Below are 64,050 nucleotides of genomic sequence, written 5' to 3' on the forward strand. Positions count from 1 at the left end.
TTCCGTGACCAGCTGCTCCCGTGGCTCTGGGTAACTGCCAGTTCCCACTGGATTGTCTAGTTGTCACCCCACAGGGGCTGAGCTCGCCCACCCGCGGTGGCTCAGAGGTTGGGTGGTGACCTATGAACAAGGAGGTCGTGGACTGAAGGGTCCCGAGTTCAATTCCACTAACATCTCACTAACCAATGAAAATGAGAGGTACTAGAAAATAAAGGCATATTTCTAACAATTGTGGAAGGATAATTAAGAACCTGGCTAAAACATCATTTTCTTTCCTCTGAGTATAAAAATATTAAATGTACATTGCAGAAATTTGGGCGGGGAGGGAGATAAAAAGGGATGGGGGTGGGGTGGGGATTTGAATGAATGAAGCCAGAAGCAACTCTCAGTTGAGGACACCAGCCATGAAGGTGACCTGACTTATTTAATTTTAATATGTTTTTATTGATTTCAGAGAGGGAGGGAGAGAGAGAGAGAGAGAAGAAACTTCAATGATGAGAGAGAATCATGAATCGGCTGCCTGCTGCGTGCCCCCTACCCGGGATCAAGTCCACAACCTGGGCATGTGCCCTGACGGGGAATCGAACCACAGCCTCCTGGTTCACAGGTCGACGCTCAACCACTGAGCCACGCCGCCCGGCTGGGTGACCTGGTTTGGACCAGGCAGACGCCATGAGTGAGACCAGGGCTCCTTGCTCCATCCTCGAGGCTCTCTCATCAGGCTGCGGGGACCCAGGGCTGGTTTTAGTCCCACACACCTTGCAGATTGTGGCTGACCAGGTTGTGATTGCCCAAATCAAGGCAGACCCTGCGGTTTTTAGACGATTCTAGAAGCATCCAATTCTGCAGCGAGGCCTCTAAGAGATCTGTGTTAGTTCCTTCACATACATGCACAATTGTCCATGAACTTTGGGGCAGGACTAACGTCCCTTCTCCACTCAACCATTTGGAAGGTCACTGAGAAAAGGTGGGATAAGTCCCCCGCTAAAAAGCAATGTTACGTTTACAAGGGAAAGCGGAAATTTGGTGCTTCTCCTTGAATTCGCTGACAATCGAGGGGTTTGTGGAATCGTGTGGGCATCTTGGGCCATTGTTCACGAAAAGGTTGACAGGCGTGCGAAGTCCAGATCTCCAAGCTTCCTCCCGCAGGGGAACTGGGCCCTTCCGTGCAGACGATTTTTGTGGGCTTCAAGTTTTGGGGGGAAAACAAACACAAACGCTCCTCCCCGCGAGGGGCGGGGCGAGGCCTAGGCGACGCACCAATCAGAGCACGCCCTGCCCTATATAAGGCGTGAGGCCCCCCCCCGCCCCCCCACGGCGCTTGACCCTCCTCCCCGGCTCGCATCTGTGGACCCTCTGCCCTGGGATGTCCGAGACGGCCCCTGTGGACCCGGCGGAGCCTGGCCCGGCTTTCATGGCGAAGCCGAACATCAAGAAGCGAGGGAAGAAGCAGGTGGGCCTGGCGGGCGTGAGTCGCAAGACTCCGAGCCCGTCGGTGTCCAAGGTGATCACGGAGGCCTTGTCGCTGTCCCAGGAGCGGGCGGGCATGTCGCTGGCCGCGCTCAAGAAGGCGCTGGCGGCCGCGGGCTACGACGTGGACAAGAACAACAGCCGCATCAAGCTGGTGCTCAAGAGCCTGGTGAGCAAGGGCACCCTGGTGCAGACCAAGGGCACCGGCGCCTCGGGCTCCTTCCGGCTCAGCAAGAAGGCGGCTCCCGAGCTGGTCAAGGTCAAGAAGGCCGCCTCCGCCAAGAGCAAGAAGCTGGTCTTGTCCCGGGAGTCCAAGTCGCCCAAGAGCGCCACCGCCAACAAGAGAGCGCAGAAGCCCAGGGCATCGGCGTCCCCGAAAGCCGCCCGAGGCGTCAGGAAGGCGGCCGGGCCCAAGGGCAGGCCCCCGCGCAAGAGCCCGGCCAAGGCCAAGGCCGACAAGCCCACGGCCGGGCGGCCCAAGGGGACCCAGCAGAAGGCCAAGCCCAGGAAGGCAGCATCTAAGAAGTAGAAGGCCCATCTTCAAAAAAGAAAACGACACAAAATAAACCCAAAGGCTCTTTTAAGAGCCACCCAAGTCGTCGTAAAGCGGCGTAGCACTGGGGGCTGCCGGGAGCTCCTGACTTCCAGGTCAACCTCATTGTAAACTCGATGTTTGGTTAGACGTGGACAGGTCCGCTAGGATCTACCTGTGCACAGGTGTGCCTGGAAGGACTCGTGTTGCCCGGCTCCACGATGCCAGGTTGCACTCTGCCGCAATGCCTCCTGCCTTGTGCAAGCTTAACCTTGACAGGGAATGCCAGCGTTGTGTAGAGAGGAGTGGAGAGCTGCTCACAGCCACAACATACCTTAATTTCCCTTTAACAAGTGCCACATTGCATCTTACACTTTTATATGGTGTCACCCTAATGAGTTTTTAAATTATTGATTGCAGAGAGGGAGAGAGAAGCATCGAGGAGGAGAATCGGCTGCTTCCTGCACACCCTCTTCTGGGGATCGAGCCCATCACCCCGGAATGTGCCCTGACCACCTGGTTCATAGGTTGATGCTCAACCACTGAGCCATGCCAGCTGGGCAAAAGGTTTTTTTGTGGGTTTTTTTTTTGAGGGATCACGAATTTATTTGACCATCTGCACACCAGGTGGCTGAGCCTGGATGGCTTCAGCCCCCAGTGTAAAAGGTTGTGTCTTAAGTCTGGTGTCCACGGGCATTGTAGGGTCATACACAGACATCAAAGCGTCAGAATGTGGATTATAAAGATTTTTTACATTTTTAATGTTAAACTGGTTTTGTTTACATTATGAGTGTGATTAGCCAGTAAGTCAAATATTTACAGTTGTCACAAGAATATTGAAATGCTGTATATCCTCATTTCCATAGTATATAGTTACTATACACTATTGTTATTGTCACATTTTTAAAAAGTTGGCTTGATAAACGATTGCTAATATGAGTGTGATTCCATGTATTTTATTTAGGAAGAGTGTATAGATGGTGTCCCACAGGCAGGAAAATGCTAACCCTAGTCTTTAGGGAAATGTTGGAGGCTGCACAGTTAGGGTCTGAATCAAACGTTTATAAACAAAACCTGCTGGTATTAATGCATGTTTCTCATTTTAAAATTAGCTTGTTTTCACTTAATTTGGCATTCTTATTTAAAATCATCGTAAATATGAAATTCATACTGTTAACCCTATTTTGGGCCTTGGTATTTGAGTGCAAAAGGATGTACCGCATCCTTTCAATTGGATCATCTCAAAGTGGCTCACTAGCACCTCGCCTTTCAGAACTCATTTGTACAATTGGGCCTCTGAGGAAAGAACTTAAATTGCATCTCATACGGAAAACGACTTAACACCATGGCTTCAGTCTGTGCAGAATCAGCCCCGAGTCCAAGCCTTGCTTGCATATGATGCCCAGTTTCCTTGGAGGCTGGACATTTTCTGCTCTGGGAATAGGCTTTGGTTACCTGACAAGCGGTGGACTGACCTCGGACCCGCAGACCCTCACATCGCGGAGGAAAAAGGACCAACAACGGGCCTCATCCCGCCCTGCAGCCACCGGTCTCCCAGCATCACTCAGATCATCGTCTGTAACCCGTTCCACACCCGATGCGCACCTGTGCTCCTCCGGCCTTTGAGCGCCTGGCACACCGCGGGTTAGAAACAGCCTGAGCGTGTGGCTCAGGGGCTGAGCATCGACCTATGAACCCGGAGGTCAGGGTTCCATTCCCGGTCAGGGCACAGGCCTGGGTTGCAGGCTCCATCCCCAGTGTGGGGCGTGCAGGAGGCAGCCGGTCCATGTTCTTTCTCACCATGGATGTTTCTCTCTCTCTCCTTCTCTGAAAACAATAAAACAACAAAAAACCCACCAAGGTTTCCCCTACCGTTCTGGGAACAGCAATTAACCCCTTCCTTTAGCCACAGAAAAATGGCCCTGCAATCCCAGCCCCGAAATTTAACATGGTTTTCCGCCCGCACCGGGCATCGTCCCTGGGAGCTTGTCCCCAGGAGGCTCATGGACACACCGTGTGGGTCAGGCCAGAGGAGAGCATTCCCGAACGCCCAGCAGCCCATCGTGAGATGTTTCTGGAAATCCTCAAAAGGCCTTTGGTTTTGTAACAGAAAGCGAGTCTGTGGATCCAACCTGAGGACATAACACTTTTTATAACCATAGGGTAATATTTGAATGGTCCATATTAACAACAAAAAATTTTCCACCGCTTATAGCTGGCACATTTAAAATGGAAAATGAAAAAATAAAAGTAAAAATAAATAATAAAAAGGAAGATGAAAAAAGGAAAAACAGCTGGGAGTCCTGGGAGCGGGGTGGGGTAGGCGCCGGAGAGCTGGAGCCGCAGGGCCGTCCGGGCGGAGGGGGTTAGAGACCCGACGGCCTCGGTCAAAGGTAATTTGCAAACAGCTTGGCCTCGGGCTTAGGGCGGGCCCAGCCTGACAACAGAAACCAGCAAAGGCAATTAATTACATTTACACCCAAATCCTGGAAAGGGGCGGGGGGGTGAGTTCACAAAGTGAAGAGCTTTCCCTTCCCGACATCGCCCGGGGCAAGTGGGTTAGAATACCCAGCCTTTCTGCCCAGGTCGGATCTAACCCCGGGGGGTCCTGTGGTCGTCTCCCCGCACCGCACAACCTGGTTTGTAATGTCTGTTCAACCCCCCGCCCTCCCTCCCTCCCTGCCCCACTGGGAACCACGTGGGCCACCCCCCCGCCCCCCGCCAGGGCTCCGCGCCGCAGGGAACTTCTCCCCAACCTCGGCCTGTGGTTGAGCCTTTCGTGGGGGTGGGGAGGCCATGGCTGAGTGGATCATCTGACAAAAACAAGGCGGGGCCTCCAGAGGTTCATGTTCTCCGATGGAAGTCCGACCCTGGCGAGAACCTCGCCCCTCTGCTCACTCCTGCGGGTCACCCCGGGAGCCTCCGCCCCCTCCCCCTCCCGATGGGCCCAGGGCGCCAGCGCCCCTGCGAACTGAAGGTTAAGGCCGCGCCGACATCAAACACAAGGAAATGCCCACAGGAACGCGAACACGACAGCGCGCTCAGCCCTTCCGAGAGGGGGTGGGCGGCCCTGAAAAGGGCCTTTGGTTTCGCTGCAGGAGCCGGTCGCTGGAGGCTCAGCCGCCGAAGCCGTAGAGGGTGCGGCCCTGGCGCTTGAGCGCGTACACCACGTCCATGGCCGTGACCGTCTTGCGCTTGGCGTGCTCCGTGTAGGTGACGGCGTCGCGGATCACGTTCTCCAGGAACACCTTGAGCACCCCGCGCGTCTCCTCGTAGATGAGCCCGGAGATGCGCTTGACGCCGCCGCGCCGCGCCAGGCGCCGGATGGCGGGCTTGGTGATGCCCTGGATGTTGTCGCGCAGCACCTTGCGGTGGCGCTTGGCGCCGCCCTTGCCCAGGCCCTTCCCGCCTTTGCCGCGACCGGACATGGCTGCAGTGACAGTGAGGGTTCGGGCTGCACGCAGCCCTTTAAATAGAATGTTGGCGGACCTGATTGAGAACCACAGGCGCTGCGTGTGTGGGTTTTTTTTTTTTTTTACACGTGAGGTCACCACGGGGAGGAGCGCGGGGAAGAGGAACATGTCAACGTTGTGACTGGCCAGTGAGCCTGATTTCATTTCCTTGAAAAGTTTTCCTTTCTTTTCTGTCTGAATTTTTTTTCGTGCTAGTTGGTAAATTAGGTGCATTTTCCTGTTGTTTGACGCTGAAAAAGAGGTTCGCTCAGTCTTTCTTTTTATTCCCACTGAGAAAGGAGTACATTATGTAACGGTTCCTGGGGGAACGTGGACGTAGTAAGGATGGTGGACTTGTCGGTGGAGGGACTTTTCCTGTCAATCCTCTTAATATTCCTGTTTTAAAAGACGAATTTTAACGGCCTTTTCCGTTTTGGAGAAAGTGTAAGCCTGGCCATGAAGAAGCTCTGGCCCTAAGGGTCCAGCGTTTGGGAAGATGGAAAGGCTGACAAAGAACTGAGAATTAAAACCTCTCCCTTCAACATGGGAACATTTACCCGTTGACGCCTTTGTATGTAAAGCCCGAGTCGGGGAGCATAACGCTGAGCTCCCAGCAGCGGCCTGGACCCTCCCTCCGGCCCGCACAGGTCTGCCTGCCCTTCCTCACCGGCTCCCTCTGCTCCTTTTAGAGACAGAATCGCTGTTTCCTGGAATCGGGGATTAAGCTAATCCGAGATTAAGGTCATCACGAAGCCCTCGGGGCCGTCCCCGGAGCGGCCTCTGATGAGGTTATCGGTTTGTAAACAAGGCTAAGCAGTTTGTGAAATTTTCCACTGAGTCACTCTCCTTGAAAGAAAAAACAACAACACCTCTCCCCATTCTGCTTAATAAACAAATGCCTATTTTGGAAATTTAGGATGAAACTGTTAATGTGAAAACATGCAAACCTGTGGGGAATGTTTGTGAGTTTATTGGAGCCAAACTGCCGACACTGGCGGGAAGCAGGCTCTCCGGGGCCTGGGGGAACGCGGAGGGTCGCCCCCTGTTTTACCCGCTACAGTCAGCGGAGCAGAGGTCCGTGGGCACAGAAACCCGCTGGGACGGTTAGGGAGGGCCCGGATGAAAAGGGGGAGTTCCCAGTGACCCTGACTTTCCACAGGTGCCTTATCTCAGATCAAAAAGACCAGGCGCAGTCAAGACAGAAGAGGATCTTTGTCGGGGAAGATACTGGCCTGGGACGACTGCCCACCATAAACCTCTCTTTAAAAGATTTAATTTCAGACCATCCTCGGGGGTGACTGCAGGCCTTCCCTGAGTCAGGTGAGCATGTGGGCCCTCGTCCACAGTCTGGCCTGAGCAGGACCACGATCATCGGACGCCCGTCAGGAGAGGGGACCCGGGAGACCCGGGGGGAGGGACAGAATGACGGGGGGGGAGAGGGACAGACTGACGGGGGGGGAGGGACAGACTGACGGGGGGGGGAGGGACAGGATGACCGGGGGGGGAGGGACAGACTGACGGGGGGGGGAGGGACAGGATGACAGGGGGGGGAGGGACAGACTGATGGGGGGGGAGGGACAGACTGACGGGGGGGGGAGGAGGGACAGGATGACCCAGGGGGGACAGAATGACAGGGCGGGGGGGACAGACAGCCCTGCGTGGCACCTGGTTTTGTAGCTTCAGAGCTGCCCCAATGGTTACCTTCTTCGGCCCCAGCTGAGAGTGGTCAGGCCGGACTTCCCCTCCCTCCCGCCGCCCGCACACGCATTGCACCCGCAGAGCCGCTCAGGGGACCCCCCTCCGCAGGAGGTTTCAGACCTGAACCGGCAGCCGGCAGCCGCGCATGCGCAGAGGAGAGAGCTTGGCCCACCCGCTGCACCGACACCTTGGCCTCCCCACGAGCGGGAGCTCAAACCGGGCCCTTCAGAAGCCGAGGCCCGCTGTCCAGCCTCTGACCACAAACAGCCAGGCTCCCAGGTCCTCCCATTAAAACGTGCCTGCCAGGGTGAGGCCGTGCGCCCCTGGGTCCGGGTGAGGCCGCGCACCCCTGGGTCCGGGAGAGGCTGTATCCCGGGACTGGGTGAGGCCGCATACACCTGGGTCTGGGTGAGGCCACGCGCCCCCTGGGTCCGGGTGAGGCCGCGCGCCCCTGAGTCCGGGTGAAGCCGCGCCCCTGGGTCCGGCCGAGACCAAACTAGAGGGAGTCGGACCTGCATTACCACCATTTGTCCACCATCCAGAGCTGAGGGGTCAGTGCTGACATGTACACATAAGGAACTGGTGGACATTGAAATTGGGTCTCAAAAGAACTGTTGGTCCAGAAAGAAACTCACTACAGACTGATTCATTTGCCTGTCAGCATAACTATTATTGCTCCTCTCACATTCGGTTCTTGTAAGTATATCTCTAGTGACATATGATCTCACTCATCTAGGGGAAATGATGAACAACATAGACTGATGAACAAGAACAGACCCAGAAACAAGGAGGCATCGATCGGACTGTCGTGCCTCAGAGGGAGGGTAGGGAAGGGTGGGGGGAGGGGGGAGAGATCAACCAAAGGACTTGTGTGCATGCATACAAGCCTAACCAATGGTTAAGGACAACAGGGGGCTGGGGGCATCCGTGGGGAGGGGTGTGGGATAGGAATGGGAGGATGAGGACAAATATGTGACACCTTAATCAATAAAGAAATTTAAAATTAAAAAACAAAACAAAAAACAAACATGCCCACCAGGCTCCCGCATCCCTGTCCCCCGGAACCCTGAACACTGAGGAACCCTAACACAGAGGCGGCGTTGAGGCCCATGAGGCCTCGGGCCTCCTAGGCTGGAGGCTTCCAGATCAATAAACCTTTCCTACTTCACACCCTGACGTTTTGAATTTTGCCCCTCCCCCCCCCACCCACACACACACAGACAGACAACTAACTGGAAGAATTCTGGCTTTTTAAAAAAATGGTTTTCTCCTTTAATATAAAGACAACCATTTTTATCTTTATGTATGTGTGTATATATACATAGATTGATTTCAGAGAGGAAGGGAGAAGGAGAGAAAGAAACGTCAGTGATGAGAGAGAATCATTGATGGGGGTCTGCACCCCAGGCCTGAGCTGCGATGGGAAATCGACCCTCGACCTCCTGGTTTATAGGTCAACGCTGAGCCACACGGTGCGGGCAGGTGTCTTGTTTTTAAGCGTGTGTGAGTGTGTTGTGTGTGTGTGTGTGTGTGAGTGTGTGTGAGTGTGTGAGTGAGTGTGTGTGTGTGAGTGTGTGTGAGAGTGTGTGAGTGTGTGTGTGTGAGTGTGTGTGTGTGAGAGTGTGTGTGTGAGTGTGTGTGTGAGTGTGTGTGTGTGTGTGTGTGTGTGTGAGTGTGTGTGTGAGTGTGTGTGTGTGTGTGAGTGTGTAAAGAATGCCTCCGGTACATGCTGTTATTATATAACACGTTTTTGCTTATACCTCCAGCAGCCCTTCACCAACTGCGCAAAGATGACGGGTCCTGTTTGCCTTCTGTCTGTGAGTCCAGGGACTCGCAGAGCTGGTGACGTTTCTTCTCATTTCCTCCCATTTCCAGGTGCTTTTCTTCACCAGGGGTGACCCCCAGGCCCCCAGGCCCAGCTCCGGGGTCTCAGGGCCATTGTGGTGTTTGACTGTGGCCACCAGAGGGCGCCCATCTCCGCAATACCCGGCCTAGTGGGCGGTTTTGCCAGAAACTAAACAAGAGAACAGCATTCAGCCAGGCCGGCCTGGCCCAGTGGGTGAGCTTTGACCTATGAACCAGGAGGTCATGGCCACCGCACAGGCCTGGGTTGCAGGCTGGATCCCCTACTGGGAGGCATGCAGGAGGCAGCTGATCAATGGTTCTCCTCATGGATGTTTCTATCTCCCTCTCCCTTCCTCTCTGCGGGGGAAAAAAAAAAGATTTTAAAATGTAAAGTTTTGGTTTTTCAAATGCGGTTGACTTGATGAACGAGGCCAGGAAAATTAAGCTAAGAAAGACTGAAAGACAACGGAGATTTATAACGTCAGCTGTGAAAAAGGAACATGAGCAGGTCCCAGGTGCCGATGGTTCATAGCTGTGTTACTGTAAAGACTAGGTGGGGTGTTTCCAGAAATCGCCGCCTGTGAAATGAAACCAACCGAAGACAAGCTGTTGCCGAGTTAATTGTAGCATGTCCTTAAGGGGTAGGAGGGTGCTTTTGGCCGCTGCTTTGAGGACAGGGTGACATATGTGTGTGTACAGCGAAAGCATGTGTCCGTGTGCTTCCAGCGTGGGTGGGAGGGGAAATGGTCACTGAACTCTAGGCGTTCCCCGCGTGGGGCGCTCTGCTCCGGAGGGAGACGCCGTCCTTCGGTGGTTTCCGTTCCTTGCAGCAAGTAAAGGAGGCAGGGACTCACACCCAATGCCGAGTCTCACAGAAGGGAGGCCGAGCCAAGGCGTATGCACACGGTTTGGTCAGTTACACGCTGATTTCTCGTTCTGCAGTTGGCTGAACCTACCTGGTTCGGGTCAGACAAGCTCATCAGGTTGGACCTGTGTCTGCAAAACGCTGTTGGGCGTTTTAACATTGAGCAAGAGCTGCCCAGACCCGAGACCCGGGTGGGGGTTAACGAAATAACCAAGGTGTTGCAATGTAGATGGTCATAGTTCTAGAGCAAAGAACAACAGTGAAGTCATCTATTCCAGTTTAATGAAAATCGTCCATGAAACAAATTGTAAGGAACTTAGAAGCAGTACAAAGTTCCCCCAAACAACACAATCCTCTGTAATAGAAGGGTAACAGGCAAATCGACTGAACCGCGCAATGACCAGTCGCTATGACGCGCACTGACCACCAGGGGGCAGTCGCTCAACGCAGGAGCGCCCCCTGGTGGTCAGTGCGCTCCCACCGGGGGAGCTCAGCTGGGCCAGAAGCGGGGCAGCTGCGGTGGCAGCGCTAAGGGGCAGCGAGCAGGTGGGTGGCAGGAGGGGAGAGGGCGCAGGCGGGGCTGCGGGACTCCCCGCACCGAGTGCGCGGGTTTTCACGCTCGGGGCCTCCCGTAAGCATGTATATGTGCGGCGGACAAATACAGCAGAAAACCCTGCAGTCCTCCACACAATTCCTCACGCGTTTATTAAAACACGTGCATTGGATGCTTTTTACATTTTCATACCGCAGTGAGGCTGAGAGGAGCACGCGTTGTGGATAGCGCTTATCACGGGCTACTGGGATGGTAGTTTCAGGTTAACTCCTTTTCCACGTTTCTACGGCGAGCACGTATTACATGTATCTTTATCCAATTGAAAAGTTTGTTTAAAAAAATAGTACTTGAGATCTCTTTGCCCAGATTCAGTACCTGCCAGCAAACTTTTGAGCTATATTTGGTCTCTTGAGGCACCTGCCCTCCGAGGCAGAAGGCCTCGTGCCACCGCTTTGCAACCAAATATATGCGGCGGCAGCAGCAAGAAAGCACCGGCCGGCCGGCCCTGGCCGGTGTGGTCCAGTGGTTAGAGTGTCAGCCCTTGCACCAAAGGGTCGCATGTTCGATTCCTGGTCAAGGGCAGGTGTGAAGGCCCAGGTCCCTCTCCATGGAGGAGACCACAGGGCGGGGACAGAAGGGCCACGAGGACAGAGACGGGAGGATCGAAAGGAAACGGGTCCGGGAAGTGCCTGCACCTGCGTACATTCCCGGTAGGAGGACGGATGCCGGGAGGAGACGCTGCCGGCTTTTTTCGAAGCTTCCGGAGAATCCTGAGTCCAGCAGCCTGGCTGCGGAGGGAGGGGCTGGGATGACGCCTGTGCGTGGAGTCACAGGGGCGGGAAACTGAGGCAGGCTCTCCCTGCAGCCTGGGACCCGCAGAGCCAGATCTCAGAGTGGTCGCCACGGGGGCTGACGGCAGGTAGGAACCCAAAACCTAACCGGGGGACGGCAGAGAGCAGGGGTTTCTGGGCCAGCTCCTATCTGGGGGTGCAGCTCTGTCCTCGAGCACCAAGGTCACCCGGGCGCCGGCTCTGAGTCTCCGACCGTCTCCTTCCCGCGGGGTCTGCAGGCTGCACCTCATTCAAGGTCGGCGAGGACATAGCTCCCCAGGGTGCCTCCTGCAGAGACAAGGATCTGGGCATCACCTTCCCGCTCCCTCACCTCCCTCACCCACTCACCTCAACTCTGACCTCTCCCTCCCCAAGGAATAAATTTTTAAAATAGCCGATATAATAAAAGGCTAATATGCAAATCGACCGAAGGCAGAACCGCCAGTCACTATGACGTGCACTGACCACCAGGGGGCAGACGCTCAATGCAGGAGGTGCCCCCGTGGTCAGTGCGCTCCCACAGGGGGAGCTCAGCTCAGCCAGAAGCCGGCTCACGGCTGGCGAGCACATTGGCGGTGGCAGCACCAAAGATGTCCAACTTCTCCCCACGGGCCCAAGCCGTCAGTCAGACACCCCTGAGGGCTCCCGGACTGTGAGAGGGCACAGGCCTGGCTGAGGGACCCCCACCCCTCACCCCCGAGTGCACGAATTTCGTGGACTGGGCCTCTAGTCTATATATGTTTTTATTGATTTCAGAGAGGAAGGGAGAGTGAGAGAGACATCGATGATAGAGAATCATGGATCGGCTGCCTCCAGCACGCCCCCCACTGGGGACCCAGCTTTCCTTCTGTGGAAACCCCGTCATTCCTGTTCCCCTGGGGAAGCCAGTGCCTCAGGGAGAGCGAGCAGAGGCCTTCTCGGGTGCCCTGGGCCCTCCCCACACCCCCCCAACCCCCCACCCCCCGCCCTGGGCAGACTTCCTCCGTCTTCCTACTCACGGGAAGCCCGCCTCCTCCGTAGGAATCTGAACAAAACCCCAGCGAGGAAGATGAGGACGACACACATGAGGGTCCCGCTGATGATGCCAAAGACCAGGGCGCCCGACACAGAGGGCTCTGAAACGGCAGCAGCCAGTGGGCGCCGGGAAAGCCGGGCCCAGGGCACCCCTCCCACCCCGGGCACCTTCCACCCAGGGCACCCCACCCCACCCCGGGCACCCCCTCCTGCCACGTGAACCCCTCTGTCCCATCCTCGACGGGTGTCCTCCCCCGGGCTGGTCCGTACCCCAGGTGGCAGTGAGGGGCTGCTCCAGGCCGGGGTGCTGCACCTGGCAGGCATATCCCTGCTCCTCCCCGGGGGGCACGGCCAGGGCCGCCCACGCCTGGTAGGTCCCGTCCCCGTTGGGCAGCAGGTCCCCGGGCTCCGCGTGCTGGGCGTCCAGGGGCTGCCGGTCCCGCAGCCACCTCACGGTGATGTTGGGGGGGTAGAAGCTCAGGGCCTGACACCGCAGAATGGTCGCTGCCGAGGCCACGTGGCACGTCACCCGCACCGAGGGGGGCACTGGGGGAAGGAGGAGCGTGTGGGGAGGGGGTCCCGCCACCCTCCCCAGGAGCACCCCGACCTTCACTGCCCTTCTGCTCCGGGTGGGAGGAAGGACACCCTGTGCAGGCCGCGCTGGAGAGACACCCACGTGTGTCCCACAAAAGCCCTGGCCGGTGTGGCTCAGTGGGTAGGGCGTCAGCTCGGGCGCCAAAGGCTGTGTGTGGATTTCCAGGCCGGGCACGTCCCCGGGCTACGGGTTTGACCCCCAGCCCCAGCAGGAGTGCGTGCTGAAGGCAACCGTCCATCTTTCCCTCCCTCCCTTCCTCTCTCTCTCTCTCCCCCCTCCCCCCCTCCCTTCCCCTCTCTCTAAAAAGGGGAGATATCCTCGGGTGAGGATGAACAAACAAACAAAAGGTGGCGACCTTGGAGCAGGATCCTCAACTCCTTCGGAGCCACACGGCCCTGGCCGCCTAGAGACCAGCGGGGGGCGGTGCCCGCACCCCCTGCACGGCGCCCCAGGGCACGGCGCCCCGCCATACCTCGCCGGTCCAGGACGCCGGCCCCCAGCTCCAGCAGCCGCCCCAGCTGCTCGGGGCAGAGCCGCTCCAGGTAGGCCCGGTTCTGCCGGGCCCGGACGGCGTTCACTTCCCACTCCATCTTGGTGGCCCAGGCCCCGGGCTCCGCCGCCCTCCAGCTCAGCGTCTCGGGGCGGAACTCGAGGTGGTCCTCGCCGTCGTAGCCGTACGTCCAGAAGCCCCTGGTGCTGTTGTCGGCCCCCACCTCGCAGCCCAGGGCCACCTGCAGGGTGTGGGGCCCTGGAGACACCCCCAGATTCGTTACCCAAACCAAAGGAGCAGGCGGCTCTCTCCTCCATCCCCGGGGCCTCAGGAAGCAAACTCCTTCCTTCCTCCATGCCTCCCAGGACCCCAAATCTCCTTCCTGCCCCCAGCACCCCAAATCTCCTTCCTGCCCCCAGCACCCCAAATCTCCTTCCTGCCCCCCAGCACCCCAAATCTCCTTCCTGCCTCCAGCACCCCAAATCTCCTTCCTGCCTCCCGGGACCCCAAATCTCCTTCCTGCCCCAGGACCTCCCGGGCCCAGCCGCCCTCCGCCGCCCCGCACCGGAGCTGTGGTTGCGGTTGTCCATGATGGTCCAGAAGTCCAGCGTGAACATGTGGTCCCAGCCTTTGAGGCTCTGGCTCAGCTGCAGCCACAGCGGGCCGGCCGCCCTGACCCACGGGGCGCGGGGCTCCGCGCGGCGGCTCTCGTGATCGTAGAACACGAACAGCTGCTCGTCCACGAAGCCCACGGCCTGGAACACGGGCAGCCCCAGGTCCGGCTCCGTGGCGCCCATCAGCAGGTAGCGCAGCGAGTGTGGCCCTGGGGAGGCAAGAGGCGGCTGGGCCCCGGGGATGGGGCGGCGGAGGCCCGGGGCCTGCGAATCAGCTCCCACCCCAGGGTCCCGGGCTCGGCCTGCGCAGACTGACGGAGCCTTCCCTCCCGGCGACTGGCCCGCCCACTCCCGCCGTGGGCCCTCCGGGTGCAGGACAGGCTCCCCGGAGCCCAGGGCGCAGGCTGCGGCCCAGGCTCAGCTCGGAGCTCGGAGCTGGGGAGCCGGTGCGCAGAGGCCCAGAGACGTGCTGAGCAACAGCCTCCAACCACGTCCACCGCGACTGTCAGGGGCCCCCGCGACCACGGGCCAAGCTGACCTCTGACCTCTCACGGAGGGGGAGTGCCCCCATTGTGAGGAAGGTCAGGGGTGGACCCCGGTGCCTGGAACAGGGGCGCATGACGCACTTCTGCCTGGGCCCGTGGGAAACTCCTAGTCCTTCCCAGGCGCCAGGAAACCTGATTCCCAAAGTCTCGGACCCGGGAGAGGCCTTTCCCCTGAGCGCCCCCCGCGGAATCAGCGCAGGAACCCGCCCCTGACACCCCAGCTCCCCCGAGCCGAGCGCGGGCGGCCCCGCCGATGGAAGCCTTGGCTGCAGGCCCCGCGCGGGGCGGCCATGAACCCTGCCCCCGGGAACCCAGAACTGAACTCCCGGCCCCCAAAAAGAGGAAGCTGGGTTTCCAGGCGGAACAACAGTCGCCAAGAATCAGTAAAACCCGCACAGATTCCTAACGGGGGGCGGGGGGCGCCCAGCCCAGGCGTGGAACTCAGACCCCAGTCGTCCACCTGCATACACGCCCCCTGCACCCGCCCACCGCAGGGGGACGCCCTCCGCAGGGGGAGCCCCTCCGCGCCCGCCCGCCCGCCGGCACAGCCCCGCCCTGGACGCGCCCCGCAAGGCAGAGCCAGGGGCGCGGTGGTCGCGGCCCGGGCGGGCGACAGGGAAACAGGACACAACCGGCAGGAGAGACGCGAAACCCGAGACTCCAGTCCCAGGACCTGCAGCCGAGCTCGGCCTCCGGGAGCCACTTGGGGTCGAGAGGGCGGGGCGGCTCTGCGCGCGATCCGCAGAGCGGGGGCCGCGGGTGGGGACCAGGCTGGGCGCCCCACGGCCCGGTCCTCCCGGGAAGGTTGGGGAGGAGGCTGCGCGGGGCCGACGGCCAGGGGTCTTGGCTCTGCAGCTCAGCTCAGCCCCGCAAACTCGGCGCCCCCCTTCCTCCGCGACCCCACCGCACTCACGCGCTCGGGCCTGCGCGACCGCGGCCCGCACCCCGAGGGCCCCCAGCGCCCCGAGCAGCAGCAGGAGCAGCGCGCGCCGGGCTGGCGGGCCCATCGCGGGCGGCGGGCGGGGACTCGGTGCCCGGAGCAGTCACTCCGCGGCCATCGTCGCAGGAGAGTTCCTGGGCCGCGCAGTCCCTTTCCGGCCGCGGGTGCGCCCGCCGCCCTCGGCCTGGTCTTCCTGCCCCCGAGCCCCGCGTGGGAAACGCCCAGGGACGGATCCGGCTGCGTCCCAGACTCCAAGCCCCTGGGCCTGCTGCTGACCCCGGGAAGGGCGGTTAAACCACTTTCCTTTTTTATGTTTTTAAGATGGATGTCAGGGAGGAAGGGAGAGAGAGATGGAAACATCAGTGATGAGAGATTCAGGGATCGGCTGCCTCCTGCCAGGGCCCCCACTGGGGATGGAGCCCACAACCTGGGCATGTGCCCGGACCGGGAATCGAACCGTGACCTCCTGGTTCCTAGGTCGACTCTCAACCTCTGGGCCACGCCTGCCGGGCGGAATTTTCATTATTTCATTTATTATATGTTTTAAGAGGGAGTGAGGACACCTTGCAGGGGGGGCAGAGAACAGCGGCCTGGAGAGTGCGGCCTAAGGAGGGTGCCCGCAGCGGGCAGGGGTCCAGGCAGGGTCCCCGGAAGGGCCTGGCTCCATTGGGGTCCCCGGAAGGAGCGGGTCATCTCGATGCAGAGGAACATTTCTCCAGGAAAGCTCGGTGGGGAGCGCGGCGCAGCTGCAGGTGTGGGCGGGCTTCACCCACGATGCGCCTTACCTCAGGCAGGTGCGTGTGCTGGGCGCCTAGCAGCCGCGGGCTCACCTACCTGGAGAGACAGGAAAGCAAAAGGAATGCTGGGAGTTGAAACTTTTTCTTTTTTAATCTTCACGGGAGAAGCCTGCAACTGAGGCACGTGCCCTTGACGGACATGAACTCTGGACCCTTCAGTTCGCAGGCCAACACTCTACCCACTGAGCCACGCAGGCCGGGCAGGAATTGAGCTTTTAAAGCCGGAATTCTCTACTGTGGTTCCTGGACCAGGAGCGTCCATCCTCACTGGGAACCTGTCAATGGCCGATTCCTGGGCGGATCCCAAACTACCGAACCGAAAAGGCAGGCGTGGGGCCTGCTCGTCTGTTTTAAGACCCCCCCCACACCCCCCCACACCCTCACACACACACCCCGCTCTGATGCGCAGTCAGCTGGCGAAGGGCTCTTACCTGCTCTGGGGCAGGGCCTGGGCGGAGCGGCCACACAGCTCCCACCCTGCCCGCCAGTGTCCACGAGTGTCATGTCCACGCCGTCAGGGGTCTTGGCTCTGCAGCTCAGCTCAGCCCCCATCTCAGCACCGTTCCCGCCGCCTTAGAGGCTCCATCCCTTTGCCAACGGCCGCGTTCGTGCAGCTCATCGTAGCAACTGACATACAGACTCACTTGACTTACTGTTTATGGGGGGAAATTGAAAGCAGATAAGCAAAATGGGGAAAATAAAAATCAGCTACAACCTCATCAGAGATAAATCGCTAAGGACAGAGCAGTGCGTCTGCTGTTAGGTGATTTTCACGGATAGAGCTCCAGCTTGGATGTGAATGTCTAACCGCCTGGTACGAGGACTTTCCCAATATTCAGGTGCGGAGTGAACACAGCCATGAGTGAGCGAGTGAATGCGTGATCAAGGTTAGACTGTGAAGCCCAGCACGCGTGGCTCAGTGGTTGAGCGTCAACCTATGAACCAGGAGGTCACGGTTTGATTCCATGTCAGGGCACAGGCCCAGGTTGCCGGCTTGATCTCCAGTAGGGGGCGTGCAGGAGGCAGCTGACCCATGATTCTCTCTCATCATGGATGTTTCCCTCTCTCTCCCTCTCCCTTCCTCTCTGAAATAAAAGAAAGGTTAGACTGTGAAGCCAACTGCAACCCCCACCCCCTTGAGGCCCTCCTGGCTCCCATGTTGCCAGAGCCCCTGGGACTGTGGACATCAGAGACGTCTGTTGCAGCCATAACCGACAGGAACAGCAGGCAAGGGATCAAGAGTCACAGCTTCCTGGTCCCATTGACAAGTCCGCGTCTCAGGGCAAATGTCCGCTGAGTCCAAAGGCCTGTTTGCTCCCTCCTGGCCCGTCCCTGCACCGTGGCCTCACTCCCACCTCTGTTCCTTTTTTAATTTTTATTTTTTACCTAAAACTCATTAAGCGCATTAGCGAGGAGTTAACAGGTGGGGTGTATTTTAATTTAATGCACTTTATAAATAGACAGAAATCTTCTCTTCGGCTCTAGTTCACGTTTTAGTGTGTGAGTGTGAGTGTGTGTGTGTGTGTGTTTGTGTGTTTACATAAGTTGCCCTCGGTCCTCAGGGCTGTCCTAGGGCAGATCCCAGCTCTCCGTCTCCATGTCCTCGCTGGTGAGGTGGTGGTTGGCATGGGATTATGGGATCGCGGTAAGGAAAGAGTGAGACTCGTGCATGGACTGTCTGGGGCACAGGAAGTGTTCAGTGAACTGCTGTGTTTATCAGTCTTCTGTCACTCTTACACCAACAGTTTCCGGATTGTGCCACATTGTGACCAAACAAATGTATATATAAAATTTTTAAATATATTTTATTGATTTTTTACAGAGAGGGATAGAGAGTTAGAAACATCGATGAGAGAGAAACATCGATCAGCTGCCTCCTGCACGCTCCCTACTGGGGATGTGCCTGCAACCAAGGTACATGCTCTTGACCGGAATCGAACCTGGGACCTCTCAGTCCACAGGCCGACCCTCTATCCACTGAGCCAAACCGGTTAGGGCTGTATATATAATTTTTAACATATGTCCCCCTTTTCCCCCTTGAGCCCTTCCAGCCCACCCCACCCCCCACCCCAGGCCTTCACCACCTTATTGTCCGTGTCCATATGTGTATAGAAGGTCATTGGTTGATCACCTCCCACCCGCTCACCCTCCCCTGCTTTCCCTCAAGACCACACTCTGTTCCATGCGTGCACATGAGGGTAGAAGTTTCTGATCCCCTGATGATGCTTTATAGGAGTGACCTTTTACAGAAAACTGTTAACAGATGCAGACACTGGGAGGGAATGGTCGCAGACTGGTGGATTAGGAGTAGACTATCTGCAGCAATGCATTTTGGGGTACACAGAGTGCCCTTGGGTCTGGGGACACACCACGGTGCAAGCGTCTGGCTCAGCCGGGGGAGTGTGAGGCCTAGGCAATGCCTACTTCTGTTCATAGTGCGTTTTGTTTTTTAAATATTTTCATTGATTTTAGAGAGGAGGGGAGAGGGAGAGAGAGCTAGAAACATCAATGATGAGAGAGAATCATCAATTGGCTGCCTTCTGCACACCCAGTCCTGGGGATCAAGCCCACAACCCGGGAATCAAACTGTGACCTTTTGGTCCGTAGGTCAACGCTCAACCACTGAACCCCATCAGCCAGGCTACTTCCGTTAATTGTTAGCCTTCTGCTCGTTCTGCCTTGGGCCCTTGAAGGGCAAAATGGCCTCCATATTTAATATCTCCCGGGGAAAACTGTCTATATGCTTTTGTCATTGTGACGAGAAAAGCGACAGTCTGTTCTCACGTTCACCTGTGCGCAACTCGTGTTTTTGTAAACTGCCCTGTTTTGTCTCATTTCTGATGAGCGTGTGTGTGCTTTAAAGGCACGTGAATTCGGGTCGATCTGAAAGGCAAAGTTAGAGTGCGAAGACACAAACTCTGCACCTCTGAGTCTTCTCATTTGTGAGAGGTGATTATAAGAGCTGTTTTCTAACACGGTATTTAGAATGCGGTTAAAAGTTTTAAAAAGATTCGATCCAGGAAGCCCTGAGCACTGTGCCTGGCATCTAATCAAGGCTCCCCGTGTGGATTACAGTCGTGTGCCCTAATGTAATACTCATGACATCACAGCAACACTGCTAATCGGAGCTGCTGTGCTCCTGGGGGCGGGGCCGTGTCCTCTTCCCAATGGCCTAGGTTGAGGTCATCTAACTATTAAAATAATAACACCGGCGTGGGTCAGTGGTTGCCTTCGACCAGGAGGTCAGGGGTTGGATTCCTGGTCAGGGCACAGGCCCGGGTTGCGGGCTCAATCCCCAGTCGGGGTGGGGAGAGACGTGCAGAAGGCAGCCGATCCATGATTCTCTCTCATCTTTGATGTTTCTCTCTCTCTCTCTCTCTCTCTCTCTCTCTCTCTCTCTCTCTCTTCCCTTTTCCCTTCCTCTCTGAGATCAATAAAAACATGTGTATATATTAAAAAATAACGGTGCTGAAAAGATAAACCCTATGCAACCTCTCTCCGTCTCCGGGGCTGTGATGCTGAATTTTCTGCGCACGTGGAAGGACGCTGGAGTGGCTTCTCCATGAGACAATGTCCTCCCGTTTCCTCCTTTGGCCTCATTTCTGCAGAGACGGACAGACCCGGCCCCCTCCCCGGGCTTCCCCGTTTATTCTAAACCGTGGGCACCACGAGGGCAGTTACCTGTATGTCTCCTGGTCAATCACTGGTTTGGGGAGTCCATGAACCAGCCCACGAGAGCTTCTTGTCCGCCTGACAATGTATTGATCTTTATATTTTTTCCCTAAAGGTCCTGCGAGCCAGCCTGGGTCTGACTGCTCGGAGCCCGAACTCCAGCATCACGGCTTCATCAACTGTGAGTCACAATCACTTCTTTCTTCCTCCAAAAGGCTATAAAATGTGAATGAGCTTTAAAACGTGCCCATTTGCAAAACAGCAATGCTGATGATCAGTAATTATTCCATGAAAGATGCTAACTCTGTTTAGTCATCGACCGATCTTGCTCTAACCTTAAAACTTGGTGATTATTGACCTCTGTTGCATTTATTCTAAAACACCCCAAAATGATCTAGTGCTTTGCGTATCAACAGTACCCTGGTGTATTCACCGCTGATGCATTCCTGTTCTTTGTTGCTGTTTTATGCCTTCATATTAGCAAAATATGAAATTCTGTGAAAAACAAACAAAAAAATTTTTTAATAACCTCCCACCTTCTGTAGCAGGGAAACAAACGGCTTATATTTGAGAACGTTCCCATCAAGAATCTGGCAGGAGCAGGTATTCTTATATCATTTGGATGTTTTTGTTAATGTTTGTAAGCAATGTACTTAGAATCACTCCTTACCCGTTCGTATCCTCCTGGTGCTCCTCACCACACATCAGGGGTGAGAAACGAGATGCAACTCCCGACCCCTGCCCGCAAGGCCTGAGCAGGCTCTCCCTGTGAGCGGGAGGGGGTTTTGCCCTCACTCCTGGCATGTGCAAGAGTGAACTGCTTTTGGGTTTGACTGATTGTAGGTGGGTTGTGTATTGAAGGCTATTGAATGCAACTTACAATGCTTAATAGAAGTCCTTGTTCTTTTAGTTTAGATGTAAAAAAAAAAATAAAAAATCTCCTGCGTCATACAATGTCAACCCAAAGTTAATGATTGAGGGCCGAGCCGGGGGCACCCTGCACCCCAGCTGTGCCAAGGGCTGCTTGGCTTTGAGCGCCACCTGGTGGCCACGAGAGCAAACAGCATCCTCCTCTGTGAAGGCCTTCAGATGGGCAAGGGTGAGACTGAGGCCAAAGCGAATCTGTGAAACTACCTCCCAGCAGTTCAAGCAGATTCGGGAGCTTTAACGGTTAGAATTCAGTTCTGGAAAAAAATTAATTCTTACTTAAAACTCTTTGCAATGACTGGTTAGCAACTGGGCGGCTTTAATGCAATTAGTTAAACGGTTTAGGCTTTGCATTCATGAGAGCCAGGGTAGGGGTCTGTTCTGCGGGACCTTTCTGTGGCCTACACTTTAGTGCAATCACCTTTCGGGGGCTGCGTGTGCGTGTGTGTGTGTGTGTGTGTGTGTGTGTTACAATCAGGGTGCCAGGCTGATCTCAGTCACATGGCAATGTTACAAACCCTTTAAGTCCTTTTACCCTTATTAGCGCATAATTGAATATAATAGGTTTATTATTACTATCACTAGTGGCCTGGTGCACGGAATTCGTGCACATTAAAAGGGGGACTCAGAGTCCCCGCCCACCCACATGCCCCTCAAAATTGCATGAGACCCAGATCCGGCCGCCCCCCACCGCTTGGGCTAGATCCAGACCCAGCCAGTCCCACCCTTGTCAAGCCCCACTGGGCAGGGGGCTTAGCCTTAGATCCCCTGGCCTGGCACCGGGTGGGGGGTTTGGCCTGAGGTCCCTCAGCCTGATGCCAGGGTGGGGGGCGTGGCCTGAGGTCCCCTGTCAAGCCCCACGGGGGCGGGGGAGGGTGTAGCCTCAGGTCCCTGCTGATTGCTCCTTAAGGCTCCTTATGGGAACTTGGCCTCAGATGTGGGTGCAGCCATCTTTGTGATGGAATGATGGTCAATTAGCATATTCCCTCTTTATTAGGTAGGATGATTGCCACACTGACATACCTTTCCAGGAATCTCATACTCTGTTCCCTGTTAAGCAAGAGCCAGTTCCAGTGTTACTATCTTTGCACAAATACTTTTTTCTTGTGTCAGCCTCCTTCGCACTGTGGTCATTTTACTTTTAAGAAGAAGAGAAGTGATTTAGTATTTTTTTTTTATTGAGGTATTATATGTGTACATATCTTACTGATTTAGTATTTTAAAAGTGATTCTGGCCCAGCCAGCTCGGTTCCGTGGTGGAGCATCGACCTATGAACCAGGACGTCACTGTTTATTTTCCCGGACGGAGCACATGCCTGGGTTGTGGGCTCGATCCTTCGTGTGGGGGGTGCGGGATGTTTCTATCTCTCTCTCCCTCTTCCTTCCTCTCTGAAATCAATAAAAATATAGTTAAAAATAAACTTTAAGCCCTAGCCAGTTTGACTCAGTGGGTAGAGCGGCGGCCTGCAGACTGACGGGTCCCGGGTTCGATCCTGGTCAAGGGCGCTTACCTGGGTTGCAGGCTCCCTGCCCTGGTCAGGGGTACGTGGGAGGCAACCAATCAACGTGTCTCTCTCACATCGGTATTTCTCTCTGTCTCTCCCTCTCCCGTCCACTCTCTCTAAAAAACAATGGGAAAAAATATCCACAGGTGAAGGTAATTAATTAATTAATTAAATATAGCAAAAGTAGATATTTTAAAAATAAAGAAATACATTTTAAACGCTCTTTTGTAAAACGACATCTATGTTTAGACCCCGTGTCTAACTGCCCGCCCTCCCCCCCTTTTCGTGTCTGTTGTGACCTTTGTCACGGACACTGTTACCTTTTTCTGGGTCCCGACCCTCCACACCCCACCACAGGGCAGAGCTCGTCCCGTTGACTCTCCTGTTCCATGGACCAGAGGAGTGAGGGTCCGTCCTCTGTGGAAGGAGCGAGTTTATCTGCCAGCATTTTCCTACACGACGGAGCCCAGGACCGTTCATGGGTTCCTCCCAGGTTCTTGCTGGCCGATGGGTTTGCTGTAGTCTCGGGGCTTCTGGTGGCTTCAGGGTCCTCGTCTATCGAGTGGGGATAATGGTTTCTGTTCAGCAAAAGATTGAAAAACCCACCTGTTCAGTGCATGCCTAGAAGTGAACCATTACACCAAGGCTAAGGGATTGGGACCGCGCCTCTGAAGAGAGCGTGGGTGGGTTCGGAGCGCCATCTAGTGTCCACCAGGACGAACAGCCGGGTGTGCTGTGAACGTCTCCCACTCTGCGGGAAAGTGTCCGGTCCACCCAGCACGTATTTGCAGGGGCGACGGGCCTTCCACCGAAGGCCCACTCACACCTTAGCGAGGAGTTCACAGGTGGGGGCGTATTTTAATTTAATGCACCTTATAAATGGACAAAAACCTCCTCTTCTTCGGCTCTAGCTCATATTCTAATGCGTGTGTGTGTGTGTGTGTGTGTGTGTGTGTGTGTTTGTGTGTTTACATAAGTTGCCCTCGGTCCTCAGGGCTGTCCTAGGGCAGATCCGAGCTCTCCGTCTCCCTGTCCTCGCTGGTGAGGTGGTGGTTGGCATGGGATTATGGGATCGCGGTAAGGAAGGAGTGAGACTCGTGCATGGACTGTCTGGGGCACAGGAAGTGTTCAGTGAACTGCTGTGTTTATCAGTCTTCTGTCACTCTTACACCAACAGTTTCCGGATTGTGCCACGTTGTGACCAAACAAATGTATATATACTTTTTAAAACCAATTTTTAATAGTATATGGTAAAATATATATAACTTGTACTTATATTGCCAGGTTGTGTTCTAAGGACTATATACATATTAATTCATTCTCAAAATCACCTCTAAAACAGGTACTATTGTCGGCCCTGTATCGATGAGAAAGCTGAGGCATAGAGTAGTTTAGTAACTTGTTCAACATTATATAGTTTTGTCTTTTCCAGTGGTTTTTTGTTTGTTTGTTTGTTTGTTTGTTTGATGTTCATCCTCACCTAAGGACATTTTTCCATTGATTTGTAGGGAGAGTTGGAGGGAGGGGGAGAGAGAGGGAACGAGGAACATCGATGTGAGAGAGACACATGGATTAGTTGCCTCCTGCAGCTGAGGTACATGCCCTTGTCTGGACTCAGAATCAGAACCCTTCTATCCACGGGCCGATGCTCTATCCATTGAGCCAAACCATCCAAGGGCTGTATCTTCCCATTTTTAAAAGTTTCCAAAGATTCCGACTCTGGAGCCCTTATGACAGTGTCAAAATACAATTTTCAAAAAATTCAAGCATGATTCTCATACAGATACTCGAGACCGTATGTGGGTCAAGGTGTGGTGTGTGTCACTAGTGAGGCAGGGAGCAGAAAGACAACGTTAGAGCCAGACGGGACACAGGGGAATGGAATGTGTGTTCAGTCATGGAGAGAAGGAATGCTGGAGCCTGAAAAAATCAGACAGAACTGGCTCAAGTCCTGTTAGGCAACACAGTGGGGCCTTTTAGGGCCATCTTGTCTACTGGACAGAACGCATGTGCGTCTGTGCTGGACAAAACCCTCACGCACCTGTCCGTCTTCTACTGGTGCGTCTAATGTTCACCTCCTCTGGGCTTAATGCAAAGTAAATACGAAGAGAGATTTCCCTCAGCTAAAGTGGTGCTAGCTGTTCGCCCCATAGGGCCACTGAGCGTTTGTGACGTGTCTAATCCGAGTTGAAATGTTCAGGAATGTAAATTAGACACAAGACTTTGAAGACTTGCCATTGGGAAAAAAGGACTATGAACTCTCTGATTTTTAAAGATATTGGTTTCATGTTGAGCCGGACGTAGTTGGGACATATATATTAATGTAAAGATGTATCGTTACAATTATTTTCACCTGTTTTTGATTTTCACCTTTTTTCTGTGGGATACTAGAAAACTGAAAATGACCCTGGTGACTCAGTCCATTTATTAGCATTGCCTAGGGCAGTGGTCGGCAAACTCATTCGTCAACAGAGCCAAATATCAACAGTACAACGACTGAAATTTCTTTTGAGAGCCAATTTTTTTAAACGTAAACTATATAGGTAGGTACATTGCTATTAACTTCATTAGGGTACTCCTCAGCTGGCCTTTGCTAAAAACTCAAGGGACCAAAGAGCTGCATGTGGCTTGCGAGCCGCAGTTTGCCGACCACGCTAAGGCTTAGGGGCATTGGATGACCCAAGGGTGAACTTAGACACTTTCCCAATGCAGTTGGAAAGGACACGAAGAAAGACCTTTGCCTTGTGTTACGTTTGGTTAACGTTTCCCACACAAGTCACAGGCATCTGGAGAAGGGCTCCCTGCTTCTCTGCCTTCTGGCCTCCACCGTGTGGGCAGGAGGGTGGGAGCAGGACTCTGGGTGGCTTCTCTCCTGATCATTCGATTCCGTTTAGACTCGCTGCACAGAGGGGCGTCAAGCTGAGGGGTCATCTTAGAGGACGGAATCCCAGGAATCACACTTACATGAGGCTGGTTTACACCAGGACACCGATTTATAGGGAAGGGGGATCCAGTAACCTGCCAATCAAGACTCCATACAGGGATTTTCTTTTTTTTTAAAAAAAAATATATGTTTATTATTGATTTCAGAGAGGAAGGGAGGAGAGAGAGAGAGAGAGAGAGAGAGAAACATCAATGAGGAGAGAGAATCATGGATCGGCTGCCTCCTGCACGCCCCACACTGGGGATCGAGCCCGCAACCCGGGCCTGTGCCTGACCGGGAATCTCCTGGTTCACAGGTTGATGCTCAACCACTGAGCCCTGCTGCCCGGCCACACAGCTCTTTTCTTGATGGCTAGGCTCCCTTAGCCTGTTTCAGACGGGAAGTGGTTCTTTGCCCACAGAATCCGAGCAGAGTGGCATGTTCTCATTTTATCTTTTTAGCAAAAATAAAGGAAGATGATGAAGGTGCTTTAGTTGTTCGTATAGTTTCAAGAATCTGTTATGATTCTTAGGCCCAACGTCACACGGGTGGATGGCAGGCCTAAAGTGTTTTTCTACGGCTGCTAATTCGTCCATTACTAATCGTATTAGGCTGTTAATTCCAAGGACATGAGCAGGAGTAGACACAGTTTTCAAATGCTGAACGGATGGTATTCAGTGAAACCATGGGGTTATCCTTAGTCTAAACCAAGATGCCTGGTTTCTCATTCATCCCTGGGTTTATCTGTTTAAGCCCCTTTGTGACCTCACACAATGGGTTCACCGCTTGGCGTGTCTGAGCGAAAAGGCACACAGCTCTTGTTGGAAGGAAACGTTTTTAGTTTTGACTGTGCGGAGGGAGGGAGGTATCGGAATACTTTTTCAGAGCTCTGTCTCACAGCAGGAAGGTTTACCGATGGCTTATAGGCACCATTTGGTTCAGTACATGCTGATCTCTTCTTTGCAGTTGGCAAAACGTAACCGCGTTTGGCTAGCAGCTACACTGGACTTCTTTGCGGTGGGCTCAGCTTGGTCAAGTTCATCAGGCTGCCTCTGTGTCTGCAAAACACTGTGGCCCATTTCCCCTCTAGCACCTCTAATGCACATTGGCATGTAGACGTATGTTTGAATAGGAATTTCCGGGGAGTTGTCATACTTCCTTTGTCCCTAAACACAAAACACGTTCCCGTTAAATATATGAGCAGAACGTCTACCCAGCCTTTTTCTTTCACGACTACAGTGCAATGGCTTTGAACCCAAGGGCACCAGAGGAAGTAACAAAACTTAAAGTGGTAAAGCAAATTTCGCAATAGCTGACCTCAGGCCAACTTTAGGAGGGATGGGAAGAGGTGAATTCATAAAATTAAAAAAAAAAGGCATAATCATTTACATGTTCCAGTACTTTCCCTCTTTTTCTCTTTTAAATGTTGCCATTCCCTTTTTTTTAATGTTTCGAATCTATAGTTCACCTTATCAAAGAGTCTCTTATTTTTTAAAATATATTTTTCTTGATTTCAGAGAGGAAGAGAGAGACAGAAACATCAATGATGAAGGAGAATCACTGACTGGCCGCCTCCCCGGGACCCAGCCCCTGGCCGGAACCGAACCCAGGACCCTTGAATCCACAGGCCAACGCTCTAGCCACTGAGCCCAACCAGCCAGGGCAGGGGGCCTCTTATCAAAAGAGTCTCTTTACCTCCACCTACAGCTGTGAGCTCCCACGTAGGGGGTGTTGTATGCACCCTGACGGGTTAGGCATTGTAACTGGAAGAAACCCAAAGGTTTCATGGGCCGAAATCCACCTCTTTAGTGCTGCACACCAAAAGCAAATAAATACACAACCGACGGCTTGTTTGGGGACAGATCCTCGCAACGTCTCCCACTGCGGAGCCTGGCGGGGGCGCTGGGCAGGCCGAGTGGGTCTTCCTTCCTCGGTTATCGTCCCCATTCTTGAGGGCCAGGCCCCCTGCCGTGTCCCACGCCGAGGGGACCCCGACAGCTTTTTACAAACAGCCCAACGTCTCCACTTGGGAAAGTGGAAAGGGCGCCCCGCCCCCATCTGTGAAAAGAGGGATTTGCTAACGAGTTTTTTCCCCAATGTCTTCAAATCAAAGATGTTAAGTCTCTAACCCGCCACCACCCAGGGCCCCTGGGGAACTTAGGGACCCCCTTCGCATCCCTCCCCGGCGGCTCTGGGCTGGTCCAGAACCGGGTCCCAGTCCCCAGTCCCCGTGCGCCTGCACGCAGACTTCACCCAGGACCTGTGTTACTTCCCTTGCGAAGAAACCGAATTATCGTGGAATTTCAAGTGACAACGACTTCGTGTTGGTCCCCAAAGGAAGGCGAACATGTGCCCTACCCGCCCTGAGAAAGAGAACTTTCAAGGGCCAAGGAGCGAACAGGTAATTTAGAAGAAAAACAGAAAGTGGTCTCCGATGGTCCTGGGCTTGCCTGGGAGTTGGGGGAGTTGGGGGCCCCTGGACGCGGCGTCTTGGCCGTTACCGGGAAAACAAATACCGGGCACGAAGCCTGAGGCTTCTCGGATTCTTTTCCGACCGACCCCGGGGGGTTGGGTGCGGGGGATTTTAATATTTTCCCCCTTTTGTGAAGTGTAACAAACACAACTTGGGCGCGCGGCGGCGGCGCGGAGCCTGCCAGCCGAGGGCGGCGGGAGCACCAATCAGCGCGCGCCTGCGCTCTATATATTCGGCGGCGGCCCGCGCTGCGCCATCGGCGCTTCGCCACTTTTCCCAACTCTCTCCTCGATCTTCGCCCTCGTCACCGCCACCGCCATGTCGGAGACGGCTCCCGCCGCGCCCGCCGCCGCGCCCCCCGCGGAGAAGACCCCCGTGAAGAAGAAGGCGGCCAAGAAGCCCTCCGGGGCGCGCCGCAAGGCGTCCGGGCCGCCCGTGTCCGAGCTCATCACCAAGGCGGTCGCCGCCTCCAAGGAGCGCAGCGGCGTGTCGCTGGCCGCGCTCAAGAAGGCGCTGGCGGCCGCGGGCTACGACGTGGACAAGAACAACAGCCGCATCAAGCTGGGCCTCAAGAGCCTGGTGAGCAAGGGCACCCTGCTGCAGACCAAGGGCACCGGCGCCTCGGGCTCCTTCAAGATCAGCAAGAAGGCGGCCTCCGGCGAGGCCAAGCCCAAGGCCAAGAAGGCGGGCGCGGCCAAGGCCAAGAAGGCTGCGGGGGCGGCCAAGAAGACCAAGAAGGCCGCGGGGACCGCCACCCCCAAGAAGAGCGCCAAGAAGACCCCGAAGAAGGCCAAGAAGCCGGCGGCGGCCGCGGGGGTCAAGAAGGCGGCCAAGAGCCCCAAGAAGGTGAAGGCCGCCAAGCCCAAGAAGGTCGCCAAGAGCGCAGCCAAGCCTGTGAAGGCCAAGGCCGCCAAGGCCAAGACCGCCAAGCCCAAGAAGGCGGCGCCCAAGAAGAAGTAGGTCCGCATCCGCTTCTCCACCCCAAACGGCTCTTTTCAGAGCCACCACGGAGCTCAAAAGCGAGCTGAGCACGCCTCACCCCTATTTGCCTAATTTCCCCCCCAAACCCCATCCCCTTGAACCTTTGGCTCTAACGCAGCGTCGCGGGCGCGTCCTTGGAGATGCGCGCAGGCCCCCGGGAGGAGGGGGTTCGTGTGGGCCTGGAAGGGCGGTTGCTGAGGTGACAGCCCGACCGGCCGCGTTGGGAACGGGCTGCCGCGGGGTGCCAGTCCGGGCCGTCCCTGCAGCTCGGTGCTGGCGGGGTTCCTGGTTCGCTGGGCGGAACCGCCCCCGGCAGCCCTGACCCCTCGGGCCTGTGGACAGGAAAGCAGCCGCGTCATTACCCCCCCTCCCCGTCCCCGAGTCTGGGGGGTGGATGGCACCTTCAGGCCAGAAAAGCTTTCGAAAGTCCCGCCCGCTCGCGGGTTGGCGCACTCCCGCCGCCCGCCGCCTCGTCCTGGATGTCATTGGATGGGCAGCTGCTGTCGCACGTTTGCTTTATTTTTTTTTTTAATTTTGCCTTTTTTGTTGGGTTGAGTTTGCCCTTCTCGCTGGATGTGGAAATGGAAATGCGTCTGGCATGTTTTGGAAAGTCGGGCTGCTGTGTCCTGGGGCGTTTTTTTGGCCTGGAGCCCTGGGAGGGGGCGGCGCGGGCGCCTTCTCGCTCATTCCTTTCATTCCCGTTTTTCTGGCGACAAAAAAGCGCCCTTGAGGAATGGCTGCCGCCCAGGGCGCGGCAGCTGCGGGGCCTTTCTGTCCCTCGGACCCTGTCTCCGTGAACTCGGGTGTGGCCGATCGGAGCGCACCCAAAACAACCTCCCGTCGCCATGTTGTCCTGGCGGGCGGCTCCCCATCCTCCGTCAGACAAACACGCAAACCCTGAGGAGGCTTTACACGCCGTGTGTGCGCGCGTGTGTGTGTGAGATCCACGCAGAGGAAACGCGTCGGGGGGCTCTTGGGTCTGTGTGTGAGGGGCGATGTCAGTGAGGGCGTCAGTTCTCATCGAGTGTCTCCCGTGGGTTGTTACCCGCGGGCGGGTCTGCTGGACGCAGCCCGGGGCCGTTTCAATCCTGCACGGACGTTTCTGGAGACAAGTTCCCGGGGAGGGGCCGGGGCCTGCGCGCAGTCCCGGATCTGCTGCCCCAGCTCCTGGGGGTTCACTCCCGCTTTAGGGGGTGACTCCAGTTCACCGCCCCGCCCCCCGCAGAGAGCTTCATCTTCCTTGTCTGTGTAATGACTGAACAGAAAGACTTTCACTCACGACTATCACACACACACACACGAAGACGGTTGTCTCATGTTTTTCCCCCATTTTTCTGTTGTTAATGTTACATTTAAAATAATTGTGAACTCTCTGCATTTACATGTACAAGTATGGGTACGAATATATGGATCATTTTTGATATGTGAATGCATGGATCTGTTTATACGGCTTATATTACGGATATGTGAATGTGTATGGACAATTATTTTCCTCAAGACCATTTACTATCTGCCTTTTCTGCCTCCCCTGCCCTCCCCATTCCACCCCCACTTGAGATAGGACCTTTATCACAGGTAAATTCCATGTAGAGGTGAACGAATTCTTGGTTTTCTATTTTGTCCCTCTGACCTTTCCAGCCACCCCTAAGGCCAGATCACGCGGGTTTAAGTCCTGCTCACAGCTCTGCAGGGCTGAGAATAGATGAGCCATAGTCGATATGCAAGTAATTGGATGTCAAGTAAACAGATGTTGTAACATGAGTTGAATCGCTGATAGAGCTGATTTCCTCTCATCACTCCTTTCCAGAAGTCTCTGGTAATTCCGTTTTTTATTTGTTTTGCTTTTCCATAATTACTTTGGGGAGCTCCCCCTTCCCACCCATTCAGAAACCTTCAACACCCTAATGATAGTCTTCTTGGGATTTTATTTTTATAAGTTAAACTGAGGAGATAAGTTTCATATTCAAGAACTTTTTATGCTAATATGAGCCTAACCAGTGATCACGGACAACAGGGGGATGGGGGCATGCGTGTGGGGGGGGTTTGGGATGAGAATGGGGGGGGGGTTGATGACAAATATGGGATACCTTAATCAATAAAAAAAGAAAAAAGAAAAAAAGAACTTTTTATGCTATCCCATTCAACTAGCTTGTACTTTTCTCCAAATATATATTCCCATTTTTACTACCTCTATTCCCAGTTATTCTGTTTTCTCTGTTCCTGCTGCAATGCATATGGATAATACTTGTCTGATAGTCTAGATTCCTTGAGGGCCATCAAGTGTACATAGAAGATACCCAGTGACTGAAGGAATCTGTGCACGAGCGAATTTATCTCCACAGCAGTGCTAGCTGTTCCTAGCCACATAAATGAGGAGCAAAGACACAGGTGGAATCATTCTAAAAATATCGTTTATTTAACCCAGTGTGTCCAGAACATCATCAGATCGTCCCGTGAGGTTACTTAACATGGGTCACCCTTTTCATGCACAGGTGGTTTATTTTCCCATTATCAATTGATGTTCACTATCTAGTTGTGTTTGTAATCTAGTGTAGGTTTTAAAGAGACACCAAGTTGCATAAACTTCAGGCCCCAGAAAATTGTGGTCTACTCCCTAGTATCCTGTCTTATACTTGGAAAGTTTAGAAAAGGAGCACACCAGTGCTTTCGTATTTATTAAAAGGGGGCCTGGGTGAAGGAGAGACAAGTGCTGCAGTGGCTCCCCTTTGTGGGTGAAAAGGGAGGTTCCTCACTGAGCGGGTCACAGTGGGTAGTCTCGCCCCAGGCAGAGCATTTCAGTAAAAGGCTCGTTTTTGCCTTTGAAACGCAGCAAAGCGCTCGCCTACCTGGTGGTGCTGATCGTAGCCAGTTACGCGGACACCAAGGTGCAGAGAAAGAACCGGACACTGCGTAGGTCTTAAATAAATCACCTAAACCCCCAACCCCCCAACAGTGTGCCGACAGGGTCTTCCAGAACGAAAGTCCTCAGGAGTGAGGGGTTTGGGGCCATGGGTCTTGCTGGCTGGTCAGGTTTCGTGAGGGTGTGGCCAGGGGGCGCCGTGCAGCTCCCGGGCTCAGGAACTGGATTTAGGCCTCGATGACGTTATCGTTGCTGGAGGCCTTGAGACGGACAAGAGCAGAGCAAGGACAATGGCCCAGGTACAGAAGGTCAACAGGGTGGGAGCCCCAGGCGCCTGCCTCGCCCCAGGGAGACGTTTCCTCCCCTGACCTTTCTCCCTGGAGATAACACCTGGGCCTCAGTGGTATTTCAGCTCCAGGCCCAGATAAGCAACAAAACCGGTCGTGGCTGCCATTAGGACCAGCTGCATGGACTAATGTCCCCCTGCTCTGGTGCCTGCCAATCCATCTGTGGAGACCACAACCCTGAATGGACGCACCTGGCAAGCTGCTGAATATCCTGTTAAGATGCGTCCCTGGGATCTCCCCTGACACCCCAGCCTTTAAAGCCCTGAGGATGGAGGATCCAGGGCGCTCTCTCTCCCAGGAGCACACCCCCACCCCCCCTCTTTACTATGAGCTTCCTCACTCCCAAGCTCCACGGGGGCTTCCGTTACCTCCATGACTCGTTTCCTAAGCTCATTTCTTCTAGAATTGCTTCTTCTACTTCTGATTTACCAGACAAATGCTCTCTTACAGTTTGGGTCTGGACTCTGAATTCTTTCCCAGCCAGAACCCAAGCACCGAGGAGGCTGAACCCAGGTTTGGCCTGATCCCGTGACCCCACCGGTCAGACACCTGGTGCTGGTTCCTGCCGCCCACATCTTCACCTTCACAGAAGCCCACCCCTTGTCCCCTGAGTCAGAGCTCGGCCATCTCTTCCGGCCGCCTCAGGGAGGTGATGACCAACAAGGAGGAGGGCTCAGGCGTCGGGAAGACACGGAATAGAGGGCTGGGGCTACACATTAAATCAAAGTCACACATTATAGTAGGGCCCTTGGTTTCCGTCGTCTGTTCACTTTGTAGCTGGAAACCATCTTAAGAGAGCACATGGCCCGGCTGTCCTCATGTGCAGGGTGGGGGTGTACTTGTGACTCCCACTCATTCTTTGCTGTGATTGTTCTGCTGACATTTATTTTCCCTGAAGTGTAACCGGCCTTAGGTTAAGTCATTGCTGTAATGGTGAACGGTGTTGTGTGACCTCCTTCTTGTGGCCGTTAGTCCAAGCACACGAACCAACGCTGCTTTCTGGGGGGTCTTAGCTCCCAGGCTGCACCTTAAGCAAGTGCTGTCCATGGTCCTGGGGCACCGAGGTGAACACACCTTTGAAACTCCCCCTTTCGGTCGGTCTTCTTCCAAATCAGTAACCACCCATCCTCTTAACTATCCTGTCCTCGGACCCTGCCTTGCTCTCTCCCACCTCCTGGTAATGTTTCCTAATTTCAAATGCAGAAGAGAAATGGCAAAACTCATTAATAAGCCGCAGGTGCCTAGCAACGGACAAATCATTTAAGATCTTGCTCCCTGGCACAGGTCTGTTTCAGCTCAAATAAACTAAAAAAATTCTCTACAGGTGTGGGCCTTTATGTCCACACCTTCAGCATCTTAAATCCCACTGAGCTTTGGACAGTGACAGTAAGTCTTACCTTCCCGGCTACATACATTTACTTAGTGGACGCTGGCGGAGAGCACTGAGGCCCATTTTAATTTTAATCCCGTGAGCGACAATCTTATTTTATTTTGGGTAGACCAGTGTTGAGTTCTGCAGTCAGCAATGAATGTGTGTTGTTGTTTAATATATTTCTTTATTGATTTCAGAGAGGAAGGTAGTGTGAAACATCGATGAGAGAATCATTGATCGGCTGCCTCCTGCACACCCCCTAGTGGGGATGGAGCCTGAAACCCAGGCATGTGCCCTTTGCCAGAATCAAACCCAGGACCCTTCAGTCCGCAGGCCAACTCTCTTGCTTTTTACTAGGAATTTTGTGCAGACGACACTGCTGTTAGGAATATTTAACTGTAGTGTGTTTGATGGATTAAAGGCAGGAGTAACGGTGTTCAGGAGTCTCTATACAAATAAGTACACTCATTGTCATAAGTACACCTGTTGTCTGAATTCAACTGAACAGGACACAGAGATAGTCAATACTGCTTCTGATGATTAAAACAAGTTTCAATTGCTTGAGAATTCCATTAAAAATTAAAATCCAATAAAAAGCTACCATTAGCTTATATCTATGCGGTGAAACTTTAGCATCTAAATGTCATAAGGAATCCACAGAAAGACAATTACCATGTGATCTGACATATGGAACCGAAGGAACAACAAACTGACAAAAAAGAGGCATGAACACACGGAACAGTGTTGACAGCTGTCAGAGCGGAGGCCTGGGGTAGGGTGGTGGATGAAACAAGATGGAGGATCAGGGAAAGTCCTTAAGGGCATGAGCCGTGGAAACACAAGTCAGTACAATGACACGGAGGGGTGGGGGGGTTGTGTCAGTAAAGCGTTCTACGGGAATACACGCAGGTATTCTGTACTTGTAATTGATCCACTGACACTTAAAAGGCCTTTCACCTTAATATAGGAACCGCCAACCAATACTAGGAAGTTGAACATAAAAAATCCTGTGTTTACCTACTTATAATTTCCCCGGCGATTTCTGGTTTGGGTTCCAGCATTCAGGGGATGTGCAGTTACAGCCTCTTTACGTGAAATTGTGGGTGGCTCTGAAAAGAGCCTTTGGGTTTCCGTAAAAGTAGGTGGGATGGAGCTCACGCCCTCTCCCCGCGGATGCGGCGCGCGAGCTGGATGTCCTTGGGCATGATGGTGACGCGCTTGGCGTGGATGGCGCACAGGTTGGTGTCCTCGAACAGCCCCACCAGGTAGGCCTCGCACGCCTCCTGCAGCGCCATCACGGCCGAGCTCTGGAAGCGCAGGTCGGTCTTGAAGTCCTGCGCGATCTCGCGCACCAGGCGCTGGAACGGCAGCTTGCGGATCAGCAGCTCCGTGGACTTCTGGTAGCGCCGGATCTCGCGCAGCGCCACGGTGCCGGGCCGGTAGCGGTGCGGCTTCTTCACGCCGCCCGTGGCCGGCGCGCTCTTGCGGGCCGCCTTGGTGGCCAGCTGCTTGCGGGGCGCCTTCCCGCCCGTGGACTTGCGCGCCGTCTGCTTGGTCCGAGCCATTAGAAAGCACCGAAGGTAGCAAACTGCTGGGAGAATAAGAAACAGCCCGGGCGCTCAACCGGTATATATAAGGCGAGGCCCGCTCTCATTGGATAAGGCATCTGTCCATCAAGACCCGTAGGGAAGTTATTGGAAGCCCCATCCACTTCCGGACCGCAGGAGCCTCCCGGGCGTTTGGACCAGAAATTAACTTCTTCCACCCACCCTTTCATCTGCGGCTGTTTCCTACTCTTTCTCGCTTCTACCGTTTTTACCGCTTTTCTCTACAATGTTCTTTGGTTTTTCTCCGCAGAATTTAATGCAAATATTACAGTTATATATCTTGTTTCCTGAATAAAAATTTTAAATGTTGGCCCCGGAAACTGGCTTTCCTCTGATCTTTTTGAAAAAGCGCGCGCTACACGGGATTGGCCCAGTAATTTTTGAGCCTCATTCAAATTTAGGAAAGCCAATTTCCCGTTAGTTTCTTCATTTCCTATTTAAATGTAGAGATTTTTAAATGTTTCTGTAGGTTTTTTTCTAAATGTCTACTTAACTCGATTTCACATTTGGTGTTATAGCTACAGTAACATTTACTTTTCATTAACTAGCATTCTCATACGTTTCACAATTTCAACTGGAGTTGTGGAAAGTGTGGTTAAAGAAAAAAAAACAAAACACCCTGAAGCGCGTACGTGGTACAAACAAATGACTGGGCCTTGTTAAAGCCGCGCTGTGCCCCGTGTGGATCAGCTCCGCCTAAGGGACCGGACTCCGAGGCCTGCAGTATTGCTGTTACTTACAACCCACTAGGGCGCCCGTAGGAGATGGGAAAACGGGTGATAATGTGTCCTATTGAGATGCAAAACAACTCAAGGAGTTTTTGCCGGTGGGTCACTGACTATATTTGCATTTAAATAGTCACCTTTCACCAAGCATTGTTGCCCTTCTGTTTTCTCCCGGTTTAAGCCCCGAGGGCCTGCAGCACTCAGCCCCTTAATTACCGGTGATTGTCAAGTGTCCTTGTTCCCACTTTCCTTTGCTGATGTTTTTATTGGAGTTAATGTTTACACACTGCCATCTACTGGTTGACCTTGGGATTAGTAGCTGTTGAAATGGAAATTTTCGTGCAAGCTCTTCAGTGAAAGCGTGGGTGGCTCTGAAAAGAGCCTTTGGTTTTGAACGCCGCGACTTGCTCCTTATTTGCCCTTGGCCTTGTGGTGGCTCTCGGTCTTCTTGGGCAGCAGCACGGCCTGGATGTTGGGCAGCACGCCGCCCTGCGCGATGGTCACCTTGCCCAGCAGCTTGTTGAGCTCCTCGTCGTTGCGGATGGCCAGCTGCAGGTGGCGCGGGATGATGCGCGTCTTCTTGTTGTCGCGGGCCGCGTTGCCCGCCAGCTCCAGGATCTCGGCCGTCAGGTACTCCAGCACGGCCGCCAGGTACACGGGCGCGCCCGCCCCGACCCGCTCCGCGTAGTTGCCCTTGCGCAGCAGGCGGTGCACGCGGCCCACGGGGAACTGCAGCCCGGCCCGCGACGACCGCGTCTTGGCCTTGGCGCGCGCCTTGCCGCCCTGCTTTCCGCGTCCGGACATAATAGCAAACTTTTAATCTAAAGGAAAAGACGGAGAAAAAAAACGATGTAAGACTCTTAAGGTGAAGAAGCCCTTTTATAGCTACAGCTAGGATAGAGAGATAAGACATCTGATTGGTCAAAATATGTTCTGTCCAATAGAAACGAGAACTGTGTTCTTCTTATTTGCATAGACAACGCCCCTCAGCGACATGTAGTGACTACCCAATCAGAAGTCAGGATTCCCCATTCCTCATTTACATCGAGAAACATATATATACTGACTGAGCTCTCGGCTTTTCACCTTCAATCTCTGTTGTGGAAATTGCGGCCAGCAATTCTACAGCCTTTTGCAGACGCCATGCCAGAACCGTCCAAATCCGCTCCAGCCGCGAAGAAGGGCTCCAAGAAAGCCATCACTAAGGCGCAGAAGAAGGACGGCAAGAAGCGCAAGCGCAGCCGCAAGGAGAGCTACTCCATCTACGTGTACAAGGTGCTCAAGCAAGTGCACCCCGACACCGGCATCTCGTCCAAGGCCATGGGCATCATGAACTCCTTCGTCAACGACATCTTCGAGCGCATCGCGGGCGAGGCGTCGCGCCTGGCGCATTACAACAAGCGCTCGACCATCACGTCCCGCGAGATCCAGACGGCCGTGCGCCTGCTGCTGCCCGGCGAGCTGGCCAAGCACGCCGTGTCCGAGGGCACCAAGGCCGTCACCAAGTACACCAGCTCCAAGTGAGGCGCGAGCAAGCGGCCCCTCTCGAACCCAAAGGCTCTTTTCAGAGCCACCCACTTTCTCCCAGGAAAGCTGTAACTGCCATTTCTGAGCCAGGTCACTGTCTCTTGCTGTGGATTTAGTTCGAGCCCTGACGTGTCTATTCAGTGAAGTTGTGAAAGCTGTGCCCCAAGGCTGTCTAGTTCCCATTTCATGGCGAGGTTCATTAAGCCTTTTGGTGGGAACAAAAGGTGTCAGGTTTCAGGTAATTAGGGCAATCGATGTAGCAATGCCTCGAGGTTAAGACAAATACATTGTATACAAAGAGAATGTTCGGTCAAAGGTGACTATTTAAGTGCAAATGTAGTTAATGACCCGCCGCAATAAAACCACCTTTTCAGTCTCCTGTTGGGTAGTTTTGCATCTTAATAGGATAAATCCCCTGTAGGTCTGTCTGCAACCTACAAGTGGCCACTTGGCTTGCTCCGCAGGTTCCCTTTGGGGTTTGGAAGTCCCCGCTGGGTGGGAAGGCCGATCGAGGACTTCAGAAAGCAGGGACCCCGGAGGAATTTGGCCTGGGCTGCTTGGTCTGGGCAGCCACACGGGCGCTCCTTCCTGGAGCCCACACGCACCTTGTCTCGGGAGCTTTGGGGAGACACTCGGCGACATTGCGCCGTGGCGCCTTGGGCACTTGTTTCTGCGGGGTCCGTCTCGAGCCCTTTGCACACAGGCGACCCGAGATGGCTCCGATTTCTCACTAGAAATGTTGGCCGGTGGCCACGGTCAGTCCGAAACGCCTGTGAGTTTTTCTCACGTCCCAGTCATCCGGGGCCACTTCCTGGGCCTCGGACGGTCCCGCGATCCCCCTAGATTCTAGGTCCTAGAAGGGTGGGGAGGGTGGGTTCCCGCTCCGATCGGGGACAAAGGATTTGAATTTCCCGCCCTTCCAGCCATAGGTGGCGCCACCTCGTGGCTGACAGCGATGGCGGGCGGAAGCGGGTGGAGAGGAAGATGCGCGGCCTGTTCTTTGCGATCCTGTTTCCAGAGTCGCTGGGACTCCAAACCCATCCAGACAGACGGGAAGGCCCTTGGGGAAGAGGGTCCGAGGGGCCTCCGTCCCGGGCTGGGGGAGGGGAGGAAGAATCGCTGTGTGTGGTTTCCTTTGGTCTTCAGTGTATGAGCACGATGAAGAAATACTGTAAAATTTGAAGTTGAATTTCTCAAAAAGGAACCCCTTTTAAAGGAAAATTAAAAAATTTCCCCCCACAGCCCAACATAACAGCTGACCAGTGTGTGAAAAATTCTCTTTCTCAGCATATGCAAAATATAGTTTTGAAAAAGACACTTGCCTTAAAAGTCAATTTTTGTTGTGTAGATTATAAAAAGGCCCCTCCCCAACTAGGTTCGTTAGTGAATTCAGGCTGTAGTTTAAGAATCACGAACCCTCGTGTGCTTCCCTTGAGGGGGAAGAGCTGGCTAGGGAGATTATTTCTTATCCTGTTCAACGTGACCTCGGGAGGGGTTATTTCCACCCCATTTTGTCCTGTACAACTTTGCCTGCCTGCTTGCTTTCAACATCGCCGTCTGTCCCCCGCCCCCTCCCCTCTCATTTCTTCTAAATATTTAATACTTTACCTAAAACTATACTCTTAATTGACAACCTTAAAAAAATAATAGGCCTCCTAAACTCAAACCTATAAATGTTATCTGTCCGGGTACCTGGCTGATGCTTCCCAAGTGAAGGAGGAAATAAGAAAAGGTCACCCTGGCCTGTGTCGCTCAGTTGGTTGGGCATCGTCCCCAGCTCCAAAATGTTGCTGCTTCGATTCCTGCTCAGGACACATGCCTGGGTTCAAGCTCTATTTCTCATCTCATCTCTCTCTCTCTCTCTCTCTCTCTCTCTCTCTCTCTCTCTCTCTCCTAAAAATCACTAAATATATATTTTTAAAAATCAGATGCCTAGACTCCATGGTGGCTCCACGGATCTATAGTGGGGAGTAGTGACAAGACAGAAACAAACTTGTTAATCTCCACAGGTGATTCTGACCAGGACCAGCTTTGAACACAGGGGTCAGTCCAGTCCCATCAGAAATCCTGGGATGGAAAGCAGATTATGGGGCTCCCTGTGCAGGGCAATCTACTCACAACCGAGACCTGGTTGTCCTTACATAGTTCTCTTTCCTTGCAGCAAGTAAAGGGGAGAGGGACTCCCGGCCAGTGCTGCCTCCCAGAAGAGAGGCGTAGACAAGGCTTCTACACACCATGTGGTCAATTGCATGTTGATTTCTTCTTTGCCACCAGCTACAGGTGCCTGGTTGGATTGGAGCTGAGCGCATCTGCTTATCGCTGTGTCTGCAAAATATGGTTGTGCATTTTAACATTTAGCAAGAAGACCGTTTGGGAAGCACTAACAAGACCTCGAGACCCTTGTCCTCACTGAAGGGTTTATACACGCGCTTCCCTAAGAAACACCCACATTTTCTCCAGAGCTGCTGCTCTCGGTCAACAAAGAAAACAGGAAAATAACCTGGACGAGATCCCCAACTCTCTTTTCAGTCATGAAAAGTTTTGCCGTCTCCTTACCCAGGTCCTGGGTGCCTGGAGCCAGATGAAGAGGACTGGGAGACTTTCAATTTGGAGGGAAGATGACTGAGAATTCTGAAAAGAGAAGAAAGGTCCACAAAGGTGCAGAGACTGTTCACGACCGGGAACGAGAGAGTGTAACCGCACAACCAAGGGGACTGGGCTGCCTGTCACTGCTGGAGCCGTTTAAGAGGAGACAGGGTTGAATCCTAGATGAGCGTTTATTCCAGTAATGCCGGCAGCATGGGCGAGCAGCAGGGCATCCACAAAAAGTCTGCTCACCCCCACCATAAGCCAGCTGTTTATTGGGTAGAAGGACAAAGATGGCGTGGGAAGATAGGAATTAAAGGCATGGGAAAGCAGGCACGGAGAATCCCTGCAGGTTACAGGCCTTGCGGGCGGGAGGGCGGCTTTCTGAAACAACCAGCATCCTGGGTGTTGTGCCCAAGTGGGAAAAGAAGGGGAGGGGGATGGGAATGGCACTGGGAAATGATGGCAAAGGCGTTTCTCCCAGGAGTTCACAGTCCTTGGTGTCATTAATTCTAGTAAATAACCGATCTGGGCGTCCACGTTTCACATTCCTAAAATGGAGGCAGTACTCATGCTCTACACTTCAGGGTTAACCTGAACGTCTCCTACCCAAGATATGAGTGACATGGAGACGCAGTGGCTGTCTTAGGCCACCTCCTCTGCAGATTTCATTGTTCAGATTCTTTAAGAGGCCTTGGGCCACCAAAAGGATTATTTTTTCTTTCTCCCTACATTCTGGGTTCTAAAAGAGTTAGAGCAACGCGTGGCATAGAAGTAGCTCTTTTTCTTTATTTTTTAAAAAATGTACCTCTTACATGTTATCCATTTAAAAACTGCCCTGCTTGCATTTCTTTCCAAAATCTCGAGTCACAATCCAGGAAACTGATGAGTAACCAATCGTCTGAGGACAATAATTCCTGCATGTAGGATAGTATTTAGGGGGAAAAACACACAAAATGATTCAATTATTATAAAAAGAAAGAAAGGAAGGAAGGAGAAAGAAAGAATAAAGAAGAAAGAAGAAAGAATAAAGAAAGAAAGAAAGAAAGAAAGAAAGAAAGAAAGAAAGAAAGAAAGAAAGAGAAAGAAAAAGAAAGGTAACGGTTCATCAGACCAGATTAGAATGGAGCAAAGAAAAAAAAAAAAACTCGCCTCGTATGCAAATGAAGGAGGCAGGCTCTACGTTCCCATTGGTTCTGGGGAAGTGCATGCACCCTACCTCCCGTTAGTATAAATACTTGCCTTGCTTCTCCCTTAGCTTCATTCCTCTGAGCTGTTCCTCAGAAGGTACTCGTATCTTTTCAAGAAATCATGTCCGGACGCGGGAAACAAGGAGGCAAGGCGCGCGCCAAGGCCAAGACGCGGTCGTCGCGGGCCGGGCTGCAGTTCCCCGTGGGCCGCGTGCACCGCCTGCTCCGCAAGGGCAACTACGCGGAGCGGGTCGGGGCGGGCGCGCCCGTGTACCTGGCGGCCGTGCTGGAGTACCTGACGGCCGAGATCCTGGAGCTGGCGGGCAACGCGGCCCGCGACAACAAGAAGACGCGCATCATCCCGCGCCACCTGCAGCTGGCCATCCGCAACGACGAGGAGCTCAACAAGCTGCTGGGCAAGGTGACCATCGCGCAGGGCGGCGTGCTGCCCAACATCCAGGCCGTGCTGCTGCCCAAGAAGACCGAGAGCCACCACAAGGCCAAGGGCAAGTAAGGAGCAAAGCGCAGCGTTCAAAACCAAAGGCTCTTTTCAGAGCCACCCACACTTTCATTGAAGAGCTTGCGCTTGACATACCGGAGCGGAGACTTGAAATTCACCTTGGCTGTAATTTCTCAGCCTGACAGTAGGTGACAGTGTGCAAAACACGCCCAGAAATGCCACTGTTTACTCCAATAAAAACAAAAGTTTAGCATCAACAAAGTGAAAGGGGAATGGAGATACTTGACAACACGGGTAATTAGGGGGTGAATACTGTGGGCCCTCAGGGTGAAGCCATGGAGAAGACAAGATGGGAACAACGCTTGGTGAGAGTTCGCCATTTACATACAAACGTAGTTAGTTAGCAACAGGGCAATAAAACCGCCCTTCACTGTTGCGTTGTTTTGCATCTTAATGGGACTCATCATCCCCTACTCGCCCATCTCCGCTCCGGGGCCCTCGTGGGTTTTAAATGCGAAAGCCTCTCTGCTCCCCCTGGAGTTCAGTCACAGGCGGAGCTTCTCAACGCGGGGCCCAGCGTGACTAATAAGCCCACGGTCATCTTTTTGGTGCCATTTACACGTTGGAGAATTTTTTTTTTTCCTTAATCACACAAGTCTCAGTTGAAATTGGGATACGTATGGGTATGCTGGTTAGTGGGTAGTAACTGTCACTGTAGCTATAACACCAAATGTGAAGTCGCGGTAAAAAGACATTTAGAAAAAAGCCTACAGAAACATTTTAAATGTGTTTAGAGCAATGAGGAAACTGACAGGAAATTAGCCCTCCTAAACCGGCATGAGGCTCAAAATTTGCTTGGCCAATCCCATGTAGCGCGCGCTTTTTCAAAAAGATCAGAGGAAAGCGTTTTCGGGGCGAAAGCTAAATTTCTTTATTCAGGAAACCAGGTATATTGTTGAATGCTAACAGTAAATTCTGCGGAGAAAAACCAAAGAACATTGTAGAGAAAAGACGCAGAAAAGGTAGAGGCGAGAAAGACTAGAAAACGGCCGCTGTTGAAAGGGTGGGTGGGAGGAAATTAATTTCTGATGTAAACGCCCGGATGCGGAAGTCGACGCGGCTTCCAATCACTTCCAGCCGCACTTGATGGACAGATGCCTGGTCCAATCAACGTGGGCCCTGCACTATAAATAATGGTTGAAAGCGCTTGCTCTTCTTCTTCCAGCTCCTCCCTGCTCCTGGGTGTTGGTCATGGCTCGGACCAAGCAGACGGCGCGCAAGTCCACGGGCGGGAAGGCGCCCCGCAAGCAGCTGGCCACCAAGGCGGCCCGCAAGAGCGCGCCGGCCACGGGCGGCGTGAAGAAGCCGCACCGCTACCGGCCCGGCACCGTGGCGCTGCGCGAGATCCGGCGCTACCAGAAGTCCACGGAGCTGCTGATCCGCAAGCTGCCGTTCCAGCGCCTGGTGCGCGAGATCGCGCAGGACTTCAAGACCGACCTGCGCTTCCAGAGCTCGGCCGTGATGGCGCTGCAGGAGGCGTGCGAGGCCTACCTGGTGGGGCTGTTCGAGGACACCAACCTGTGCGCCATCCACGCCAAGCGCGTCACCATCATGCCCAAGGACATCCAGCTCGCGCGCCGCATCCGCGGGGAGAGGGCGTGAGCTCCATCCCACCCGCTTACACGGAAACCCAAAGGCTCTTTTCAGAGCCACCACATTTTCCCTTAGGAGAGCTGTGCACAGATTTATGTGGCGCCTCAGCCCCACACTGGACGCCTTATTTGCCCCACCAGCTCGGTCAGGTTCGGTGACCCTGAGGGAGACGGTGAAGAGTTGAGAAAAGAGACGAGGGAATAAAAGCTGCGTCTGGGTGGGACTCTGTACTCTGATCTAGAGACACCCTCTCTTGACTGCAAGCCATGTCTTTATAGCCACACTAGTGACCTGGTGCATGAAATTTGTGCACATTAAAAGGGGGTTAGAGAAAATAATTTACTATTGCTATTTGCCCTTTCTCTAATAGATGTGTCAGATGGAAGAAAATTAACAAAATGTATATGAAGACCATCCTCCTGTCCAGTACCAGGATGGAAAGAGCACCTTGAGGTCCCCCGTCAAGCCCTGCCGGGTGGGGGATGCGGCCTGAGATCCCCTGTCAAGCCCCCCGGGGGCGGGGGAGGGCATAGCCTCAGGTCCCTGCTGATTGCTCCTTAAGGCTCCTGATGGGAACTTGGCCTCAGCTGTGGGTGCAGCCATCTTTGTGATGGAGTGATCATCAATTAGCATATTCCCTCTTTATTAGGTAGGATTCCAGGAGGCAAAGTAGGGGATGGTCAAGATGTTTACACCATTCTCATGGGTTTCCATCCTACTGAACCACATGCACCTGAACTCTGTCAAGCCCACATCACTCAGGCACGTGGGGCCACGTGTTCGGACCACAGGTTCAAGCTGACAACTCCAGCTGTTGGCTATCATGGTGCTGGGAGGGCTCTGCCCTCCACGCTGGGACGTGCACGTGGCCATGAGAGGACTGTGCCCTCTCATCAGTCCGAGGCTTGAACCTGTCCAGACACTGTAGCCGCTCTCCACAGTTATGATTTATTTCCAGGCAGGAATTCTGGTGAGGGTCCAATACAGCACAGTAATTGTACAGATGTCTGCCCCCTGCGAGGAAAACGATGGTTCAAGGCTGTACCCTTAATACCGACATAGCGGAAATCCCTGTTTTTTATTGAAAATCTGAAATGCCATCAGCAAGTGTAACCGGATTTGCATCGGGTCCGTTTTGGGCACATTGGCATTAAGGCCCGTCTTGTAGCTGTGGGTAAGCCTTGGAAGCTTTGGCTGCGTTTTAGGGAAATCAAGTTCCAGGCACTAATCACAGAACCTGGCTTTCCCAGCCATTTTCTTCTCAATAAAATTTCAGACTCTTGGAGTGAATCTTCAGCCTCAGAACCTAGAACTCCGACTCAGATGCAACCTGCAATAAAATGCTCAGTCAGTGCCACATTCTTGAAACTTGTAGCGAACTTGTGGTGACAGCAACACGTGCCTGGAAAAGGCTGTTGGGCTCCTTCATCAGAGCAGCATTTCTGTAACTTAACTTTTACTTGACGGCGGAATGCGGGAAATAAATTAAAACATGGTGGGGTAGGGTGGGGTGTGGATGATACAAAACAACAAACCCTGTGCCTGAAAGCTCATGGCTTTAATGGTAATAGCTTTGAATGGAAATGTTACTGGAAAGATCGGCAAGGGATGGGTCTGCCTCGCCGCCCTGGGCCTAGAGTGTGTGGGACTTGGTGTAGGAAGGATTTCAGAACACGAGTCCAGGGGGGGTTTGAGAATAAAACCGTGGAGACAGGAAAACCAGGAAGGATCCAAGGTAGAAGCAGCTCAAGGAGAGAGACCACGCAGGGCTCCCTGAGTTCTCCAGAGAGAACGGGGCCACGTCGGGTTGCTGACAGTTCCCTGTGGTTAGCGGAACGGTGAGCCCAGGTGTTTTCCCGGGATCGTGTCTCCTGATGCCGAAGAATGAGCTCCTTGGAACCGGAAGACTTAAGCAAAGTGTAGAAAAATTATAACAAGCCGGCTCAGACTCCCGGCAAAGGGAGGGGGCCCAATGGTGGGCGGCCCGCTAAAGCCTTGTGGTCCAGGGGTGTATCTGTGCTACAAGCTGCTCGGTCTACCTGGTTGATTCCTTCAATTGTTTTTGTCCAACAACTGACCTGAACTGTCTCCGTTTCCGTGCGTTCGTACACCTTGTTGCTGCAGCCCCCCCCCCTTGCCCCTCCCCCTTGGTGCCGAGAAACAATTCCAGCTTGTAATAATTACAAGCGTTCTGCAAAAGGTTGATGGGGTTTGGGCGGCTCAACAAGGGTGAGCCACACATGTAGTTTACCTGTTGGAAACGGCTAAACGGCACTTCCCCCAAACCTGAATAGGATGATTGTCTGCTGCCAGACAGCTCAGGGCATCTTATTGCCTCCTGTTGGCCAAACACCTGAACAGCTGTAGGCTATTCCCCAAACTGATAATGCTTCTGTAGTCTACCCTTTGAAGTGTATATATACACCTTGCCTTGGGACAAATGGTGTTATTAAAAGCAGGGTCCTGAGTCAAGGAAGGAGTCTTCTAGCTCCTTCAGCTGAAGCTCCTCTGACCCCCAATGCCTTTCAAAACTTTCGTCTCCGGACTCTTTAATCATCTACGCGCAGCCCCTTTCTCCAGAATGCTGAACCCTTTGTAAGGCTGGGAAAAGAACCCCGGTGTTATGACGCCCGAACGAGGGACACCAACACCTTGGCTTCCCTGGCCTCCCGCTCGGAGCCCAGAACCCTTTTATGACTTCTGCGTGGTTGGTCCCTGTGGTTGGGCTGCTCAAACTGCCACGTCTGCCCCTGCCTATGCTCCACCCGCCTTTGTTTTCCGATGCCCTATCTGCCTGCGCTTCAAGTTAACCCTCTTGCCCGGAGAGTCAGAGAAGAAGGGACTTGTGGGTAGGTTCAGAGGGTTAGACCAGGACAAAATCCACAGGCCCAAACCTAGATGTAATACCTGATCGAATTGCAGTTCCAACCTCTCCCAGGAATATAATTTTAAACCACCAGTCTGGAATTTTTCTGGCAAAGCTCTAGGAAGGTAATCGGTCCCATGGGCCCGCTCCATCACATTAGAAAGAAGAGGCAACCTGCAAGATAAAAATCCTCTTATTCCCTTTCCCCGAAGAGAAATCCTTTCTTCACGTTTGTTAATAGGTTGCTTGCTCTATCCCTGTTCCTATAAAACTTATTTATTTTGTACAACTCCTAGGAGCACCCTTCCAGTTAGCTACAAGTCGGATGCTGCCCGGTTCAGGAATTGATTAATAAAGCCAATTAGGTCTTCAAATGGACTCAGTTGAACTTTGTTTTTTAAAAAAAAACGGTAAAATGCCGTCTCTTATTTTGAACATTGTATTGTATTCTAAGGGCCTCATGTATATCTTAACGCTCTCATGTATTAGTTCAGCAAAATTTGGAAAATAATGCAAACCTCTAGGAAATGGCTGCATTTTTATTACTGTCACTTGCATACAATTCCTTTCCCTAGCTTCCGCGTGTTTGACCGCTTTCCTGGAATGGGATGAACCTGCCCTAGGAAAGGGCGGGCACCCCTCCACCCTCTGTCTCACGCGGAACAGGGCGCCAGCCCCTGGCACCCACATTCTTTCCCTCTGGGACCGCTCCCTGGTTACACGGATGAGCTCCATTTGTTTAAGTGGAAGCGCACCGCCCGTGCTCGCGTGATGCCGGAAATGTTCTGGAATCCTGCATGTGCTTTCGCCCTGCCTGAATCACAAATATTTTGCACAGAAGTCGGGGCGATAGGAACTTACGGTCAAAGAACTATCCGCTGTACCCGGAAAGGGGGCCTGGCCCCCAACGGGTTTGCTTAGGGCAGCAGCCGGCAGGGTGTGGGTTGGTGACTTCGCGCAGGAAACATTTCACAGCGGGAGTCCGGGCGACCCTTAGCGGACGTTGGTTAAAGCCGGGACCGAGACACAGGAGCTGGGGACGTGAGCCCAGTCTGCGCTGCTGGGCTCCCTGGAAGTCAGGGGAAGGGGGCCTTCGGGGCAGGTTCAGGGCCTTTGTCTGGGACGGACTGCTGCTGCTGCCTTGGTTGCAGGCCTCGTGGGGTTCCTTAGAGCTTAGGTCAGGGGTCCCCAAACTTTGTAAACAGGGGGCCAGTTCACTGTCCCTCAGACCGTGGGAGGGCCGGACTATGGTTTAGAAAAAACTACGAACAAATTCCTATGCACACGCACATATCTTACTTTGAAGTAAAAAAACAAAACGGCAAAAACACCCACATGTGGCCCGCGGGCCGTAGTTTGAGGACGCCTGGCTTAGAGGATGCTCTGTGTGTGTGTGTGGGGGGGGGACTGGGGGTGCATATTCCTGCGAAATAGGGTGCACACTAGACCTTCGTTTTGAGGGGTTTTCCAGGCTGGGCGTTTAGAGAAGTTGTTAGGGGAGCATCTCTAGAGGATCCCCGGGAGCTTTGCGCGGACGCACCGGCATGAGATTTGTCCTCTGAACGGCACCTGTCCTTGGGCGTGTTGGCAAATGGCGCCGGTGGGATTTCTGCTCTCGGTCGCCCTGAGTAGGTGGTTTGGGGTCTCTGCCCTCTGGGAAGAACTGCAAGCTACTCTTAGAGTCCCCGGTTTGGGGAAGACAGGATTCTCCAGGTGGCTGCACGCTGCTTTCGCTGTCCCGGTCCCCCTGCTCCGTGGTCCAGTCTCGGTTACGGACAAGCGGGCGTCCTTTGCGTGGAGCCGGCCAAGAACACTCAGCTTCACGGGCGGCTTGACAGCAGCCGCTCACCAATTCCAAACCCAAATGTAAGTGCTCATTGCTCGGGAGTTAAAGCGCACACGGGTACATCCGGGTTCTGCACCGTATGAACACTGCCTGGCCCGCCCCAATGCTAATATCAGTGCTGGTCTTCACTTAAGTCCTAATTAGAAGCCACAGTTTGAGGGACCTGGAAGACAGTGGCATTCCAAGGGTTAATGCGGCCCAAATCTCAAAAGCAGGCTTGTCATTGACTGAACTTCCACTTCTACCTGTGAGCTTGGCATTCTCACCAAAATTTACTGTCAAATGACCGTTTGCCTTTTCCTGTTGTCTTTCCTGCTTGAAATATCTTTCGGAACCTTGAGTTCCCTCAGGGCTCCTTAGAGTAACTGCAGTTAAAGACCCGTCAACGCTCGTCCAAGCGGGGCTCCGGCTCCTCCCGCCCCCGTCCCCCGCGAGTACCCGGGTTTGGAGGAGGGATCAAGGGCGGAGCAGTGACGTCACATTTCCCGCCAGCGCGCCGTCCAATCACTACATCGGCTGAGGGGGGGGTGGGTTGGGGGGGGGGGAAGGGTGGCGGATTATATAAGAACGAGCTCTTTCCCTCCCCGCCACTTGCTCCTGCTTCTCTACTTGCAAAGCCATGTCCGGACGCGGCAAAGGCGGGAAGGGCCTGGGCAAGGGCGGCGCCAAGCGCCACCGCAAGGTGCTGCGCGACAACATCCAGGGCATCACCAAGCCCGCCATCCGGCGCCTGGCGCGGCGCGGCGGCGTCAAGCGCATCTCCGGGCTCATCTACGAGGAGACGCGCGGGGTGCTCAAGGTGTTCCTGGAGAACGTGATCCGCGACGCCGTCACCTACACGGAGCACGCCAAGCGCAAGACGGTCACGGCCATGGACGTGGTGTACGCGCTCAAGCGCCAGGGCCGCACCCTCTACGGCTTCGGCGGCTGAGCCTCCAGCGACCGGCTCCTGCAGCGAAACCAAAGGCCCTTTTCAGGGCCGCCCACCCCCTCTCGGAAGGGCTGAGCGCGGCTGTGGTGCCCTTGTTTCCATGGACACGTTTCCTCCGTGTTTGCTGCCGGCGGGGCCTTAACCTTCAGCAGGAGCTTCAGGCCCAATGGGGGCGCCTCACCAGGCTGCGCAGGGACCCGAGTGGCGGCGCCCTCCGTTCTCGTGGAGGGAACGGGTACAAGCAGGAAGGCGGAAGCAGGTCTGGTTGGGCGACGGAGGCAGAAAGGGAAGGGGGAAGCCAGGTTGGGTAAAAGGATTTCCCAGTTGGTGGCTGGCTCTTAGTCCCAGTGCATTTGCCCGGGGCCACGTCGGGAAAGAAGCGCTCACCTTACACTCACACCCGCTCCCGCCTCCCAGGCCTGGGGCTGCCCCCCTCCCCTAGCCCGGCGGGGCGGGATTTAAATGGCACTGGGCCCTGTTTTCCATTCACTTGCAGGCCGGACCCGCCCTAAGCCGCAGGCGGAGCAGTCTGTGAATTACCGTCCATTGTAACGAGACCAGGAGTCAGGGCTCTAACTCGGGGTCTAACTCCCCGCCCCAGGCCTCACCTTGCATTTGGGGAGGAGGGGCTCCCGCCCAGGTCACAGCCTCTGCCCTGCGGCTCCTGCTCGCCCCCCTCCCTCCGCCTTTCAGGGCCACCCTCTCACAAAGGGGCTGCTACACCCATCTGTGTGCCGAGGGTCGGTGCTGTGGTTGAAATGAACAAGATTAAGGAAATTCAAGGCAAATTTAAGTCTGACGTCTGTAGCCTTGTAACCCACTGCATTCCGGTAGCGGGGAGGTGATCGACCATTAAAAACAATGATGGTGCCCTCGCTGGTTTCGCTCAGTGGATAGAGCGTCGGCCTGGGGACTGAACGGTCCCATCCCCAGTGTGGGGCCTGCAGGGGGCAGCCGATCTATGATTCTCCTCATTGTTTCTCTCTCCTCCCTCTCAGAAAGTCAATAAAAATACTTATTTAAAAAGAATGACGGTAAGGAACATTTTCAAAGACGCAGACTATTTTTAAATGAGTCTATTGTTCACAGTATTACATATGTCCCTCTTCTCCCCCCCATTGACCTCCTCCCCCCCGCCCCCCCCCCCCAGGCTTTTACCACCCTGTTGTCTGCGCCCATGAGTTATGCAAACATGCATATAAGGTCCTAAGATGCAGACTATTAAAAAAGCGATGTGTTGATCTAAGGACGTCCATACTGTGTTTAAACGGCCCATGATTTAAAAGGGGAGGGGGGTCCGGGGAAACATTGGGGCTCACAGCCGGTTAAGAGCGGAGCCTGTGACCGCAGAGCTCGTACCCAAGTGCAGAGGCCGCAGGTCCGGGAAGTAACCGGTTAGCGACCCGCGTTAGGACACTGACCGCTCCGTCTCTTCTATGGAATTTACAAACTGCTTAGCCTGGGGCTCAAGGGGGGGCCGGCGTGAGAAGGTCCGGACCTAAGCAAGGCCTCGTGATATTTAAACCTGAGTCCACCCGGTTTGTCGGGGAAATGGGGGTGACGACACAGCCCGAAGCCTGGGTGGAGAAGGACGAGTGCAAAGTATGTCAATCCTTCGTGACGTCGCCAGGGCACATGCAGTTGGAATAGCGAAGGCTTTGCTGGAGATGTCGGACCGACCTGACTCCCCTGGGGCGGGGAGGGGGGGTGGCTGCAGCCTCGCAGACCCGCCATTTGCAGAGACATTTAACTCTTGGACCAGGAACTAGGCCAGCGAACTGCAAACTGCTCCCCAACCAGGCGTCTCTTTCCTTGATCCTCTTACCGGGTACAAAGAAGTGGTGGTGTCCCTGCCAGAAACACCCTAAGTATCCTAAAACTTTCAGTTCGTACCCCTCCCGCTGGCTTCTTCCTATCACCCCCAGAAGCCGCCAATCCCTTCAAATGGGCCCAGGTCGCCGCCCCCGGAGCCTTGTGCAGACTGCCGGAGCCCACATCGAGCCTTAAAATCCCCGACATCAAACCCGAGAAAACGTGTCCACCGAAACACGAGCACGACAGCCGCGCTCAGCTCTTCCGAGAGGGAGTGGGCGGCCCTGAAAAGGGCCTTTGGTTTCGCTGCAGGAGCCGGTCGCTGGAGGCTCAGCCGCCGAAGCCGTAGAGGGTGCGGCCCTGGCGCTTGAGCGCGTACACCACGTCCATGGCCGTGACCGTCTTGCGCTTGGCGTGCTCCGTGTAGGTGACGGCGTCGCGGATCACGTTCTCCAGGAACACCTTGAGCACCCCGCGCGTCTCCTCGTAGATGAGCCCGGAGATGCGCTTGACGCCGCCGCGCCGCGCCAGGCGCCGGATGGCGGGCTTGGTGATGCCCTGGATGTTGTCGCGCAGCACCTTGCGGTGGCGCTTGGCGCCGCCCTTGCCCAGGCCCTTCCCGCCTTTGCCGCGTCCGGACATGGCTTTGCAAGTAGAGAAGCAGGAGCAAGTGGCGGGGAGGGAAAGAGCTCGTTCTTATATAATCCGCCACCCTTCCCCCCCCCACCCCCCGCTCCCTCAGCCGATGTAGTGATTGGACGGCGCGCTGGCGGGAAATGTGACGTCACTGCTCCGCCCTTGATCCCTCCTCCAAACCCGGGTACTCGCGGGGGACGGGGGAGGGGAGAGCCGGAGCCCCGCATGGATGAGTGTTGACGGGTCTTTAACTGCAGTTACTCTAAGGAGCCCTGAGGGAACTCAAGGTTCCGAAAGATATTTCAAGCAGGAAAGACAACAGGAAAAGGTCATTTGACAGTAAATTTTGGTGAGAATGCCAAGCTCACAGGTAGAAATGGAAGTTCAGTCAATGACAAGCCTGCCTTTGAGATTTGGGCCGCATTAACCCTTGGAATGCCACTGTCTCCCAGGTCCCTCAAACTGTGGCTTCTAATTAGGACTTAAGTGAAGACCAGCACTGATATTAGCATTGGGGCGGGCCAGGCAGTGTTCATACGGTGCAGAACCCGGATGTACCCGTGTGCGCTTTAACTCCCGAGCCCTTGGACACTTGTATTAACCCACTGCGGGGCAGGTAGTGTTCTTCCAGCCCTTTGCTGCAAAAGGTGGGCGGCTCTGAAAAGAGCCTTTGGGAGAGAGGGGAAGAGGTTTGAGCATCAGGCCCGCTCCCCGCGGATGCGGCGCGCGAGCTGGATGTCCTTGGGCATGATGGTGACGCGCTTGGCGTGGATGGCGCACAGGTTGGTGTCCTCGAACAGCCCCACCAGGTAGGCCTCGCACGCCTCCTGCAGCGCCATCACGGCCGAGCTCTGGAAGCGCAGGTCGGTCTTGAAGTCCTGCGCGATCTCGCGCACCAGGCGCTGGAACGGCAGCTTGCGGATCAGCAGCTCCGTGGACTTCTGGTAGCGCCGGATCTCGCGCAGCGCCACGGTGCCGGGCCGGTAGCGGTGCGGCTTCTTCACGCCGCCCGTGGCCGGCGCGCTCTTGCGGGCCGCCTTGGTGGCCAGCTGCTTGCGGGGCGCCTTCCCGCCCGTGGACTTGCGCGCCGTCTGCTTGGTCCGAGCCATGACCAATCGAGCGTGAAAACAGGCAAAGGTTTGTGGAATGTGTCTCCTGGAACCACTGCTGGTATTTATAGGACGTAATGTGCAGCGATTGGGTGGGGAAAATGTTTAGATATGACGTTTCAGGTTCTGATAGGGGTATATTGAAGCTTTTCAACAATGGTGCAGTTTGATTTTTTTTACTTTTGTTCTCCACCGCATCCGATTTTCATAATCTGAATTCAAAGCTTTGAGCATTATATCGTTATAAAAGTGCAAGCATTGGCTTCAATGGTACTACAGCTTTTTAATTCTGTATATTTCTCTGGTTCTTGGGGAAGGAAATATTGCCGCCACCACCACCTCCCCCCCACCACTCCATCCCACCCCGACTCCCGCCCATACCCGTTGCATAGATCAGGCAAGTTTCTGTAACCTTTTGACTGAAGGACTTCTTTAAACCTACAAAAACAGTAAATCACAGTAGCTTTCACAGAAATGGCCCCTGTAACCAGGCCCCTTTTGTTAGGTGTTTGTGTTCTGCGTCCTACGCTTGGATTTTCTGAAACGCATGTTTCCTAAAACCTAGAGTACCTTCCGCTGGTGCAAAAAAACTGTGACGTCCAGCACCAAACTGGATACACAGCGCCCGGGCCCAACCATTGGCTTTTGGACCCTAAGGAGAACTACTTAACAATTTCAAGACCTCACCTTTTACTTATTAATTTCTTTTCAATCTTGAAATATGCAAACGTGGCTCCTTTTTTTCACTAGGATGAGGGAGACCAGGTTGTAGTGTATTTTGATTAGCTGAGTCCATGACGGCGAACAGCCACGTAGTAAGCGGACCCTGGCATCCCTCGTTTGCATAAGTAAAGGCTCCTTAGCCTAAAAGACTTAGTTTAGTATTTCCACTTTAAAAGCTTCCTTTGATTACCATTTGACTTATCGCCCCCTCCCCCCCCAATTAGATTTCTTTACATCTTTCCAAAAATACTCACATAGACCCAGTCTTGGAGAAATACTTATACCTGTCATTATAGGTGACTATCCTTCAACTGTCCTCTCCGAAATTCTTAGAAACTATGTGATGCCTTTAAAAAAGAAAGACTCTCCGATGGTGGAGGTAGAAACGGTGGTAAAGAAGACGGAGGCAATGTGTTTGGGACCCTGACAGGAGTGGCTGCCACCTATGAACAAATCCCTACGTTGCTAAGGAAACGGGGAAACGCAGGGTGGCAGTGGAGACGGACCGGTTTGAGAACCGCAGCAGCGCGCGCGCGGGGACATGACGTCACTGCCCTGGTTTCCCGCCGCCGGCAGCGTCGGGCATTAGCATTGTAAATGCCTTTAACCGCTTTTAGGGTCTCAGACAAGAGAAGGAAGTTTGCGCTAATTGTCCCCCCCGGGGTGTGTCTTTTCACTTTCAAACTCACAGGAACCCCACCCCCCACGGTGCGCGGGCGGGAAGCGCGCGGTCCCCCGGGTACTCGCCGACGCCTCGGAGCTGGGTGTTGAGTTTGGACACATGTGGAATGGCGATGCTGACAGCGAACCCAGGCCGTACACGTTAGCGCGTGGTTGGGGTGCGTTGTAAGCGTTCAAAGGCCCGTGACACGGGGGAAGTGCATTGAGCTGCACGAGTCGCTGGCAGAGGAGGTCTCCCCACGTCCCGCTGGGGTGTTCACGGAGGTGCCAGCGACCCCTGTGGTGCCCACCGCTCGCCAACCCAGGTCCCGTCGCCCTCCGGCGGTGCGGGGAAAGGCAGTGGCAGGGGTGAGACCTGCTCCCCAGCCCGCGCTTCCCCTCCCTCCCTCCCTCCCTCCCCAGCCATCCATGTCAGCCCCTCACCTTCACTGCGGACCGGAGAGCTGCGTCCCCAACATCCTCCAGGCGGAAGTCCCGAGGTTCTGATGTGACTTCCTCGCTTACCAACGGGCCCCCCCTAACCCCCTCCCGGGCCCTCCTCCCCCAAATAAAATCCTATTTTTTCTTAAGAAGTGGCACTGCGACGTTTAAGGGGCTGCAGAGCCCGGCCCTCCCCTGTCCTGTATTTCCGTCTCCCGGGGGTGACCGTGCTGTCCCGGAGCCGGGGCGCGCGGCAGGGACCGGGGGCCGAAGGCTGCGGGGGCGGGGGCCCCACGCCGAGCCGACAGGGGGCGCAGGCGGCGGCGCGCACCAATCACAGCGCGGCCCGCCCTTATAAATACGCGGCGCCCCCCGGCCCGGGGCGTCCTCCGGCCTCTCGGGTTCCCTGCAGTTGGCTCGGTCGCTCCCCGCTCCCACCATGTCCGAGACGGCACCCCCGGCCCCCTCGGCCTCCACCGCCCCCGAGAAGCCCTCGGCCGGCAAGAAGGCGAAGAAGCCGGCGAAGGCGGCGGCCACCGCCAGGAAGAAGCCCGCGGGGCCCTCGGTCTCCGAGCTGCTGGTCCAGGCGGTCGCCGCCTCCAAGGAGCGCAGCGGCGTGTCGCTGGCCGCGCTCAAGAAGGCGCTGGCGGCCGCGGGCTACGACGTGGACAAGAACAACAGCCGCATCAAGCTGGGCCTCAAGAGCCTGGTGAGCAAGGGCACCCTGCTGCAGACCAAGGGCACCGGCGCCTCGGGCTCCTTCAAGCTCAACAAGAAGGCGGCCTCCGGCGAGGCCAAGCCCAGCGCCGCGAAGGTCAAGGCCACGGGCGCTGCTAAGAAACCCAAGAAGCCCGCGGGCGCCGCCGCCAAGAAGGCTGTCAAGACTCCGAAGAAGGCCAAGAAGCCGGCGGTGGCCAAGAAGGCTGCCAGGAGCCCCAAGAAGCCCAAGGCGGTGAAGCCCAAGAAGGTGGCCAAGAGCCCGGCCAAGGCCGTGAGGCCCAAAGCGGCCAAGGCCAAGGTGGCCAAGCCCAAAGCCGCGGCCAAGGCCAAGAAGGCGGCGCCCAAGAAGAAGTAGGTCCGGTTGGAACCTGGTTCCTAGCACCCAACGGCTCTTTTAAGAGCCACCCACCTGCTCTGGAAGGAGCTTGCAAGTGCGCGGGCCTCGGGCTCGTCGTGAGGCCTGAGCCCCAAAGGCAACGTCGGAGCCCCGGCAAGTGCTCGCGGGGAGCCCAGTTACTGGAATGTGCTGGTTCCCGAGGATTTAACCTGCAGCGGGACTTGGGGAAACACTGGTCCTGTGTTTTCACCTGAGGTTTTCATTGGGCCGACCTTGATGTCCCACACCCCAAGCTAGTCAGTCACCGGTGGGAACCACCCGTAACCGCGACCAGAACCCCTGGCCCATCCCTGGCTGGTGTGGCTCAGTGGGTGGAGCGGGGGCCTGAGGACGGAAAGGTCGCGGATTCCATTCTGGCTCAGGGCACAAGCCCGGGCTGTGGGTTCGGTTCCCGCCAGGAGGGGGCGTGCAGGAAGCAGCCGGCCAATCTCTGTCTCTGAAATCAAGAAAAACATTTTAAAAGGAGAATCTGGCCCAGGCTGGGAGGGCTCCCTTTTGCTGAAGCGGCCTTCTCCGAAGTTGGGAGATGCTTTTGGGGCGTCCAGTGAACCTAAGGCTCCGCGTCTGCCTCCACAGCCCAAGTGGCAGGCGAGCTGGAGTGGCCGTGGGTCACCTGTGTGTCCGGCGCCCGCACACCGCCCTCCGGCCCTGGCGGGTTGGCTGGCTGCGCCCCCAGCTTCTAGCCGCGGTCCGGATACCGGAGCTCAGCTGCAAGGGGGCGAAAAAGCCAAACCCCCAAAGCCCTTCCCCGGCTTTCCTTCTGGAGAAACAGCTGCCCAGGTCGGGTCATAATTCTAGGATCCAGAATGCACTGTCTTTTTTCCACATCCAAGAGCAATCAGTATTTGATGAGCCAGGTTTCCTCACTGTTCCTTAAATTCATTTGTTTGTTAATACATTTTTATTGATTTCAGAGAGGGAGAGAGAGAAACATCAATGATGAGAGAGACTCCTTGATCCGCTGCCTCCTGCACGCCCCACACTGGGGATGGGGCCCGGAACTCGGGCCTGTGCCCTGATCGGGAATCGAACCCTGACCTCCTGGTTCATAGGTGGACGCTCAACCACTGAGCCACACCAGCCGGACTGCTCTGTCTCTTAACAAAACCTTGAGAAAATCTTTTCAAGTCAAGTCATCTTGTAAAAAAGTGTCCTTCACGTGGGGTAGCGATGATAACCCACTGTTAAGGATTGAGGTTTCCGTTGACCACTCCTGACCATGGTGCGTCGGAAAGAGAGTTCTAGTGCGGAAGTTGCTAGAGGAGAGCACACTTTGATTTTCAGTTGCTTGCTGCTGACAGGCCCTGAAAACAGCTCTCCTCTCCCGCCAGCCCTTCCGGGGAGGCCTCATTCATTTCTGCAAGTCCACAGCGTGAAGAATTTATCTCATTCCTTCACTCCCTTTCTCTAGGTTTCTTGCTCACGTGACTGACTATGCACGTCTCTGAATTCCCACGTAAAGGGTTCGCTTTAAGTTGGGATGTCCGTCTTTCTCTTGTCCCATTGCTTTTCTTACGTATTATAGAAAAATTACCCTTACATTTATCTCCTGTGCGGTCGTTCGTTTTCTAATTTGGGGGATTTTTCCCCCCTATATTTTCTTTGTCTATGATGTAGTTTCCACTTATATGTATTACACAGTATATATCACAACTCATTAAATGTATGTACTTTCACCATGTTTCCTTCCTCCCTCCTGCTTTAAAAAGAACAGCCGTGTGACACACAACCCTTCGATGTTCTGTGGAATCTTGGTCCTTCACCTGGGCCACCCGGGCGTGGCTGCCACAGGCACTAAGCAGTTGTCTTCACCGGTGACCCTCAATATTGGCCTTTAAAAAACCCCTGGATGAAAACGCACCCGGGAGCCTGGGTTTTAGGGGATAGCGTCCCATCCTCCTCGTGTGGGAAGCCATCCAGACACACGCCACGTGACTCGAACGAATGCCCGTGTCTTTGCATGTGCAGTCCCATCAGGGCCCTGGCAACCCCAGGAGATAGAATTAATGTTCAGATGGAAGGAAGGAATGGAGGGCGGGCTCTCAGGCCTTAAGCGGGGCACCCCGGCGCCTGCGTACAGAGATGGCTCCTTGCTCTGGAGCTGGGTAGGGAGAGTGTGGATCTCGGTGAAATATCGGGGTCCTTCGCTGCCCCTGACAGCCCGAGAACCAAGGAAGCAGGCCAATTTGTTCCTCAACGAGCCATCCTTGTTCCTTCCGACACGTTCATTCTACTTTTAAGTTATTGCTTGTCAGCAATTCAACCTCCTTATGGGGTCGCCTTTCGGTCCCCACCCTGAGCACAGGGCTTGCCTGGCGTTGTGTGGGCCGATCTGCCTCCAGGAGTTCCACATCGCCTCTATTTACTTATTTATTTATCATTAATCCTCACCCGGGGTTTCTATTGATTTTCAGAGAGAGTGAAAGATAGAGGGAAAGAGATAGAAATATCGATGTGAGAAAAACGTATCGATTGGTTGCCTCCTGCACGCGCCCCCACCAGGGAGGAACGTGCAACCTGGGCATGTTGTGCCCTTGGCGGGAAAGAAACCGTGACCCCCTAGTTCATGGGTCAACACTCAACCACTGAGCCACGTGGGCCGGGTGTGGCTCAGATTATTCATCAACGGGTCAGTGGCTAAAAGACTCACCGCTAGTTTGGTTTTTCAGTTCTTTTGTGCAACCTTCCCCCCCCTTCCCCGCCCCAATCTCAAATCATGTCAAACATGCTGGGTGGGACTTGGGCCTCCTGACCTCGGTCACCCCACCAGTCACCCCAGGACGTCTGGAAATCAAAGCTCTGAATCCTGCGAAGGAGGATAGAGAGGATGAGGCTCAGACTGACCCCTGTGGTATTTTTACAGTCAATATACACTGAGTGGCCAGATTATTATGACCCCCCCCCCCATCAGTACTTTGTTGGGCCACCTTTTGCCTTCAATACTGCGGCGATTCTTCTTGGCATTGACTCCACGAGATGTTGAAAGGTGATGCGAGGAATCTGACACCTGATGAACAGCACTGTCCAGTTCTGTGAGATTTTGATGGTTGTGGAACAGCTGCCTGATGTCTCTTTTAACTCAGTCCCACAAACGCTCAATTGGATTGAGATCTGGTGATTGTGGGGGCCACCTAAGCAAGGTAACGTCTCCCTCATGTTCTTGAAACCACTCCTGCACAATACGAGCGCCGTGGCATGGCGCATTGTCTTGTTGGAAGAAGCCATCTCCATTGGGATACGCCACCAACAAGATAGGATGTGTTGGTGTCCCTCGTTTGGGCGTCATAACACCGGGGTTCCTTTTCCCAGCCTTACAAAGGGTTCAGCATTCTGGAGAAAGGGGTTTCGCGTAGATGCTTAAAGAGTCCGAAGACGAAAGATAGTTTTGAGAGGCATTGGGGGCAGAGGAGCTTCAGCTGAAGGAGCTAGAAGACTCCTTCCTTGACTCAGGACCCTGCTTTTAATAACACCATTTGTCCCAAGGCAAGGTGTATATATACACTTCAAAGGGTAGACTACAGAAGCATTATCAGTTTGGGGAATAGCCTACAGCTGTTCAGGTGTTTGGCCCACAGGAGGCAATAAGATGCCCTGAGCTGTCTGGCAGCAGACAATCATCCTATTCAGGTTTGGGGGAAGTGCCGTTTAGCCGTTTCCAACAGGTAAACTACATGTGTGGCTCACCCTTGTTGAGCCGCCCAAGTCCCATCAACCTTTTGACGGAACTCTTGTAATTATTACAAGCTGGAATTGGTTCTCGGCATCTCCCTTTTCGATTTTTTAAATTTAAGAAGAATGTATGTTTTAAAATTTTTAAATTCAATGGAAAGGGCAGAGTTCTATCAAGTCCCTTTAAATTGCTGTCAGGCATTAAAGGAATTAGCCTGCAGTCAGTTTCTTTCTGGGCCAACAGTTCTTTGAGTCCCAATTTCAATGTCCAATACTTCGTTCTGTGTACATGTCAGCAATGATATTTCAGTTCTGGATGGTGGACAAATGGTGGCAATGCAGGTCCGACCTTCTCTGGTTGGTCCTGAGCAACCTGCAGCGACGCACAGCTGCTGACTGCTAGTATGGCAAGGTGTCTTCACCATCTTCATTTATGGACTGTTTATCTTCTTGTCTTGGGCCACTGCTTTTCTGTGGCTGGAGTAGTCTGGTCAGTTCTGCTCCGGGATCCGTTGTTGCAGGAATCCACATGGTCTTGGAGGAGTTTTCTGGAAATATACAAGCATATTCTCGACCAAAGGTTAATAAAGGAATCTTTTCTATAAATTAGACTTGGGATCCTTTTTCATTTTTACCCAAACAATTTTCTTTTGGCCTATTTTGACACCCTGTATGTTTTCCTGGGTGTCTCGCTGTTAGCATTACAAATGAAAAATAACCTTCAAAGTAAAAAATTTTCTTGATGTAATTTACAGGATATTTCTCCTTACAGGATATTATTCTACTATCTCCCTCCCCATTTTTTAAATTTAAATATGAGGAGGTTTTTGGAAATTTTACAAAGTCTTGATAACTTTTATTTTTAATTTTTTGCACAGAAATATGACTGCTTTGGATTCATTGCATGTTAAGCAATTTTACTATGAGATGAACCTTCAATAAAAATTTTAGTTAATACTTCAGGAGCAGGTTTTTGTCCAGTACATTTAAGTTGCTATGAATATTTACCTATTTCAATTAGCCAATTTAAATTAATCCAAAATAAGGTTTATTTTTTTTACTTTCACTTGTCCTAGGTTATGGGCAATAAATAACAATTAAACTTCTGCAATTAATCTTTAAGTAACTTCACATAAACTTTGTCAGAGAGACAAGAACACAAATAACTTAAGTTAGTTTAAGAGGCCAAATATATTAACTTGCAACTACAGTTCTTAAGATGTTTGAAGAAAACCTGTATTTATTTCCATCCAAAATAATTTTCAGGCTACAGAGAGTTTCATTTAAAAATCTTTGCCTTTCTTCTTCTTTTTTTTTTTCTCATTTGAAATTTTATTTTATTTTAAATTTCTTTATTGATTAAGGTGTCACATATTTGTCCTCATCCCCCCATTCCCATCCCACACCCCTCCCCACGGATGACCCCAACCCCCCTGTTGTCCTTAACCATTGGTTAGGCTCTTATGCATGCACACAAGTCCTTTGGTTGATCTCTCCACCCTACCCTCACCTTCCCCTACCCTCCCTCTGCGGCCCGACAGTCCGATCGATGCCTCCTTGTTTCTGGGTCTGTTCTTGTTCATCAGTCTATGTTGTTCATCATTTCCTCTAGATGAGTGAGATCATGTGTTACTAGAAATATACTTATAAGAGCCGAATGTGAGACGAGCAATAATAGTTATGCTGACAGGCAAATGAATCAGTCTGTAGTGAGTTTCTTTCTGGACCAACAGTTCTTTTGAGACCCAATTTCAACGTCCACCAGTTCCTTATGTGTACATGTCAGCACTGACTTTTCAGCTCTGGATGGTGGACAAATGGTGGTAATGCAGGTCCGACTCCCTTTGGTTTGGTCTCGCCCGGACCCAGGGGCACGGCCTCACCCGGACTCAGGGGCACGCGGCCTCACCCAGACCTGGGACCCAGCATCACCCGGGCTCCGGGGCGCGTGGCCTCACCCAAACCCAGAGGCGCATGGCCTCACCCAGACCCAGGTACACGCGGCCTCACCCGGACCTGGGATCCAGCCTCACCTGGACCCAGGGGCACGTGGCCTCACCTGGACCCGGGCTCCAGCCTCACCCGGATCCAGGGGCACGCGAGTTCACCCGGACCCGGGGGCATGCAGCCTCACCCGGGCCCGGGATCCAGCCTCACCCGGACGCAGGGGCGCGCGGCCTCACCTGGGCCCGAGACCCAGCCTCACCCGGACCCAGGGGCGCATGGCCTCTCCTGGGCCCAGGGGCATGCGGCCTCACCTTGACCCGGATCCAGCCTCACCTGGACCCAGGGGCACTGCCTCACCCGGACCCGGGACCCAGCCTCACCCGGATTCAGGGGCGCGTGGCCTCGCCCAGACCTAGGGGTGTGCAGCCTCACCCGAACCTGGGACTCAGCCTCACCCTGGCCTGGGTCCCAGCCTTGCCTGGACCCAGGGGCATGCGGCCTCACCTGGACCCGGGACCCAGCCTCATCTGGACCCAGGGGCGCGTGGCCTCTCCCGGACCCAGGGGCTCGCAGCCTCACCCGGGCCCGGGACTCAGCCTCACCCTGGCCTGGGTCCCAGCCTCACCCAGACCCAGGGGCGCGCGGCCTCACCCGGACCTGGGACCCAGCGGGGTTTCGTCTTCTTGATCCTAATTCCTGTCGGTCAATTCCCTCTCAGCAATTCCTTCGGCCATTTTCTCAAAGCTCCGGGGCGGCTGCTGCAGAACTCGCTGGGCGGCAGGCTCGGCGAAGCTCCGGTGCACCCGGTGTGCAGCGGCAGGCTGGTCCAAGGTCGCTGCAGCGGCACTCGGGTCTGCAGTGGCGACCAGTTGCTGGGCGAGCGCACCTGGATCCGGGACCCAGCGGGGCCTCGTCTTCCCGATCCCAACTCTCATTGGTCACTTCCTTCTCAGCAATTCCTCTGGCCATTTTCTCAAAGTTCCAGGGCGGCTGCGGCGAAACTCGCTGGGCAGCGGGCTTGGCGAGGCTCCGGTGCGCCCGGTGCATGGCGGTGGGCTGGTCCGAGGTCGCTGCAACAGCGCTCAGGTCTGCAGCGGCGGCCGGTCGCCGGGCATGCGCACCTGGCCGCTTCCGGGGTGCAGAAATTCTCGAATGACTTGGAGGTCAGCAAGCACGGAGTCTCCCACCCCATGTTCCCCAGGGGCTCATCTGTCCATGCTCGGCAGCGAGAGGAGCCGTCCCCTCAGCCGGAGACCACCGGGGGAACCGTGCCAAGCACGTTCCAGGTCGCCATTCTGTCGCCAGAGCCGTAGTTCTTAAAGTGTGATCTTTGGCTCATCGGCATCAGCATCATCCCGCGTCCCCCTCTCTTTTATTCTAGTTGTAGAGCATCCACTCAGCCAGCCCTCCAGTGGTTCTGGATGGTGTCTGCTCTGTTTTCCAGTTGTAGTTTCAAAATTGTTGTGGTAGGCAACAGTCAGGCGTCTGCCCTATGCCGCCATCTTGGTCCTCCAGAAGATTCTTAAGTAACCTTATAAATGTGGTTCTGAACACTGTGTCATCCATTAGTTTACTTTCCTCCATCCCTTCTATTCGTGACCTGCTTCGGTGTCTCCACATTTTGGCTGCCTCCCTATGTTGATGGAGTGGCTTTGTGTGGTCAGTGACCTATAGGGGCTGGTAGCTCAGCTTCCCCAATCTCCCTAGGTGGTCACTCTTGGTACCCCCCTTTGTGGGCTGAGTGCAAAGTCTTGGTGTTGTTAAGCCTTGATTGCTGTTGGTACACTGGGAGGATTTGACCTCCAGTCCAATTGGCTGTGAGGATCGGCTGTGTCTACGCCAGGAGACAGCCTTATTCAACTAGACTTGCGAAATTGTAAAAGCCTCTGTGCTCAGCTTGGATGGGGCGGAGTTACAGGGTGGAGCCTACAGCCTTGGCTTCCCGTCAGCCCTGCCCTGAGGTTCCTGGGTCTCAGTGTCCCTCTGTACTCCCTGCAAACACCTCTGAGAGAAAGGCGCCCTGGAGTTTCGCCCACTGCCAAAAAGTCTAGTCTCTCCCCCAATGAATCTGGATTCCCAGATTCTCGCCCGGAACTGGGGTTCAGTGTAGTCGGAACTGGGGTTCAGCGCAGTCCAGAGCTTTTGTCTCCTTCCCACCAGGGCAATTCAGCGGCACAGTCAACAGTCCGTCCTCTGTGCGCATTCACGTGCATGCCTCCGGAGCTCTGCCTTTCACTGCTCCCCCTTTGTTTCCGCCTTACAGCCCAGATTCCCCCAGTATGAGCCTGGCTTCCCAGGGTCTTGCCTAGAACGGGTTCAGTGCAGTCGGAGCTGGGGTTCAGTGCAATCTGGAGTTTTTATCTCCTTCCCGCTAGGGCAATTCAGTGGTACAGTCAATAGACCATCCTCTGTGCGCATTCACGTGCGCGCCTCCGGAGCTCTGCCTTTCGCCGCTCCTCTGCATTTCCGCCTTACAGCCCAGATTCCCCCAGTATGAGCCTGGCTTCCCAGGGTCTCGCCCGGAACTGGGGTTCAGTGCAGTAGGAGCTGGGGTTCAGCACAATCTGGAGCTATTACCTCCTTCCCGCTAGAGAACACCGGCCAGGCACTCAGCCGCCCCGTCCTCTCCAGCTCCATCCTCCCCGCGCGCCTGTGTCTCCGCCCCTGTCTCCATACCTCAGGCTTTTACGGCTCCTCTGATTTTCCCTGTGGTTTTCTCTTTTCTTCTATTTGTGGGCGTTTCAGTCAGCCAGCTTTCCTGTGGTTCTGGATGATGTCCGTTTTGACTTTTAGTTGTATTTTTGAAATTATTGTGCCAGGCTGCAGGTTAGGTGTTTAACCTATGCCGCCATCTTGGTTTCTCCTCTTTGCCTTTCTTTACACCAAGCAACCTACAGGGCTGCTGCTTAATATTGGTTAATACACCAAATAGCTAGCTATATTACAAGTAACTTTACATAAAGATTGACTACTAATTTACTGTCAGATTTAATACTTTAATAACAATCTTAGTTTACATTGTAAATATTGGTGGAAGAGATTTCAAAAAATTTTTTAAATTCTCCTTTTTGTTAAATTTAGAATTTTATTTTTAAAGAGTATCCCCTGCAGAAAGCAAAGGTGGTTGAACAGGCCTTTGGCTTCCATATCCCATATGGTGCAGTGTATGGCTAATTTGCCTACAAACGTCAGGTGGTCAAAATAATCTGGCCACTCAGTGTATATAATATATTTTATTGATTTCA

General features: G+C 54.0%; 11 protein-coding genes and 1 long non-coding RNA gene across 12 annotated transcripts; 7 read left to right on the plus strand and 5 right to left on the minus strand.

Moving 5' to 3' along the window:
- Positions 1–1,352: 1,352 nt before the first annotated feature.
- Positions 1,353–2,042, plus strand: H1-6 (H1.6 linker histone, cluster member). Its single transcript, XM_008147056.3, has one exon. It carries the CDS (start codon positions 1,367–1,369, stop codon positions 1,997–1,999), a length of 633 nt encoding a protein of 210 aa, XP_008145278.2. The 5' UTR covers positions 1,353–1,366; the 3' UTR covers positions 2,000–2,042.
- Positions 2,043–4,134: 2,092 nt separating this feature from the next.
- Positions 4,135–4,931, minus strand: LOC129147955 (uncharacterized). The gene is made up of 2 exons (XR_008555160.1): positions 4,759–4,931; positions 4,135–4,439 (listed from the first exon to the last, which is right to left on the minus strand). It is a non-coding gene; the product is annotated as an uncharacterized LOC129147955 (long non-coding RNA).
- A 131-nt stretch (positions 4,932–5,062) lies between these two features.
- LOC103291099 (histone H4) lies at positions 5,063–5,436 on the minus strand. The gene has a single exon (XM_028153944.2). It carries the CDS (start codon positions 5,428–5,430, stop codon positions 5,119–5,121), a length of 312 nt encoding a protein of 103 aa, XP_028009745.1. The 5' UTR covers positions 5,431–5,436; the 3' UTR covers positions 5,063–5,118.
- A 4,697-nt stretch (positions 5,437–10,133) lies between these two features.
- HFE (homeostatic iron regulator) lies at positions 10,134–15,929 on the minus strand. Its single transcript, XM_008147299.3, has 6 exons — positions 15,417–15,929; positions 13,910–14,167; positions 13,327–13,602; positions 12,530–12,805; positions 12,244–12,360; positions 10,134–11,533 (listed from the first exon to the last, which is right to left on the minus strand). The coding sequence occupies exons 1-6, from the start codon at positions 15,508–15,510 to the stop codon at positions 11,493–11,495; spliced, it is 1,062 nt and encodes a 353-aa protein (XP_008145521.2). The 5' UTR covers positions 15,511–15,929; the 3' UTR covers positions 10,134–11,492.
- Positions 15,930–27,979: 12,050 nt separating this feature from the next.
- On the plus strand, positions 27,980–28,747 carry H1-2 (H1.2 linker histone, cluster member). Its single transcript, XM_008147058.3, has one exon. The coding sequence runs from the start codon at positions 28,059–28,061 to the stop codon at positions 28,698–28,700; it is 642 nt and encodes a 213-aa protein (XP_008145280.2). The 5' UTR covers positions 27,980–28,058; the 3' UTR covers positions 28,701–28,747.
- Positions 28,748–35,920: 7,173 nt separating this feature from the next.
- On the minus strand, positions 35,921–36,730 carry LOC129147942 (histone H2A type 1). Its single transcript, XM_054711922.1, has 2 exons — positions 36,719–36,730; positions 35,921–36,453 (listed from the first exon to the last, which is right to left on the minus strand). Exon 2 carries the CDS (start codon positions 36,434–36,436, stop codon positions 36,044–36,046), a length of 393 nt encoding a protein of 130 aa, XP_054567897.1. The 5' UTR covers positions 36,437–36,453; positions 36,719–36,730; the 3' UTR covers positions 35,921–36,043.
- Positions 36,725–37,195, plus strand: LOC129147950 (histone H2B type 1-B-like). The gene has a single exon (XM_054711937.1). It carries the CDS (start codon positions 36,776–36,778, stop codon positions 37,154–37,156), a length of 381 nt encoding a protein of 126 aa, XP_054567912.1. The 5' UTR covers positions 36,725–36,775; the 3' UTR covers positions 37,157–37,195.
- Positions 37,196–40,858: 3,663 nt separating this feature from the next.
- LOC103291102 (histone H2A type 1) lies at positions 40,859–41,459 on the plus strand. Its single transcript, XM_054711927.1, has one exon. The coding sequence runs from the start codon at positions 41,057–41,059 to the stop codon at positions 41,447–41,449; it is 393 nt and encodes a 130-aa protein (XP_054567902.1). The 5' UTR covers positions 40,859–41,056; the 3' UTR covers positions 41,450–41,459.
- Positions 41,460–42,629: 1,170 nt separating this feature from the next.
- Positions 42,630–43,185, plus strand: LOC129147938 (histone H3.1). Its single transcript, XM_054711916.1, has one exon. It carries the CDS (start codon positions 42,647–42,649, stop codon positions 43,055–43,057), a length of 411 nt encoding a protein of 136 aa, XP_054567891.1. The 5' UTR covers positions 42,630–42,646; the 3' UTR covers positions 43,058–43,185.
- Positions 43,186–48,364: 5,179 nt separating this feature from the next.
- LOC129147951 (histone H4) lies at positions 48,365–48,747 on the plus strand. The gene has a single exon (XM_054711938.1). It carries the CDS (start codon positions 48,380–48,382, stop codon positions 48,689–48,691), a length of 312 nt encoding a protein of 103 aa, XP_054567913.1. The 5' UTR covers positions 48,365–48,379; the 3' UTR covers positions 48,692–48,747.
- A 2,030-nt stretch (positions 48,748–50,777) lies between these two features.
- Positions 50,778–51,160, minus strand: LOC129147952 (histone H4). Its single transcript, XM_054711939.1, has one exon. The coding sequence runs from the start codon at positions 51,143–51,145 to the stop codon at positions 50,834–50,836; it is 312 nt and encodes a 103-aa protein (XP_054567914.1). The 5' UTR covers positions 51,146–51,160; the 3' UTR covers positions 50,778–50,833.
- A 3,351-nt stretch (positions 51,161–54,511) lies between these two features.
- On the plus strand, positions 54,512–55,147 carry H1-1 (H1.1 linker histone, cluster member). Its single transcript, XM_008147060.3, has one exon. It carries the CDS (start codon positions 54,512–54,514, stop codon positions 55,145–55,147), a length of 636 nt encoding a protein of 211 aa, XP_008145282.2.
- The last annotated feature ends 8,903 nt before the right edge of the window (positions 55,148–64,050 follow it).

The sequence above is a fragment of the Eptesicus fuscus genome, chromosome 22 (assembly GCF_027574615.1).
Source record: "Eptesicus fuscus isolate TK198812 chromosome 22, DD_ASM_mEF_20220401, whole genome shotgun sequence".
Classification (NCBI taxonomy): Eukaryota; Metazoa; Chordata; class Mammalia; order Chiroptera; family Vespertilionidae; genus Eptesicus; species Eptesicus fuscus.

Coding starts and splice junctions, on each gene's coding strand:
- H1-6 (XM_008147056.3), top strand. CDS start 1,367: ATGTCCGAGACGGCCCCTGTGGACCCGGCGGAGCCTGGCCCGGCTTTC.
- LOC103291099 (XM_028153944.2), bottom strand. CDS start 5,430: ATGTCCGGTCGCGGCAAAGGCGGGAAGGGCCTGGGCAAGGGCGGCGCC.
- HFE (XM_008147299.3), bottom strand. CDS start 15,510: ATGGGCCCGCCAGCCCGGCGCGCGCTGCTCCTGCTGCTGCTCGGGGCG. Junction 12,806..13,326: donor CGGCGTCCTGGACCGGCGAG/GTATGGCGGGGC, acceptor TCCTTCCCCCAG/TGCCCCCCTCGGTGCGGGTG. Junction 12,361..12,529: donor GCCCCTCACTGCCACCTGGG/GTACGGACCAGC, acceptor CTGCCGTTTCAG/AGCCCTCTGTGTCGGGCGCC.
- H1-2 (XM_008147058.3), top strand. CDS start 28,059: ATGTCGGAGACGGCTCCCGCCGCGCCCGCCGCCGCGCCCCCCGCGGAG.
- LOC129147942 (XM_054711922.1), bottom strand. CDS start 36,436: ATGTCCGGACGCGGAAAGCAGGGCGGCAAGGCGCGCGCCAAGGCCAAG.
- LOC129147950 (XM_054711937.1), top strand. CDS start 36,776: ATGCCAGAACCGTCCAAATCCGCTCCAGCCGCGAAGAAGGGCTCCAAG.
- LOC103291102 (XM_054711927.1), top strand. CDS start 41,057: ATGTCCGGACGCGGGAAACAAGGAGGCAAGGCGCGCGCCAAGGCCAAG.
- LOC129147938 (XM_054711916.1), top strand. CDS start 42,647: ATGGCTCGGACCAAGCAGACGGCGCGCAAGTCCACGGGCGGGAAGGCG.
- LOC129147951 (XM_054711938.1), top strand. CDS start 48,380: ATGTCCGGACGCGGCAAAGGCGGGAAGGGCCTGGGCAAGGGCGGCGCC.
- LOC129147952 (XM_054711939.1), bottom strand. CDS start 51,145: ATGTCCGGACGCGGCAAAGGCGGGAAGGGCCTGGGCAAGGGCGGCGCC.
- H1-1 (XM_008147060.3), top strand. CDS start 54,512: ATGTCCGAGACGGCACCCCCGGCCCCCTCGGCCTCCACCGCCCCCGAG.